Source organism: Choloepus didactylus, chromosome 7 (genome assembly GCF_015220235.1).
Source record: "Choloepus didactylus isolate mChoDid1 chromosome 7, mChoDid1.pri, whole genome shotgun sequence".
Lineage (NCBI taxonomy): Eukaryota > Metazoa > Chordata > Mammalia > Pilosa > Megalonychidae > Choloepus > Choloepus didactylus.
Genome location: NC_051313.1, coordinates 128,602,768 through 128,674,856, shown reverse-complemented (window position 1 = coordinate 128,674,856; position 72,089 = coordinate 128,602,768). Strand labels below are relative to the sequence as shown.

The window sequence follows — 72,089 nt, the reverse complement described above, 5'->3', positions numbered from 1 at the left end:
TTGGTGGGAATACAAAATGGTTCAGCTGCTATGGAAAATGGTTTGGCAGTTCCTCAAAAAGTTAAACATAGAATTAACATGTAACTGAGCAATTCCACTTCTGGTATGTACCCAAAAGAACTGAAAGCAGGGACTTGAACAGATACTTGTATACCAATGTTCATGGCAGCATTATTCAAATAGCCAAAAGATGGAAACAACATGAGTGTCCATCAACAGATGAGTGGATAAGCAAAATGTAGTATATGGCTGTAATGGAACATTATTCAGCCATAAAAAGGAATGAAGTTCTGATACATGCAACAATGTGGATGAACCTTGAAGATATCAATGCTGAGTGAAATAAGCCAGACACAGAAGGACACATATTGTATGATTCCACTTATATGAAATATTTAGAATAAACAAATTCATAGAGACAGAATGTAAATTAGAGGTTACTAGGGGTGGAGGCAGGAGGAAGGGAAGTTATTGCTTGGTGGATACAGAATTTCTCTCTGGGGTGATGAAAAAAGTTTGGGTGATGGATGGTGCTTATGGTAGCACAACATGGTGAGTGTAATTAATACTGCTGAACTTAAAAAGGGAAATTTTGTTATATATATGTTACCACAATTTAAAAAAAGAATTATGGAAACTGAACACATGCTTCTGTGATCTTTGAAGCAGAAAACAGGAGTGTGACAAATCCCACAATGGTTCTTAAAGCTTCCACTTGGAAGTGACATCACTCCCACTCTCATTTCTTTGGCCAAAGAAAGTCACATGGTTACATTTAACTTCAAGGAATCAAGGAAATGCAAACCAACCCAGTGCCCAGAAGGGTGATGAAGAAGATACATTGGTGAACAGCCCTAATGCTACCAGACATGTATTGTTTACAATTCTTTCGCTCTCATTCTACCACTAGATCTCTTCTGTTTTTAACTGAAGATCACGCAATTATCAATGTTTTGAGAACAAGAACAAAACTCCCTGTGGAAACTCTAGACAATGTTGTGGTTTTTTTTAAATCACATTTTGCTACTCTGTTTTTCCTAAAGCACTCTTGCCCCAATTGTTTCAACTCAGGTGGATATATTATCATCGCTTTCAGCAGACAATATTTATGTTATATAACTTAAGGTTTTTCTTTAGTGAAGAAGAATTAGCATTTCAGCTTTCCAATTCACAGATATGTTTGAATTGGAAGATATGTTTCCTACTGTTAACAGGACAAAGAAATATAAGAAATATAAGCTGTTACCCACCTACTTTCCTGCAAACATTAAAGAAATTAATCAATTACAAATACTGAATGCCTTCTATATATTCACACTGTGCTGTGTATTTTGAAGGATAGAAAACAAAAAACAAAAAACAAAAACTTGTCCTTAAAGAGTTTTAAATTGTTTCCAACATAATAATAAACACTTGAAACAAAGTAAATAATACTAGAGAGTATAATTAAGAGCTGAATTGTGAGCCAAAGGTTCACAATTGGATTGCAATCAAGTAAAAAGGAGGTCAGTGAAGGCTGGATTAAACAGGTGGGATTAATGAAGAAAGTATGATCAAGTTAAACTTGCAAGTTGGGAAGAATTTGGATAGGTTTAGGTGGGAAAGAGAAGGAAGAGAAGGAAATTTTTGGAAAAGGGAACAAAATAACTGAGAGCAAGAAGGTGGACATTAGCCTGGTGTGTCTATTGGGCAGGAAAGATATTAACCTAAATACATTGGTAGGTGTGCATTCAGAAAGAGCAGGAAATAATTTAGAAAAGGTAGAATGAAGTTCTTATTCAAAATGGCAACCTGAGCACAATCATTTGTCTCCCCTCCCTCACAATACACAATTAAAAAGAGTAGTATGATAATTGTTAAATGAATAAAACCATAACAGCTAAGAGAATGTGAGGTGGACAATTGGCAGAAAATAGATTTTACTAAAGTCTGATACAATGATGCTCAGCTAGGTGCTCCCTGCCCTTTCATCCTAAAGGGATGCCTCCCTGTTTAGCTCCATCCATGAACACAGATCTTCTTGTCAGCCTCCTGTTTCCAGGAATGAACTAGCAGGAAAATACTCCTATATATAAACAGAGGAAACTCTCCCAACAGAAATCAGCCCATTTCCTCTTTTTTACATACACCAAAATCATGGGACACATTAAAGAAATAGACCACATGAAATAAAAAAAACAGAAGAAGCGAAAACAAAAGTTGACGTCTCAAAAACAATTCACAAAACAGAAAAATAATTTTCCAAAACTCTAATTAGTATTCTCAGGGATGATCTAGAAAACAAGTACATAAAGAGTGGAATGTATAAATCAGAAACAATTAGAGATCAATAAAGAGCACTTGGAAATTAAAAATATGCTTGCCAAACTCAAGAATGCACTAAAAGAGTGAAAACATAACAGAAAAGAAGAGAAAGACCAAAATTAGAGAGAAAATATATAAGACCTAGAGGTCCAATCCAGGTATGAGATCTAACCAACTGGAGTTCCAGAAAGAACTCCTAAACCAAGGATAGAGTTATCAGAGAAATCATTGAATAAAACTTCTCAAAGCTAAGATAGCCATTAATCTTCAGATTGAAAGGGCATATTGAAAGACAAGCAAGATAATATTAGAAGCACTAAGGAAAACAAGACGACCCAAACAGCATCCAGAGAGGAAGAAAAAAGTAAGTCACCTACAAAGGAATGGAAATCAGACTGGCAATTGGATAACTATCTGCAATTATTAGATATCAGAAAATAATAGAATCTTTTCAACAAATGGTGCTAACATAAGTGAATAGCCATATTGGGTAATAAAATCTCAATGCCTGTATTAGTTAGGGTTCTCCTTGGAAACAGAATCAATGAGAGATGTCTCTGATTATCAAATTGTAAAAGCGACTCACGAAACTGCGGGAGCAGACGAGTCCAAATTCTGCAGAGCCGTCAACAAGCTGTCAACTCCAAGGAAGACGTCCGACGAACTCCTCGGGAAACTAACCGACAACTTTGACGAACTCCTCAGGAAACGAACCGGCAACTTCGACGAGCTCCCCAGGAAATGCTTCACTGAGCAGCCGAAGAAAAAGTGAAGGTTCTCTAACCATCCGGCTTATAAGCCTCCAACTCATCACCCCGACCAAATCCAGCCAATTGCATTCTCTCACTGTGGAAGCACGCCCCTTGATGAGTCATCAGTCAGCTGCAGTCAATTGACTGATGATCCGACAAACCAGCCCCTTGGTTTATCAACCAGCCTCAAATATCCTCACAGCAATCGTCAGGCCAGTGCCCGCTTGACCAGACAGCTAGGCCACCTAGCCAAGTTGACACATGAACGCAACCATCACAATGCCTATCTCAAACCATACATAAAAGTTGAGATGAATCCTAGACCTAAACTTAATGGCTAAAACAAAAAGACGGAAGAAACACAGGAGAATATCCTCATGACTTATCAGTAGTCAGAGTTTCTTAGGCAGGATATTGAAAGCAAAAACCATCAAAGAAAGAATTAAAATTTAAATCAATTAGATTTTATAGTTTAGCTCAATAAAAGACATTAAGAAAATGAGTTGCAAATCCTCACAATGGGAAAAAATATTTCCAAAATATTTACTTTCCAAGGACTAGAATCCAGAATATATTAGTAGAGAATGACTACAACTCACTTGTAAAAAGATAATCCTTTTTTTAATGAGCCAAAGATTTTATTAGACACTACCCAAAAGAAGATATACAAATGACCCATGAAAAATTGCTCTAAAATCATTAAACATAAGGAAAATGAAAATTAAAACTGAAATACTGCTACATACTCACCAATATTGCTAAAATTAAAAAGTCCAATACCACCAAGTATTGGCAAGGATGTGGAGCAAAAGGAATGATCATACATTGTTCATGGGACCATAAAATGATAGAACCACTTTGGAAAAAGGATGTGTCAATTCCTTAAAAATGAAACGTATACCTAACCTATGACCCAGCAACTCCACTTCTAGATATCTATCCAAGAGAAATGAAAACTAGGTCTATAAAAAGAAGTATACAAGAATATTTATGGTGGTCTTATCTATGATAGCTAAAAACTAAACAAATCATATGCCCATCAATAGGAGAATGGATGCATAAACTGTGGTATATTCATACAATGGAATATTATTCAGAAATAAGAAGGAACAAATTGTGATAGAGACTACAACATGGATGAATCTCAAAAACGATGCTGAGAAAAAGAAGCCTTATACAAGAGTGAACACTGTATGAAACCATCCATAGGAAGTTTTAAAACAGGCATAAGTAATCTCTGGTGGTAAAAAAAAAAAATCAGAACAATGATTGTTTCTGGAGGGAGGGAGATTCAGGGATTTACTGGGAAGGGACATGAAGGAATGACTAATATTTTGTATCTTGATATACATTTGGATTGCTGTGTTGGAATTCAGTGAATCGCACATTTAAGACGAGCATTTTGTTACCTATAAATTTCACCTCAAATTAAAAAAATTATAAACAAATAATGAACTACAGGTAATGATATGCCTGCTGAAGTGTTTGGGAGTAAAGGATAATGAAATTATTTTGAAATTGATACAAAAATAATATGGATTGATAGATGAATAGAGATATTAATAAGTGCATAGATATTTGATAAAGCAAATATAGTATAATGTTAATTGTAGAATCTAGGTAATAGGTATATGGGTGTTCACTATAAAATTCTTTAAACTTTTCTGGACTTTTGAAATCTTTCATAATAAAGTATTGGAAAATAAAACAATTATGCTAGTTTGAATGTACTATGTCCCCCAGAAAAAGCCATATTCTTTGATGCAATCTTGTGGGGCAGACATATTAGTGGAGATTAAGTTGGAACGTTTGGATTAGATTGTTTGCATGGAAATGTGCCCCAGCCAACTGTGGGTGATGACTCTGATTAGATAATTTCCATGGAGGTGTTACCCCACCTATTCAGGGTGGGTCTAAATTAAATCACTGAAGCCATATAAATGAGCTGACAAACAGAAGGAACTTAGTGCAGTGCAGCTGAGAGTGACATTTTGAAGAGGAGCAACAGCCAAGAGGGACACTTTGAAGAACGCCCAGGAGCTGAGAGAGTTGCTGCAGTTGAGAGACAGTTTGAAGACGGCTGCTGAAAGCAGACTCTTGCTCCGGAGAAGCTAAGAGAGGACAAACACCCTAAGAGCAACTAAGAGTGACATTTTTGAGGAACTGCAGCCTAGAGAGGAACATCCTGGGAGAAAGCCATTTTGAAACCAGAACTCTGGAGCAGACATCAACCATGTGCCTTCCCAGCTAACAGAGGTTTTCTGGACACCATTGGCCATCCTCCATTGAAGGTCCCTGATTGTTAATATGTTACCTTGGACACTTTATGGCCTTAAGACTGTAACTGTGGAACCAAATAAACCCCTTTTATACAAGCTGATCCATTTCTGGTATTTTGCATTCTGGCAGCATTAACAAACTAGAACAACAATGAAATACTGTTTTCAACATTTTGAAAGAAAATTACCTTAAGCTTAGAATTTTAAGTACAGTTAAACTATCAGTCAAATGTGAGGGCAAAATAAAGCTCTTTTCTATGAGGTAAGGAGAAAAGGACATGTGTTTTTTGCCTACCAAGAGTCTCTTAGGGTATCCATCCTTATCCCGTTTTTAGTCCCTGTGGATTGTGTAGGACCATCTCACCTCTCAAAGTTTTAGGGGTGGGCATGTGTCCCAGGTTTGGCCAAGTAAGCTACTTCATGATGAGCCAAAAAGGCCTATCAGACCCTGTGCTGGTTTGGATGTATTATGTCCCCCAAAATGCCATGTTCTTTGAAGGAATCTTGTGGGGACAGATGTATTAGTGTTGATTAGGGTGGAATCCTTTGATTGTTTCCATGGAGATGTGATTCAATCAACTGTGGGTGAGGCCTTTGATTGGATAATTTCCATGGAGGTGTTACTCCACCTATTCAGGGTGGGTCTCATTGAATCACTGGAGTCCTATAAAAGTGTTCACAGACAGAAGGAGGTGCTACAGCCAAGAGGTACACTTTGCAGAACAGAACGCACAGGAGCTGAGAGTGGAGCTGGAATACAACCTGGGATCAGGAGACGCCAGCCACATGCATTCCCAGCTAACGGAGGTTTTCTGGATGCCAAAGGCCTTTCTCCAGTGAAGGTACCCTATTGTTGATGCCTTACCTTGGATACTTTATGGCCTTATGACTGTAACTTTGTAATCCAATAAACTCCCTTTATAAAAGCCAATCCATTTCTGGTATTTTGCAAAATGGCAGCATTAGCAAACCAGAACAGAGCCTTCCTCAGATATTTTGCTGTAAACTATTAGGAAAGCAGGTTTTATGTTTTGTTAGGATCCCAATCTGTGACAAGAACATGAGCCAAGAGAGATTCTGGTGTCTGTCTTTGCCAGCATATGAGGTGAGCTTGCTTGAGAATGAAGCCAACATAGAGGGAAGCACAGCCAGAAGATGGAGAAAAAGAAACAATGCAGTGATGACTTTGAGCTGCTGATTCATTGTTGGACTTTCTAATGATCTGGGCCTACAAATTCCTGTTTTCCTTAAACTGGGGTGGGGAAGTTATAAATGATACAGTGAGGAAGTCATATTTTTCCCCTCAATTAGGAAAAAAAAATTAGAAATGCTGAGAAAAATTTCTAGATATGAAGCAAATTAAAATGTGGCATGATTTTTGACCAACTGATGGAATGAAAGAATATTGAATCTATTTGTATGGATGCTAAGAACACTTTCTCTTGTATGGCCAAGAGATCATATGTATACCAGGGGAAAAAATTATTCCTGGCACAATATTTGGTTTTACAGGGAACAATATTTACATAGTCATAATAATGTAAACTCTCTATACTGGTGTCATGCTTTTAGTATAAACCTATAGGCATAACATAATTCTTAAATATTGTCACACACAGAAGAAATATACTCTTTGACAATGTGAAACTAAAGATACATCTGAAAAGTGGTTGACTAGTTGAAGGGGAAGGAGAAATGGAAGGAAGGGTAAAGCCATTAATAATCTCATTTAGCTTCATAAGGAATCAAGAAACACTCTCAAATATTGATGGCAAGAAAAATGGTTCAAAAGAACTAAAAAGAATAACTAGCAAAAATTGGGAGGAGGATGTTTTAGTATATTGGAATGGCTAGAAGGAAATACCTGAAACTGTTGAACTGCAACCCAGTAGCTTTGATTCTTGAAGACGATTGTATAACCATGTAGCTTACACTGTGTGACAGTGTGATTGTGAAAACCTTGTGGATTGCACTCCCTTTATCTAGTGGATGGATGGATAAGCAGAAAAGTGGGGACCAAAACTAAATGAAAAATAGGGTGGGATGGGGGGATGGAATAATTTGGGTGTTCTTTTTGACTTTGATTTTTTATTCTTATTTTTATTCATTTTTATATAAGGCAAATGTTCAAAAACTAATTGGGGTGATGAATACAAGACTATATGATGGTACTGTGAGCAGTTGATTGTACACTATGGATGATTGTACGGTATGTGAATATATCTCAATAAAACTGAATTTGGAGAACCTAAGATGGCAGCTAGGTGAGACAGGGCAAAAAAACACCTCCGTGAAAAATACTAGATAAAAAACAGAAAGTGACCCAGAACACCAGTTCCAGAGTAGCACCAGCCAGACAAGGTCTGCTAAATCTACAGGGACCGTGCATTTGGTGAAACCAAGAGCCTGCATTCTGAAATGAGTGAGTGAGTCAGCTGAAGTCCCTCGGCCACGCTGCAGTGTGGGGAAATGGTAGGCTGGCGTTTGGAGATGGACTAGTTCTTTAAAAAAAAAAAAAAAATTCCGGGAGCAGCTGCAGATATGACGGGGAGAGCCCCACAGTGAAGCACGGCGGGAGCGGGCTGGGCTAACGCCTCAGTGTCTGGCATGTAGGATACCCCTTCCCACACCTGCTGCCAACTGTCTCAGGCCCAGGAGAGCAAAGGGGAGCCAAAGGGAAAAAGGACCGCACGACTTGCAGCCATCTCCCCGGCAGGTGGGGAAGCCCAGTGTCGTGCCGGGAATTCCAGTGTGACGGGGAGTCTTTCCTGCAGCACCATGCACATGCCACAGTGTAAGCTGTGGACAGCGGCCTTTAATACACCGATGGCTGATTGTCCTGGAGCTGGGAGGGCAGTGCTGTGCAGAAAGGGGGAAGTTAACACGCCCCATTCAACCATCTTTGAAGCGGGCTGGGAGTGCTCCTGCACGGCCCAGAGACCCAGGGCTTCCCTGGAGGCCAGCACACACTTGTGACGCGGTGCAGCCCTCCCTCAGCAGAGGTCCTGGAAGAGCACAGCAGGGAAGGGGGAACTACTCAGAAATTCCAGGGAACCTACACTGATGCCAAGGATTTGTGGGTCAGCAGCAGCAAACAGCCTTGGATCTCTGGGAACACCTGGGAGGTTTGATTGTTAAAGCTGCCTTTCCTCCCTAACTGCTCAGGTGTATGCCTCTCATTCAGGGCAGACAGCACCGACAACACACCCAAATTAAATGCACCAATTGGACCTCACAAGAGTCAGATCCCCACACACCACAAAGACAAAGTTGGGGAGAACTGACTTGAGGGGAATAGGTGACTCACAGACACCATCTGCTGGTTAGATAGAGAAAGTGTACACCACCAAGCTGCAGTTCTGACATATTAGAGATCAAGTAAAGCAAATGCCAAGAGGCCAAAAACAACAGAAAATCTTAAAGCATATGATAAAACCAGATGATATGGAGAACCCAAACCCAAACACCCAAATCAAAATATCAGAAGACACACAGTACTTGGTGCAATTGAACTACAGACAGGCAACAAAAGCATGGCACAGGATATGAAGGACATGAAGAAGAGCATGGCACAGGATATAAAAGACATAAAGAAGACCCTAGAAGAGCATAAAGAAGAAATTGCAAGAGTAAATAAAAAAATAGATGCTCTTATGGAAATTAAAGAAACTGTTGGCCAAATTAAAAAGACTTTGGATACTCATAATACAAGATTAGAGGAAGGTGAACAACAACTCAGCCTCCTCGAGGACCACAGAACAGAAAATGAAAGAACAAAAGAAAGAATGGGGAAAAAAATCGAAAAAATCATAATGGATCTCAGGGATATGATAGATAAAATAAAACATCCAAATTTAAGATTCCTTGGTGTCCCAGAAAGGGAAGAGAAGGGTAAAGGTCTAGAAAGAGTATTCAAAGAAATTGTTGGGGAAAACTTCCCAAACCTTCTACACAATATAAATATACAAAGCATAAATGCCCAGTGAACTCCAAATACAATAAATCCACATAAACCCACTCCAAGACATATTCTGATCAGACTAACAAATACTGAAGAGAAGGAGCAAGTTCTGAAAGCAGCAAGAGAAAAGCAATTCACCACATACAAAGGAAAAAACATAAGACTAAGTAGTGACTACTCAGCGGCCACCATGGAGGCAAGAAGGCAGTGGCATGACATATTTAAAATTCTGAGAGAGAAAAATTTCCAACCAAGAATTCTTTATCCAGCAAAGCTCTCCTTCATATTTGAGGGAGAGCTTACACTTTTCACAGCCAAACAAATGCTGAGAGATTTTGCTAATAAAAAACCTGCCCTACTTCAGATACTAAAAGGAGCCCTACCGACAAAGAAACAAAGAAAGGAGAGAGAGATATAGAAAATTTTAACAGACATATATAGAATATTACATCCCAGGTCACCGAAACACACATTTTTCTCTAGTGATCATGGATCTTTCTCCAGAATGAACTGTATGCTGGGACATAAAAACAAGCCTCAATAAATTTAAAAAAAAAATGAATTTGTTCAAAGCATATTTTCTGACCACAATGGAATACAAATAGAAGTCAATAACCATCAGAGACTTGGAGAATTCACAAACACCTGGAGGATAAAAATGAGGGGGAGAAAAAAACATTCCCGGATAATCAAAAGCTGAGGGACTTCATCACCAATAGATCAGTCCTATAAGAAATGCTAAAGGGAGTTGAGCAGGCTGAAAGGAAGGGAGACTAAACAATTGACTGAAACTACATGAAGAAATAAAGATTTCCAGTAAAGACCACATGGTAAATATAAATACCAGTACTACTGTATTTTTGATTTATAACTCCACTATTTACTTCCCACAGGATCTAAAATACATAAACTGTAATGATAAATCAGTGTTTTTGGACTCAATGTAAAATATGTAATTTTTGACAAGAACTACATAAAGGTGAGGGAATGATGGAGTATAGGAACATAGTTTATATGTCCTATTGAAGTTAAGTTGGTATCAAAGAAAAACAAGATTGTTACAGATTTAAGATGTTAAATTTAAGCCCCACGGTAAACACAAAGAAAGTATCAGAGAATATGACCATAGAGATGAAAAGTAGAGTAGGGTTTCCAAGAAGTGGGGGAAGGGGCAATGGGGAGTTAAGAAATGAATGTAGGGTTTCTGTTTGGGGTGAAGGGAAACTTCTAGAAATGGATGGTGGGAAGGTGATAGCATTGCAACATTCTAAATGTGATTAATCCCACTAATGGAATGTGTGCTGGTTTGAATGTATTATGTCCCCCAGAAAAAGCCATATTCTTTGATGCAGTCTTGTGGGGCAGACATAATAGTGGGCAATAAGTTGGAACGTTTGGATTAGGTTGTTTGCACAGAGATGCGCCCCACACAACTGTGGACAATAACTGATGGGATATTTCCATGGAGGCATGGTCCCACCCATTCGGGGTGGGCCTTGATCAATGGAGCCATATAAATGAGCTGGCTCAAAGAGAAGGAACTCAGTGCAGCTGTGAGTGACGTTTTGAAGAGGAGCAAGCTTGCTAGAGAGGAACGTCCTGGGAGAAAGCCATTTTTGAAGCCAGAACTTTGGAGCAGACGCCAGCCACATGCCTTCCCAGCTAACAGAGCTTTTCCGGACGCCATTGGCCATCCTCCAGTGAAGGTACCTGATTACTGATGTGTTACCTTGGACACTTTATGGCCTGAAGACTGTAAGTGTGTAGCCAAATAAACCCCCTTTTTATAAAAGCCAATCCATCTCTGGTGTTTTGCATTCTGCAGCATTAGCAAACTAGGACAGATTTTGGTACCGAGAGTGGAGTGCTTTTGCTGCTGAGTTTGCAAATACCAAACATGTTGGAACGGCTTTTCAAATGGATAAGGGGAAGATTCTGGAAGAATTGTGAGGAGCTTGATAGAAAAGGCCTAAACTGCTTTGAAGAGACTGTTTGTGGAAATATAGACTCTAAAGTTACTTCTGATGAGGCCTTGAACCAAAATGATGAATGTGTTGTTGCAAACTGGAAGAAAGGCAATCCTTGTTTTAAAGTGGCAGAGAATTTGGCAAAATTGAGTCCTGGTGTCAGATGGAAGGAAGAATCTGGAAGCAACAACCTGGAATACTTAGCTGAGGAGATCTCCAGACTACATGTGGAGGATGTAGCCTGGTTTCTTCTTGCAGCTTATAGTAAAATGCGAGCAGAGAGAGATAAACTTAGAACTGAACTCTTGGGTTCAAAGAAACCAGAAGCTAATGGCTTGGAAAATTACAAGCTTCCAGGGGGTGGAATTCCAGAAGCTACAGCCCAATGTGAGGATGTAACCAAACATGGAACCCAGCCGCCATTTCAGTACAAGCCAAGATTGGAGATGGAATTATCCAGAAAGGATTTGTGGAAACTCCTATTGTCTGATGGCTTTGACCCCTGCATGCTTCATGCGAAGCCAACAGAATTTTTGTGAGATCTTTACAGACAGAGCCGCTGCCAGTTGGGACTGGAGGAGAAAGACAAGGAACAAATTGAAGGAAAAGTTTCTTCAAAGACAGAGCCATGGAAGTTGAGGTCTGGAGTCAAGAGGCCTTGGGCTGGGAGAGTGGAGCAGCCCACACACATGGAAAGGGTGAGTTTGCCCCGGAGGTTGAGTGTGGGCATTCCACCTCGATGCTCTGGAAGAGTTTTTCCACCCGAGGTCCCAAAGAGGGTGGAGCACATTCCCAGGGAATTGGGGAGAGCCTGGCTGCCACCACACTGTTCGGAAGGGGTTGAGGGTGTGCCCCGGAGATGGAAGGGAATCCAGGAGCTGCCCCGATGTTTGAGGAGGGTGGGGCCGAGAAGGTGGTCTCCCCAATGTGTGGATATGTTGGAGCACTCACCCAAGTGTTTGGAGAGGAAAGGGCTGCCAGAAAGGCCCTTAGGAAGGGTTAGACTCCCGCTCTCTCAAGCCCCAAGGTTGCAACTTCGTTCTGTTAATGACTCTCAGACTTTGAAATCTAATGGAGTTTGTCCTGTAGGTTTTAGGAACTGTTTTGGTCCTGTTAACCCTGTTTTCCTTACTCTTTCTCCTTATGGCAATGGGAATGTTTATCCTATGAATGTCCCTCCTTTGTATATTGGAAGCATATAACTTGTTCTAAGTCCACAAATCCAAAGCTAAAGGAAAAGTATGCCTTAGGACTGACCATGCCTATATTTGATTTTGATGGGATCTTGTACTTAACTATTGTTACTGAAATGATTTAAGTTTCTGTGGCATTGTGGGATGAATGTATTTTGTATTTGGAAAGAATATGTTTTTCTGGGGTCCAGGGGGTGGAATGTGCTGGTTTGAATGTACTATGTCCCCCAGAAAAAGCCATATTCTTTGATGCAGTCTTGTGGGGCAGACATAATAGTGGGGATTAAGTTGGAACGTTTGGATTAGGTTGTTTGCATGGGGATGCGCCCCACCCAACTGTGGACGATAACTGATGGGATATTTCCGTGGAGGCATGGCCCCACCCATTCGGGGTGGGCCTTGATCAGTGGAGCCATATAAATGAGCTGGCTCAAAGAGAAGGAACTCAGTGCAGCTGTGAGTGACGTTTTGAAGAGGGGCAAGCTTGCTAGAGAGGAATGTCCTGGGAGAAAGCCATTTTTGAAGCCAGAACTTTGGAGCAGACGCCAGCCACATGCCTTCCCTGCTAACAGAGCTTTTCCGGATGCCATTGGCCATCCTCCAGTGAAGGTACCCGATTACTGATGTGTTACCTTGGACACTTTATGGCCTGAAGACTGTAACTGTGTAGCCAAATAAACCCCCTTTATAAAAGCCAATCCATTTCTGGTGTTTTGCATTCCAGCAGCATTAGCAAACTAGAACAGCAAGTAAAAAGAAATATGGTTTAAAGTAATTGCTTCGAGCATATGCTAGATCAAAGAAATCAAAGAAACAGAAATATAAATGACCCTTAAACACATCAAAGATACTCAAACTCTTTTTTAATAAGATAAATGTATATTAAAACAATCCCATGATACCATTTTTCATGCATTAAGTTGTTCAAGACCAGAAAATGTAATAACACACTGGTTTGACAAAACAGAAACTCTGATGGAGAATAAATTAATACAGGCTCTATGGAGGGCAATTTGTTAATTTTGTCAAACTTAAAGTGTTCTTTGATTTGAAATTTCTACTTCCAGGATTTTTCTCCTACAGATATTCTTATATATGTTCAAAATGACTTGTGTACAAGATTTTTCACAGAGCAGAATTTTTTTAATACAGCAAATAAGGAAAATAATTTTCATATCCCTCAATATGGAACTGATTAAACTATGGTACCTCTTAAATATGGAAATACTATACCATACAATCATGAAAATGAATGAGGTGACCCAGGAATTTTATTCCTATACATATATATCCCAAAATGAAGCGTGCACATGTACAGCAAAAAACATGTACAAAATGTTCATATCAGCATTATTCTTAATAGCTCCAATTTGGACACAACTTAAAATATCCATCAAGAGTAGAAAGGACAAATTAATTGTGGTACAGGCATACAAAGAAATACTTTACAATAATAAAAATGAACTAAAGCTACATGCAACAACATGGATGAATCCCACAAACATTGGAGTGAGCAAATATAGCCAGGTACAAAATAATACATACTGTAGGACTCCATTTATATAAAGTTCAAGAATAGACAAAATTAATCTATGGTAGCAGAAGTCAGGATGGTGAGGGAGGGAGAAGATAGTAGTGTTCTGGTTCTCTATTCCTGCATACAAGACTACCCCAAACTTTGTGGCTTAAAACAACAATCATTTATTTTGCTAACACACCTACAATTTGGGCAGGACTTGGGGACAACTCATCTCTGCTTCACACAGCATCAACAGGGACAGCTCAAAAATGGGGATGGAGGGAGTGAGGGGACTTGACAGCTGTAGGCTGAACTCATGGGAAAGTTTGCTGGCTTACATGTTTGGCAGTTGGTGCCAACTGTTGGCTGGGACCTAAGAGGCTATTGGCCAGCACACCTACAGAGTCCTCTCCATGTGGCTTCTGGCTTTCCCTCATCGTGGTGGCTCAGTTTCAAGAACAAACATCCCAAGAAACAGGAAGTGAAAACCATCAGTTGCTTAAGCCTGGCCTGAAAACTGCACAGTGTCACTGTGTTGAATTTTATTGGTCAAGCTCTCTATTAAACCAAGATTCTGATTCATTTCTCAATGGGAGGAGTGGTATCAATTTGGGGGCCATAATTTAAAACTGCTGCAGGTTTTAATTAGGAGGGCATGAGAGGGTGTTCTGGTTTCTTGTGGGTGGTACACAGATGTCTTCAATTTGCGATAATTCACTGATCTGTACACTTAAAATTTGTGCACTTCTTTGAACATGGGCTCTCCTTCAATAAAAGAAAAGTTAAATAAATTTTTTTTAAATGTAGAAATTCTTCATGTCCTCAGAACAATCTCTAAAGACATAGCAGCATGGTATTATGGTTAAGTACATGAGCTCTGGGTTTGAATCCTGGTTGTGCCAGTTACTAGCTTTTTGCCTCAATTTCTTCAGTGGTAAAACGGGGATTAAAATTGCCTTTACCCCATAGAGTTATTGTGATGATTAAATGAGTTAATATATGAAAGCACTCAGGCTATTAACAGGAAATAGAAAGTGCTCTGGAAATGTTCCTCATTTTCACTATATTAAATGAAAAATCACAATATATATGTAAAATAATGTCTACAGTAGGCTGCCATTTGTGGGAAATGAACAGACATACTGTAAGGACCCAGGGCCTGGGGCCCCAACACCTTCTCCATTATGAGACACACACAGATGCCTACATGATCAGGCAATAGTCCCCCTCTACCCCCACCCCAGGGGGAAAGCATTAAAACTCCCCTCCCATAATCATTGTTAGTAACCAAATCTCAGGAGACCTTGTTGTAACCAAATCTTATGAGAAACTCCATTGACACAAAACATTATAAACAGCCCCCCCGCCTCCGAGCCTTGGCACACCTCTCTCTCTCTGCGGAATGGCAGAATGCTGACTTCACTCTACCAACCTGCTGCCATTGGGGAAAATCATCTCCTGTTTTCTAAGTCCCTAATTAAACTCATGGGTAACTCCATGCCAGGAGTGTTCTTTGATTTGGGGGCTAATCTGGGTTGGAACATATACCTATTTCCTTTACAGGCATAAAATATCTATGGAGTTGAGATACATAAGAAGCTAGTAACATTGGTTGCCCCTGAGAGAGGATCTGGGTGACAGGGAAACAGGAATTGGAGGGAGACCTCACAGGGTAGATTTTAGTAGCCTTTGAATTTTCAACTATATGAAGGCTGCATCTGGGAACCGGGCCTGGGGGTAGAGCAGAGGATTGATGCTTTCCATTATTAGCTTTCTGTATTTTTAAATTTTACTTTGATAAAACACCAAAAGAAAAGATAATGTGGGTCAGATTATAGAGGGCTTATATAGATCTGGTCTTCATTATGGCCTGAGAATCGCACCAGAAATGGTGATAAAGAGATGGATTCAATAGACATTTAATAGGAAGAGTGAAAGAGTCTAAAAGTCTGGATAGAAGATAAAGGAAGTAAGTGAAGAGGACAACAAAGTTTTTGGCCTGGTTGACTAAGAAAATGATGATGCTATGGCCAGAGGCAGGGAGGTGGCAAGGGGGAGCCAGATTGAGAAAGGAGAGGCATTCAAATTGCAGTGCTGATGAAACATCCAAGAATAAGTAAATAGTAGGTAGTTGGTAAAGAGGGACAAGAGCTCAAATAAGAAAGTAGTAAAGGCCTTTTTTTTAGTACAGAGGCAGTGGCTGCAGGGAAGATGATATGACTTTGGAGTGAAAGAATAAAGAGAGAATAGGGAGCCAAGGACGAAGGAAAGGGATGGCAAGAGGAATAGAAAGCAACGAAAAGAGAAGGTACTGCTAGCAATATAGGATGGAAGCCAAGGAAGAGAGCATTTGAGGTAGGAGAAATCATGTTTTTTAAATGCAGCAGAGAATTCAAGAGAATGAGGCCCCAGAGAAAAATAATGGATTTAGCTAAAAGAGGTCATTGTTGACCTTTAAGAGAATGTTTCAGTGTAGCTGTGGGGATGGACACTGGGTTGCCAAGAATGCAGTAGACGAGAAAACAGATAGAGAGCAAATGGAACCCCAGGGCATAAATCATTCATTTAAGAGGTTAAGTAGCCATAGAGAGAAGAAGCATGGGTGGGGGGTGGAGGATGACTATCACAGGGACCTGTTGCATAGCTGAAGGTACAAGGGTCAGAACCTACAAAGTGGGAGAAAGAGAGTTAGTGTGGAAGTCAAGTCCTTTAGGTGATGCATTGGACAGATGGGAGATTCTGAATGAATTTATTTGAGAAAGTAGAGGGTATAAGTCTCCCAGAGAGCTAGGAGGGAAGGATGAGAACATGGCTGTGAAGATACATGGAGGTGGGAATTAGGATAGTTGTAGGAGCTTGAGACTTACTAGTGACATGCACAAGGATGGCAATGAATATGGGGGAAAGGGAATAGAGGGGAGCTTGGGAGAGAAATAAAGTCTATTAGAGAGATTATGAATTTCAGAGAAGTCAGTAAGAATCAGTAAAAGATGACCCAATAGTAATAATACCCAATTGCTAATAGAAGCTTAAGCATCTATAAGAAAAAGAATTAAGGACAGTTTGGAGCAGTTTACAGAACCCAGGAAACTCCCTTTTAAATCATTTTCTGCTATTGTGTTGACATTTCCAATGTTCTGGAGGTAAAATAGAAACCCTATTCTATGCCAAAAACTAAACATAAAGGTCTCTTGCATAATCTGAAGCAAGATTTTTAGTACCAAATCTACCATTCCCTGCTCCAAGTGAAACATCTATCTAAATGTTCTTCCAAAGCAAATGTTAAAATTTTGGAGAGGAATGCTTTGCTAAACAAGGTTAATTGTGACCTCTGTGTTATAGGCCTGAAGAAAGACACGAACGTTGGAAGTAAAGACGTGAGTTACACAGTATCTTGGCAGCTGGCATATATTCAATAGCTCAACAATGTCATCAGATCACAAACAGGCTCTGTCCTTTTTCTCTGCCAATCCTTATTCTTGTTGATTCATAACTGCAAAATGGCTGCCACATTTCACAACACTGTAGTCACATTCAAAAGCAGAAAACAGGGTAGCCAGAAAAGCCTTTATCCTCCTGCAACTACTCTTGCCAGGGGAAAAAGTATCTTTCCCAGAAGTCCCTCAGTAGATGTCCCCTCAAATCTCTTTGTCTATATAACTGGATCACAAGGCTACTCTTGTCTAATAGGGGCTGGGGAAGAAGATAGCTGTTCCTGGCTTAGCCAATCGTGACTCATCCCCTAGGGCTGGGTGCATCCCCCAAACAAAGGCAGGGTGCTGGTAGCAGGGGAAAAGTAGGGAATGGCTACTGGGTAAGCAAAAGTCTGTCACTGTGAATGTAGCCCATATACATATATGTTTGGTCTTAATTCTGTATCACATTTTGTAGTAGGTTTTCTGGGATTTTGTTTTTGCTACTTTTTAAGTCTTTCACTATTGTAGTGAATTAAAATAATATAAGGGGCTTTTCACACTTTTATGATGCCTCAGAATCTCTAAAGTGAGTAATGGATTTTTTTTTTTTTTTTTTTTTTTGTCTGACCTGTTAGCAAGATGTGCTAGTTTGAAGTTGTTATATAACCCGGAAAACGCCAAGTTCCTTCAATCCATTCCTGTGGGTGGGACCTTTTGATTAGGTTGTTTCAAATCATATGTGACCCAGCCCATTAAAGGTGAGTCTTAATCCTTTACTGGAGTCCTTTGTGAGAGGATAAAAGGCAGAGACATTTGGATAGGGTTTAGAGAGAGAGAAATGCCCCAGAGAGATGGACCAGCAGATGCCAGCCATGTGCCTTCCCACCTGACAGAGGAACTCTGGATGCCAGCAGCCTTTCTTCAGAGAAGGTATCCTCTTGTTGATGCTTTAATTTAGATATTTTTCATGGCCTTAGAATTATAATTTGTAACCTAATAAATCCCCATTGTTAAAAGCCAGCCCATTTTTGGTATATTGCATTCCGGCAGCTTTAGTAAACCAAAACACAAGTCTTCAGTGGTAGCAACTGCTCACCAAGCTTCGCAATGCTGCCCAAAGACAAGAAGAAGAAGAAAGATGCCAGAAAGTCAGCCAAGAAAGACAAAGACCCAGAGAACAAATCTGGGGGCAAGACCAAAAAAAAGTGGTCCAAAGGCAAAGTTCAGGACAAGCTCAATAACCTAGCCTTGTTTGATAGAGCCACAAATGACACTCTGTAAGGACATTCCCAACTACAAGCTTATGCTCAGCAAAGGACTTATCAAGCTGGTTTCAGAAAACAAAACTCAAATAATTGATAACAGGAACACCAAGGATGGAGATGCCCCAGTTGTTGGTGGAGATGCATGAACAGTTCTAACCAAGTATACATTTTAAAACTTATTAAAGTGGGTAAAAACATGAGGGGCATTGCACTGTCATGATGTCTCAGCATCTGAGATCCTGCCATCAGGTTCCTCAGTGGTCACCCCTGACACCTGCTTAAAGAATAGAAACAGATTCTCCCTCCCTCCTGCATCCTACCTAGGTTTGCACCACAACAAAAGTCAAATACAAACTCCTGAATTCCCACTCTGGCTTAGTCAACTCTGGCTGCAGCTCCACCCCTATAACACCATTAAGGCAGAGCCCCAGGTCCACTGTGTGCCGCCTGCTCCCTGCCTGCTCGGTTAAGTCTATGCTTCTGAGTGTTTCCCTGTTATGACCTTGCACAGCATGCCACCCCTCTCTGCTTTAGGACCTGAGATTATTAATAAACTTTCTTTCATACATCTCTGGTGTCACCTGTCCTTGCCACATCTGACTATCTAGCTTAAGAACTTTTCAATAACAATATAGGCTGTGTTTTCTTTGTGTGTGTGTATGTCTAGTGTTTGGATGGGTGGGTGTTTTGCATAATAATTTATAAGGATGCTGGGAGATTGGATTATGCCCCCCACAAAAGGCATGTTAAAGTCCCAACACAGTTCTGTGGGTGTGAACCCATTTGTAAACAGGACCATTGAAAATGTTATTGTTAGGATATGCCCAAATTGAAGGAGGGTGAACCTTAATCCAATATGGCTGAAGTGCTTAAAAACAAAGAAAATTGGACACAGAAGGAGAAGCCAAAAGAAACTAAAAACCAGAAGAGAAAGGAGAGGACATCACCACATTACAGAAAAGCCATGGAACCCCAAGGATCACCAGCAGCCAGCCCCAAAATGCCAGTCTTTGGATAGAAAGCATCACCTTGCTGATGCCTCAATTTTGGACTTCTCATCTTAAACGATGAGCCAATAAATTCCCATTATTTAAGCCAATCCTTTGTATGGTATTTGTTTTACCACCTAAGAAACTAAAACAAAGGAAATACATATTTTTTTGTTCTAGTGCTTACCTTTATAACTAAAAATTTATAAAATATACTTAATCCCCTATTACTTTAGACAGAACAAATTGACTAGATAATATGAGCACTGATGAAATTAGTGTATTTCCACTTTTTCCCTTTTTCTGTACTACTCAACATTTATCTTTAGATTTTAAAGTCTACTTATTCTACTAGTATTTGATTTATCAGCTTTAGATGATATATTTTTATCTCTGGCTGTTAAAATGATTGATCAGCATTAACTTAAATTACCTCTCTTCTTTTCTCACTCTTCCTGTCCCAACTATTGCTCATTATATACCTTCTGTATATTCAGGTGGAAATTAAAATTACTGTAGGTGCTTGGGATTTTTAATGACATACAAGGGAGATTTTCTTGCTTGGGAGACTGGTAATAAGATAGCTTTTCACTTTGATAAGGGAACTGATTATATAGTCTGGTCATGAAGGAAGAACAACCATCTTCCTTCATAATTTTGATGAGATATAAAAGAAAAGATTTCTTGTAATCAGTATTGTGTGGAACTAGAATTGAGGAAAATTCTTATCATGGAGAGCTATGTGACTTTTCTTCAGCATGCCATCAAAGAACTTAAATCCATGAAGAAGATGGGGTACACCCAAGTTGTTTTTGTTTTTGTTTTTATTTTAAATAAATAAACATTCATTTGTGCTCTTCATATGAGAGGCATGATGTTGAACCTTTTTTTCCTTAACTTTAAATTTTTTAAAAAATTTTTATTGTGGTAACATACAACATAACATTTCTCATTTTAACCACTTTCAAGTATACAATTCAGTAGTGTTAATTACATTTGCAATGTTATGCTACCATCACTACCATCCATTACTGAAACTTTTTTATCATCCTATGCAGAAACTCTGTACCCAATAAGCATTAACTACTCATTCCTCACCCCTGTCCTTAATATACTATAATCTACTTTCTGCCTCTATGAATTTGCATATTTTAGTTATTCATACAAATGAAATCATACAGCCTTTGTCCTATTGTGTCTGGCTGATTTTGCTCAACATGATGTCTCCAAGGTTCATGTTGTAGCATTTGTCAGAACATAATTCATTTTAATGGCTGAATAATATTCCACTGTAGGTATATGGCACATTTTTTTTATCCATTCATGGGGTGATGGATACTTGGGTTTCTTCCACCTTTTGGTTATTGTGGGCAATGCTGCTGTGAATATTGGTGTAGAAATATCTGTTTGAGTCCCTGCTTTCAATACCTTTGGTTAAACACCTAGAAATAGGATTGCCAGGTTAAGGTTTTTTATTTTCTTCTGATTCAGGCTTTGGCTCCAAAGCTGTCTGATCCCAGAGAACAGCATAAAATGGGGCAATCATCTTTTGCCCTAATATTAGAACTCAGCTTGGTTTCACTCTACTTATTAGTGCAGCTCATGCAAACCCTGACCTTCTAGACTGTCTGTGTACACCACTAGAGCCTCATGTCTCCTATTTCTCAGCTGACTGCTTTAAATGGAATCACCTTTCTACCAGATTTATAGGATGTACTGAGCCTCTTCAGCTACTTATTAGTTCTTTAGGTACTTGAGCCCTTACCTGTGGGAAACTGAGTCTTCCATGTTGCCTGAGGCATATCTAGGGTGGTGGCTTGGAACGCTAAGCCGCAGGCCTGCATGGAACGCTGTGTGGGCCCGCCCTGTAAAGATAGGTGTCTTGTGACTATGACGACAACATTTACCATTGTCCTAAACCTAGATTGTTCCTTCTGATAAGCAACAGGATGTAAACATAGGTATCTGGTGGGCTCTCCCGAGCCTGAGGACATTTAGCATATACTCCCTGATCTTCTGAAATAAATAACTGGAGCAAAGGTGCATTATTGTCCACTTATCACGAGATGCAGTGGGCCCCCTGCTTCCTTAATTCTTAACTTTGTGTCTGTGTCTCATTCCTGCGCCGCCCTGTCAGCAACACTTACCTACCTGTCTGCTAAACCCCTCCAAGTTAGCCACACTCCTAGTCCTGTCCTCACCACAGTAACCTTGTCTTATTGCTGCTTGAATCCCAGAGTTGCAATTAGGTGGAAAGCCAAATGAGAACACTGCTCTGAGAGCCAAGAGGGAGGTGTTTTTGTATGTGGGGGGAGTTATCTTTAACAGATCTTGGTAACTTTTCCTGAAAGGGTCAAATAGTGAATATTTCAGATTTTGCAAGCCATATATGGCCTGTTATAACTACTAAGTTCTGCAACTGTACCACAAAAGCAGCCATAAATAAGACATAAACAAATGAGCATGGTTGTTGTTTTAGTCTCCTAGCTGCTAAAACAAATACTATACAAAGAGTTGGCCTAAACAATGGGAATTTATTGCCCCATGGTTTGGGGGCTAGGAGGAGTACAAAGTCAAGGCATCAGCAATGTGATGCTTTCTCCCAGAAGTCTGTGGCATTCTAGGGCTGACTGCCTGTGATCCTTAGTCCTTGGCTTTTCCATCACATGGCAATGGGTTCCATTTACTTCCAGCTTCTAGCTGTTCCCTGGGGCTTCTCTCCTGTGTCCAATTTCCTTTGTTTTAATGACTTCAGCCATGTTGGATTAAAGCCCACCTGAATTCATTCAGTTTGGGCACACCCTAACTAATAATATCTTCAAAGGTGCTATTTACAGGACCAGGGATTGGGACCTGAACATGGCTTTCATGGGGAACATGATTCAATCCCCAACAGTTGTGTTCCAATAAAACTTCATTTATGATTGTAAAGTTACTGTGAAAATCAGTTTGGTGGTTCTTCAGAAAGTTGAACATACAATGACCATATGACCTGGAAATCCCACTTCTTAGTATAAACTCAAAATAACTGAAATTATGCACTATGGTAGTTTGAAGATGTTATGTACCCCAGAAAAGGCCATGTTCTTTTAATCCTTTCCTGTGGGTGTAGAAGTATTGTGGGTGGGACCTTTTGAATAGGTTATTTCATTTGAGATGTGACCCACCTCATTCAGGGTGGGTCTTGATCCTCTTACTGGAGTCCATTTTAAGAGGATAAAACACATACAGAAGATAAGGAATGAAATTCAGAGAAACACCCAGCAAAGTTTAGAGAAAAAGCCACAGATGGAGAAGCTAGAAGCTGAAGCAATGAAACCTGAGAGAGAAGGACTAGCAGATGTTGCCATGTGCCTTGCTATCTGACAGAGGACCCCGAGCTCACCGGTGTAACCAGACTTCAGAGAAGGTATTATCCTGTTGATGCCTTAATTTGGACATTTTCATGGCCTTAGAACTGTAAATTTGTAAGCCAATAAATTTCCATAATAAAAGGCTACCCATTTCTTGGATATTGCATTTCATCAGCTTTAACAAACCAAAAACAGAGACTCAAACAGATATTTGTATACCCATTATTCACAGAGGCATTATTCACATTAGCCAAAAGGTGGAAGCCATCCAAATGTCCATCATCAGGTGAATAATAAAGAAAATGTGGTATACTCATACAATGGAATATTACTCAGCAATAAAAAAGAAATGAAGTTCTGATACATGCTATAACATGGGAGAACCTTAATAACCTCACATTGAGTGAAATAACCCAAACACAAAAAGACAAATATTGTCTAATCTCACTTATAGGAAATAACCTAGAATAAGCAAATTTATAGAGAAAGATAGTAGGTTACAGTTTACCAGGGCTGGGATTTAAGAGAATGGGGAGTTATTGCTTAATGGGTACAAATTTCTGTTTGAGGTGAGGGAAAAGTTTTTGTAATGGATGTTGGTGATGGTAGCATAATATCATAAATGTAATTAAGATTATTGAATCAAACACTTGAAAGCAGTTAAAATGGGAAATTTTGAGTTGTATATCTATTACTACAATAAAGTTACTTAAAAAGTAAAAAATAATTGTTTATGGATGCTGAAATTTGAGTTTGTTTTCATGTGCCATGAAATACTATTATTGTCTTGAATTTTTTTCAACCATTTAAAAATGTAAAAACCATTCTTAACTCATGGACCTTAAGAGAATAGATTGCAGGTTGGAGTCAGCCCATGTGCCGTTGCTTGCTGAATCCTGGTCTATAAGACTAAATGTCAAAAATAGGGTAGAATCAATGAGAATCCTAATGGACATAGGTTCATTAATTTTTTTAATGAGAAGGCATGTGATATCCTAATGAGCTCTACAAAATTATTATGGAAAGAACCTTGTCTCATGGGGTTTGGGAACCTTACCAATTGCCCAATTTCAGGAATATCTAAAACCAGAAAATGAAAAAAGAAGGAATATATGGGCATCTGTTCCTCTCAGGTTCTTTGCCTTTCTTTTGAAATTAACCAGAAATGCAGGTAAAAGTTTTCTTTGGGTCAAATGGTCTCATCCAATTTATTTTGGCCTCAAGAAAGTATTTTAGGATGTTCTCATACCCAAAATATCAGAGAACTGTTCTTCTTAGTCTGATTGTGCTTTATCTGTAACTTGTAGTTTAGAATCGATAACTTAAGCTGAATTTTTAAACGTGAATCACGTGGAAAATGCCAAAATTTTGTTTAGGTAAATAAGTTTTGCTTACATAAAATTTTAATGATTATAGTAGCCTCCTGAATAATTTTAAGCAGGTCATTATCCAAACATCCATTGTTATAACCATTGACACGTTGGCCTTTTTTCTTTTTAAATGAACTTTTCATTTGAGAATAATTTTACATTTACAGAAAAGTTGCAAAGATAATGCAGAGTTCCCATGTAACCACCCAGTTTCCCCTAATGTCAACATCTGACATTGCTGTGGTAGATCTGCCAATTAAGAAACCAATATTGCAAGACACTGATGAAGATAATGGAATAATATGTTTCAGGGCTCCATCACCCTATAAAGCTTTGAACAACCATACAAACTGGCAGAAACATCTTCCTCAAAGTTCCATAAAACAGTTAAAGGATTTCAGTAACAGGGAGAGTGCCAACTCAACAAAAAGGCTACCTAAATGTGGTAGGATCTCATGGCCTAGCTGGCTCCTCCTTTATCTCTTCACTTGCTCAAGATGGAGTCAGACCACACCCCCAGTGTGGATCCCTGGTTCCAGTTCTGGAGGGAGCAGAGTGGCCCTCATGCACACGCTGGGAATATGTACATCTGGCCCAATCTGTCTGGTGGTGGCCTGAGGGACTCACTGTCCCAGAACTTGGCCCGCATGTAGAAGGCAGCTCACAGAGTTCTCTTACAGAACATTGAGGGGGAGCAGTCAAATCATGCTGCCTGGGGCAAGGGATTACTGGCTCTGAGATATACAGTGCAGTCCCCAGGACCATAAGGAAACTGTTTCCCAGGGAAGACGGGACATTCATAATCATGTAAATGAGCAAATTCCTAGAGCCACATGCACATACCCAAGACAAGACGCATGCACAAAAAGGATCAGGGTGCCCCCTAGGCTTCAGCCTGGAGCTATTCTCTAAACTCATTTTGTGGATAAGTCCTGAAGGACAATCTGCAAGGCAAGAAAAGGTGTTTCCTACTTTTCTTTTCTTTTTTTCTTTCTTTTTTTTTTTTTTTTCAGTTAGCTCCTGGCATTCTAGGGAAACTCATTCAAACTACTAGCTGGATACAAGCTTTAGAGACAGATGTCACAGAGTCTAAATTTCAGTGATAACATATTAAAATATAAAAATGTCCATGTTTCAACAAAAGTTACAAAACATACACAGAAATAGGAAATGATGGCCCAGGTAAAAGAGAAGATCAGAAACCACCAACGAGGAGGACCAGACCTGGGACATACCAGACAAAAATGGTATTAAAAATGTTCAGACAGCTAAAGGAAAACTTGGTCAAAGAACTAAAGGAAATCAGGAAAAGGACAGATGAACACAAAGAGAATCAACAGAGAGATGGAAATTATGAAAAGGAACCAAACAGAGCTGAAGACCACAGTAATAGAAATTAAAAATTCCCTAGAGGAGTCAACTGCAGACTGGAGCTGGCCAAAGAAAGAATCCGTGAACTTGAAGATAAGACAATTGCAACATTCAGTCTGAGGAGCAGAAAGAGGAAAGAATGAAGAAAAGTGAACAGAGTCTGAGAAACTTGTGGGATATCATTAAGCACACCAATATATACATTGTGCAAGACCCAAAAGGAGAAGAAAGAGAGCAAGGGGCAGAGAGAATATTCAAAGAAATAATGACTATAAACTTCAAAAATTTAATGAAAGACATGAATATACACATCTAAGACACACAACAAGTTCCAAATAGGATAAACCCAAATAGATCCATACTGCAGTATATTATAACCAAACTCTCAAAAGCCATGAAAAAAAGAGAGAATTCTGAAATCTGCAATAGAGAAGCAACATGTCATGTACAAGGGAGCCTAAATAACATTAAGTGCTGGTTTCTCATCAGAAATCATTGAGTTAGGAAGGCAGTGGGATGGCATATTTAAAGTGCTGAAAGCAAAAATATGTCAACCAAGCATTCTATAGCCTGCAAAACTGTCTTTCAAAAATGAGGCTGAGATTAAGACATTCCTGGATAAACAAAAGCTGAGGAAGTTTGTCACCATTAGATTGACCCTACAAGGGATGCTAATGAAACTTCTGCAGGTTGGAAAAGAAAGGACAATAGGCAATAGAACAAAGCCATATGAAAAAATAAAGGTCTCTGGTAAGGGTAATGACATGGGTAAATAAAAATGTCAGTACCATTGGATTTTTGGTTTGGAAATACTTCTGACAGACTCTAAAAGGCAAATGCATAAAATTTAATGAAAAAAATCAGTGGTTTTGGACTTATAATACATAAACATGTGATTTGTAACAAGAACTACATAAAGGTGGGAAGACGGAGGGATATAGGAACACAGTTTGTGTATACCATTGAAGCTAACTTGGTATCAAACCAAATGAGATAGTTATGGATTTAGGAAGCTAAATTAAAGTCCCATGGTAATTACAAAGACAATATTGGAGAATATGCACTCTCACAGAGACAGAAATGAGAGTGTGGGTTTCCAGGAGTGGGGACAGGGGAAACGGGGAGTTTATGCATAATGGGTATAGGTTTTCTGTTAGAGAAGATGGGAACATTTTAGCAATGTAAGTGGTGAGGGTACTACAATACTATGGATGTGATTAATTCCATTGAATGATATGCTTGGGAGTGGTTGAGATGGGGAAGTTTATGTTGTATATATATTCCCAGAACTAAAAGGAAGGAAGGAAGGAAGGAAGGAAGGAGAGAGAGAAAGAAAGAAAAAGAAAAGAGATCTTGACAATTAAATGCAATACATGATCCTGGATGGAATCTAGCATGGGAAGAGAAAAGGCTTAAAAGGATATTAATGGGATATGTGAGAAAATTGGAATATAAGCTGTAAGCTTTATATCAATGTTAAATTTCTGGAACTTGAGAACTGCAATTAAGGTGGTTAAGTAAGTGAATGTCCTTGTTCTTAGGAAATGTACATGGCAGTATTAAGTGTTCAAGGGGTATGATATATACAACCTACATTCTAGTGTTCAAAAAATGGATTGATAAATAGACAGAAGACTGATAGATAAATAGTAGGTACAATGATATGGTAAATGTGGCAAAGTTAAAAGTGGTGGATCTGGGTATCTGTGCAGAATAGGGGTATGTTGGAGTTCTGTGTATGGGGTTTGTATTATTTTTGTAACTGTCCTGTAAATTTGAACATATTTCAAAATAAAAAGTTTAAAAAAGAAAACCAATATTGGTACATTACTATCAATTAAACTCAAAGTTTCATTCAGAGTTCATCTGTGCTAAAGTTTTGATAATAAAATCAAAATAAGCTGTTACAATTGGACTACCATTTTATACAAAATTAGGCATAAAAGATTAGCAACAGTTTAGTCTCCAAAAATATTAAGAGTAGATTATAACTTCAGAATACATCTTTTTATTTATTCTTTCCTCTATCTTCCTTAATTATTTTAATGAATTCATAAGAAAGAAGCCCCATCAGATTATTTTATTATTTAAAAATTCTGAAGGGACCCCTTAACTAGATATTTGAGGATACTCAATATACAAAATGGAATGGAAAATAAAAAGGACAACTCTTTTTTTATAAAATAAAGGCCAACAAAGGACAAAACCAATGCGTTTGTAACTTCCTAATAAGATCACTTGTTTTACTTCTGTTAAATCTGTAGCTGCTAGTTTTACCATATTTGGAAAATAAAACTAAAAAGGAACAACCTCACTCTAAACTAGTTCCTTTTTTAAAACTTTTATTTTCCAATTAGAAATATATAGTGCTTTTTAATGTTCATCTTACATGCTAATTTATTTTCTGCCTTTTCTTGATTTAAACATCCAATTTTCCTATTTCATTAAAAAAAAAAGAAACCTTACTAAAGTACTCTGCCTGTTTCCTTGTGCCTTTTTTTTGGTGCGTCAGCATTGCTTACGGATTCTTTTACTTCTCTTAGTCTGATTCTTTTACCTCTCCTAGTCTCAAGAACACTTTTGCTCAGCCCAGGCTTAATTCTCAGCATAGGAGTTATCTCAATAGGGGCGGACTCCTGAAAGGAACATTCACCTGTCATTCAGGTAATACAGGGAGTTGAACATGCTTTTCTCTTTTGATACGTAAAGAGTTAGATGCAGTTCTTTTGAGCAAAACAGACTGATTAGGCTGTGAATCATTAAGACCAGAAATCAATGTGTAGTGTGGGTATTGAATCTTTTATGGGATTTGTAATAGTCAACTTTAAAATATCTGCTTCATTTTCCTCCACATTTTCGGAAAGCCACTAACATACAGTTTGTTTTTGCTTTTTACCTATGTTCCTTCCTCTGAGTTGCCTCTGGATGTGGTTTTAGTAAGCATGTAAAGGCCAGAAGACATATAACTGGAGGATAAAAAGGAAGGGATAGTTCATTAACAAGACATTCTCATGGTTTCTCTCACATAAAGCAATTTCTCCCAATCTTCTTAGTAATGCTTGAAATTCCTTTAATAAGGGACAAAATGTTTTGGGTCTTACTTTGAGATAAAGGATGGAAATGGAACCATTCAGAATGCCCAGGTTGAAGGGGCAAGCAGCAAGGGGAGTTGGCGAAGGATTTTAAGCAAGGGACAGCTGGAGAAGCAGAGCTCAGAGGCGAGAGATGCATGGGCAGCGGCAGGAGGAGTGGGTCTTAGGAAGGAGGTCAGTAGTATTGAATGCCAAAGACAGGACAACACAGCAGTGTGAAAGTCAGATTGCAGTCCATTGAGAACTGACTGGGAAATAAGACGTGGAGACACGGAGTGTAGACTTCTCTTCTGAAAAAGTGGGCTGTGAAATTGAGAGAGATGGTGGTAGCTAGAGATGGTCATAAAGTTAAGGGAAATTTTTTTTTCTAAGAAAGTTATGTAAGAATGTTTTAACTGAAGGAAAAGGAGCCAGCATATAGGAAGACAGATAACAAAATAATTAAAAACTCGGAAGGAAGGGGAGGAACTAGAAGGAGCAGAAGTGTCAGGATAACTTTGAAATGGTTCTGTAAAAAATAATAACAATAATAAGTATATGCAGAGAGATAAAGCAAATGTGGCAAGATGTTGATAGTTGTTGAATCTAGGTAGAGGGTATGCAGGTTTCCATAATGCTATTTTTCAATTTTAATGTATATATGAAATGTTTCAAAATTAAAAGGGTTTGAGAAATTTGGAGACAGGCCATATATTTTTGAAATTTTTCTTTTAAAAGTATTAGAAGATATACAAATATAATGCAAACATAAAATTACAACTGACTGTTATGATCTAACTGTGCTGATTTCTTTCATAGTCATACCTAATGGAATGCAGATAATATTGTGGTATGGACCTACAGAGATTGTTCCACTTGAATTTTTTACTTGTCTTTTGGCTTGTTTTGCTGTTATCTTTGGTTTTGTTTGCTTTTTTTACTTTTTATTATGGAAATTGACAAACATACACAAGAGTGGAGATAAAAAATGGATATAGAATGGGAAAAAGTGGGTATAATCTTCTTTAACAATCATCTTTATCATCTACTTTAACAACCAACATTTTCCCCAATCTTTTTCCATGTATTCTCCACACATATATTTTTATTTTTATGGAGCATTTTAAAGCAAACTTAAGACATTATGTCATTTCACTTTTTAAAATACTCAAAGTATTTTAGAGGCTATTTCTAAGGATAAGGGTTTTTCTTTTCTTTCTTTTTTTTAACATGGCCACAATGTCATTGTCACACCTAACAAAAATTTACAATGATTCCTAAATAGCACATAATATTTTGGGGTAAAGTTTTTGAAGTCTCTAATAATTCTTGATATTGTTTTGGTTGAATTTTCTGATACTCTTAATTGGCCTTTTACAAATTGAACTAATACAATATTAAGGACGTATTTACAATTTTTTAAGAAATTGAAGTTCAACAGTAAACACTTCCTGTGATAAAAGATAAATAATGGTCCTAGTGTCCAGAAAAGATGAATTAAAGAAAAATTTTATGTAAAGTCTCAAAAAATATTTATGACAGATTGGCAAAAGTATAGGCAAACAAGTAATCTCACAGCATATTGGTGGGAGTGTAAATTGGAGAGCCATCAATTAGGATCACAGATGGCATGTTAAAAGAGCAGCTGAAGAAAGTTTAACAAAAGGAGTATTTATAGAGCTGTGTGCAGGGTTAAGGGAACCTACAAGGGTTGTTGAAGCCCCTAAGAACTAGCAACTGGAGGAAGTGGTTACCTCCCCTAGGGTCTGAACAAGCAAGGGGAGGAAACTGTAAAAGAAACCTGGGGAGAATCTAACTACTGGGGGGAAGCTGCCCAACTGGAGCTGTGGCATTTGGTAAAGGAATGCAGCTACTGCCAAACCCAGACCTGGGGCTCCTTCCTCCTGCCCTCCCATTTGTGCCTGTGTCTCTCCCAGAGAACTTGATCGGAACCCACTGCCCTCCCCGCTAAGTGGGACATGACTCCCATTTACACTCCCAGGAGTGTAAATATCCCTGGCGACACATGACATGACTCCTGGGGATGAGGCTGAACCTGGCATTGTGGGATTGAGAAAATCTTCTTGACCAAAAGCAGGGAAGCAAAATAAAACAAAATAAAGTTTCAGTGACTGCGAATCTTCAAATGGAGTTGCAAGGTCACTCTGGAGGGTATTCTTATGCACTATATAGATATCCCTTTTTAGTTTCAGTGTATTGGAACAGCTAGAAGGAAATACCTGAAACTGTCAAACTGCAACCCAGCAACCTTGATTCTTGAAGACAATGATATAACTATGTAGCTTACATGGAGTGACTCTGTGATTGTGAAAACCTTGTGGCTCACACTCCCTTTATCCAATGTATGGACATAGGAGTAGACAAATGGAGACAAAAATTAAATGAAAAATAGGGTGGGATGGTGGGATGGAATGTTTTGGGTGTTCTTTTATAATTTTATTTTTATTCTTAGTTTTATCTTTTTTTTGGAGCAATGAAAATGTTTAGAAATTGATTATGGTGATGAATGCACAACTATTTGATGGTACTGTGAACAATTGATTGTATACTGTGGATGATAGTATGGTATGTGAATATATCTCAATAAAACTGAACTAAAAAAAAAAAAGAGCACTGGGGTGAAAGTTTTATAGATACCAGTCTCCTGGGATATAGAGCAGGGTAAAGAAAGGTGGAGTATAAACATAAAGGGGTAAACAAACTACCCAGCACAGAGGACAATTTAACATTATCTATCAATTTTAAAAGAACACTCTTGGATCTAGCAATTCCACTTCTAAGAATTCACCCTACAGATAAACTCAAATGTACATAAAGCTGGACAATAAAAGTAGGGGTATTTTATATTTGTTGACAGCTCACTATGTATGATACACCAAGAGGGGCACTTTATATTTAATCCTCACAGGGACCCTATGAGGTTGACACTTTTATTCTCCACATTTTATGCTTAAGGAAATTAAAGTTGGTAAAGCTAAAACATTTACCCAGAATCACACAGTGAATAAGTGACAATGCTAGAATTAAAAACCCATTCAATCTGACTCCAGAGTCTGAACCATAAAGAAAACTATCGCAACACTGTTTGTAAAAACAAAAGACTGTGCAAACCTAAAATTTGGGGACTAGTTATATAAATTATAGTAGATCCACACAATAGAATACTGTGCAGCCTTAAAAAGAATGCAGCAGATCTACATGTGCTTATGTGGAAAGGTCTCTGAGATACACAGTATGTGCAAGGAGCAGGGATCCCGTAACTGAGAAGTTAGGATTTAAGAAACGATTATGATTATTGAATCATTACATAGATATTTCTTTTTATTTTCTAGTATGTTAGAATAGTCAGAGGGAAATACCTAAAATTTCTGAACTGTAATCCAGCTCTTGATCTCTAATAATCATTGTGTAACTAAATAGTCTTTATCTTGTGATTGTAAATACATTGTCACTGACCTTCACTTGTACCCCCTTATCCTGTTTTTCAACTTTAGAGTCTTACGATCACTAAAGACAGCCCCTAATGTTTATTAATAAAGGGCCTTGAGTCAGCCTAGAACTAACTCACCCCAATCCCAAAACTCTTGTTAGACGGAACTGGATTTAACCAAAATTAGTCTACCTCCCATGTGCATTAGCCTAAACTTTAACCTATACACCTAATTACAATACTAAATATCACTCCCATCATCATATTAAGACTGCCATTTTCTTACATACATTCTGCAACTAAGCGTGTAATCTGCATGTGCTCAATAATAAGATCATCTCTAACCTCATCATCTCAAGCCACTGTGCTCATTATCCTAAAACCTGCCCATCTTTTGATACAATGAAACTATCAGAGTTACTGCAGTTTGGGGAGGCAGATTTTTAGGCTGATAGGCTGTCTGATCTCCGGCTTCACATCTAGCAATAAATTCTCTCTTTGAAACCCTGGTGTCTCAAGGATTGGTCATTTGAGCACATTGGACAGAGAACTCACTGCTTTTGATGGTATCTGTGGGGACCCAAGGCCTGGGTCCACCCTCCCTTCCCTCTCCATAGTGAAAGTAAGTTATTGCATGTAGCAGCCTACTTGACCATCATCAGACCAACCCAGGGCAGGAAAGAAGGTACAAATGGTATCATAAACAAAGCATTAAAACTCCCTTCCCCTGATCACTGTTGATAACAAATCTCCACACCTTTGTGTCACAAGACCCTGCTGACACTCCATTCTCACACTCTATGGAATGTCTTTGTCCTAACCCTGGTACCCCCCTGCTTTTTGAGGAATACTAATCTCCATCTTTCCTGGCCAGCTGCTGCCATGGAACCATCTCCTGTTCTTAATCCTAATTAAACTCATGTCTAACTCCGGGCCTGGTATGTTCTTCGGTCTTAGAGCTGAGCTGGGTTGGAACAGTATCCATCTCAGAGAAGGAGAACATCATATATTCTATACTCATTTGCACATAAAAATGAAAGGGTACCCAAGAAAGTTTGAATGACAGTTATCTCTGGGTAGGACTGATGATTGAAGGGAGACATTTTCAGTGTATACCTTTTGTACTGTTTTAATATTTCAGTGTGTGTATTATTTTTCAACAAACATATAACAATAAAAAATTACACATACACATGCAAACATATGAAATAGAACAATAACAGCTAAGATTTATTGAACACTGCTTAAATGTTTTACATGTGTTATCTCTTTGAATTCTCAAAAGCACCCTATTAAGTTAGTATAACTCTACCCCCATTTTTTAAAATGGAGGAATGGGGCACAAAAAGATTAATTCGTCCAAGGTCACCCAACCACTAGGTGGCAGAGCTAGCATTTGAATACAGTCTAGATCCAGAGCCAGTGCTCATAACTCCTCTCCATATATGACTATATGATTATTGTCAGTTTACTGACAATTTGGCCAAAGTCATATTAGCTTTTTCAACAGCTCTATTGTAGAGTTGGTTACCAAACCTGGTACCTTGGACCACTGTGGGTTTTGTTTGTTTGTTTGCTTGTTTTTAACATCTTGTTACATTTATTCTAGTCAAAATGTCAACCTGTTGGTTTGGAATCAGAATTCCACCTGTGGAAACAGTTTTGAATCTTTAGTTAAGTCATTGTGCTAACTATTCCTACTAGTTTGGGGTAATCTTTAAAATTCATAAGTATGCCTCCTGTGTCAACATGTAATTTACTGATACACTTGCCAAACAGGATAGTGATAGGCAGCATAGCTTTGTGTAAGGCTCATAGAGACTCCTGGACAAGTTGACGGTGATGTACTAATACATCAACATGGGATTTTTTTAAACTGCTGACTCATCTGTCACCATTTCTTCATCTTGTCCTCAATGGGTTTTGTTAATCATTTTGCTGGAATTATTTCTGTTGTATTTCCATAAATTTATTATTATAACTTCATCCCCCATACTGCCCTTTTTAAGAGAGACTGGATTGAAAGGGTTTGTTTACAGTTCATATATGCAGGCTTCTATTATCTCATTCTTACATATCTCTTTGCAAACTATTTGTACAGCAGTATTTGTTCACAATATTGCAAGCAGTCAAATTCAAGTTTACTAGTCTCTATTTTCAGAATTAAACTAAACTTTCTCCTCTTTTTTTAAAAAGGTTGAGTTTTCTTTTTTGGGGGTGGTGGTAGTGATTTTGCCCAGCTCAGTCTTTTGATTTCTCCTTTTGAGTCCCACGATTTCTCAAAGAGTAATTATAGTGACTTTGAGAAGCAAATGGACTACTTCCTTCAGTATCCTAGCAATGTATTTTTTTCTCTTTCTAGACACTTAAATTCAGTAAAAACATCCGCATTATGATCAGATGCTCTTCCACACTCCTGTCTTGGGCTTCAATTTTCTTCTTTGTTAAAACTTTGCAGATTACTAGGCATTGCTTTATAAAGAGGAAGAAAAACAAGTGGTGGTTTTCTTGCCCACTGTTCTCCCTTAGAATTTATACTAACTCCATCAAAGCTGCAGAGACTATCCTTCCGGGTTCCTTTTTAAATTAAGATCTATTTTTAAAAATGCTTTTCATCACAGTTGTGGTGAAGGGACAAAGGAATGCCTTTTTTTTTTTCCTCCCTTCCAACCTTGTTCGGCTCCGAGTGAATGGGGTACACCTACTAGTGGGAAAGGTCACTGGAGTGTGCTTTTTCTTCTATTTCCCCTAGCACAGTTGGTGCCCTCTGGGCTGGTCTGCTCTTTGCTCTTTTTCTCTTCTCTATTTACATAAACCTTCAGGTGTGCAAGCATTCGCAGTTTCTGCGTGGCATACTCTGTGTCCTGAGCTTATGTTGTGTGCTGCAGCCCAGTTTACCAGACAGACTTGCAGAGGAACCCACTTAACAATAAAGGGGTATGTGGTATCCCACTTGTGTATCTCCTCTGAGAATCTCCAAAGAAAGACAGAGGCTGGACCTAGGCATGATTTGGAGTCCCCAATCATGGGCCTGTTCATGAAATGTGATGCCTGAGCTAGTCACTCACAGGGCCCCGTGCAGGGCTTAATGATCAGTTGTGGCTGTCTTGAAATTATTATTAATACATTTTCTAATAAGGGGCCCCAAAATTTCATTTCAAACTGGATATTGTAAATTAGGTAGCTGGACCTGCCCCAGCCCTAATAACTAACTGCACCTCAATTCCAACATTACTTCTAACAAAATCCTCCAGCTTTTAAGGAGGAGGAGATCATTTTCAGTTTATTCTAGGTTTTTTGCTTTTAGAACACCGTGCGTGTAGGTGTTTCCTAATATTGCATTCGTTTTTGGGTGGGTTCTCCCCCTTTCATCTTTTGTATAAACCTTTTTAAATTCTGAACTCCTTAGAAAGCTCTTTGTACTCACACTGGTTTCTTTAGATGCCTCTCTCTTTTCATTCTTACTGAGATTATTCATGTTTTAGACTGGATTTTGTTTTTCAGCTCTTCTTAAACACTTTCAGGATCTTAAGTCACTGGGCATTTTTTCTTTTCAATGAGTTTTTTTTCAATCTATTTTCCAAAAATCTAGTTCATATCTACTCACAAATTCTCCAAAGAAAAAAAGGCATTGAGCAAATCTCTAACAAATAAGAAATCATATTAACTTCCCCTATTTCTCTTGTCATCTGAGAATACCGGCCTTATCTCTCTTTTTGCAAGCCTGTTTAGCTGAACCCTGCTTGGCCACTAGAACTTGCTCTTCTTTTCCATTCAGTTGGAAGAAAATGATTCTTTCACACATTCATTTCAAAAGTATTTACCCAGTCATCGGCAAGAAAATAAGCTTCTTGGAATGGTAGACAATAACATCGCTATCTCTAATAGATTTACTTCTTGTGATTTCTCTTTAGTTTAAGAATATCTTAACCTTCAAGAGCAGAGGTCAGCAAACTATGGCCCTCGGGCCAAGTCTGGCCTATGACCTGTTTTTGTACTGCCCAGGAGCTAATAATGACTTTTATATTTTTTTTAAGGGCTGTAAAAAGCAAAGGCAAAATAAAACAAAAAGATGATGCAATGGAGAAAACCTAAAGGGTTTACTATCTGTTCCTTTACAGGAAAATTTGCCAACCCCTGATCTAGATAACAGTGTCAATTTGCCTTCCTTTTCCACTTAAGTCATAGTAGAAAAAAATTACTCTAAGCTTTATCAAAAAGAACGTGCAAGTGTAACCAAGAAATTAGGAGTCAGGGGATGATTATGATTACTGAATCATTATATAGATACTCCTTTTTACTTTTTGGTATATTAGAATAGACAAAGGGAAATACCTGAAATCTCTGAACTATAATCCAGTTGTAATCTATCAATCATCCTGATGATGATTGTATAGCCTTTATCTTGTGCCCTTGTGATTGTAAAAAAACCTTGTAACTGACCCTCACTTGTACCCCTTTTATCTGGTTTTTCAACTTTAGAGTCTTAGGATCACTAAATACAGCCTCTAATGTTTATTAATGAAGGACCTTGAGTCAACCCAGAACTAACCCACCCCAATTCCAAAGTTATCTTGATAAATGAAGCTGTATCTAACTAAGATGGGCCCGCCTGACATGTGCAGTAGCTTAAACTTTAACCTGTAAGCGACCTATACCTCATTATAATACCAAAAATCATGCCCACCATCATATTAAGGTCACCGTTTTCTTAAATACATTCTGTGACTAAGCATATAATCAATCTGCACATGCTCAATAATTAGATCACCACTAATTACATCATCTAGAGCCATAGTGCTCATTATCCTAAAACCTGCCCATTTTTTGATACTATAAAACTATCAAATTAGTGCAGTTTGGGGAGACAGATTTTTAGGCTGATAGGCTGTGTAATCTCCTGCTTCACTCCTAGTAATAAACTTTCTCTTTGAAACCCTGGTGTCTCAGGAGTTGGTCATTTAAGCACATCAGACAGAAAATCCACTGCTTTTGATTGGTATCACAAGGGATCCAACCTCCAGTGGGTCCTTAATCCTGTATTTCTCTTCACATCAGCTATTTCAAACCATTTCCACTGGGTTTAAGAATGTTCCCTGGAGTTCTACGCACTTGGCAAGACCACAGACCCTTCTGAGGAAGGTGTCCCAAGCACAGAGCTTTCTACTGTGAAAGGAACTCTAAAATGACCTTCATACCCTGGGTTACAAAGTGGTTCCTTGCAAAGGAGGCACACAAGATGGACGCCTTGTGCTGACAATGGGACATCAGGCATGCGCAGCTTGGAGAACCTGATTTAAACTTACAAGAAATAGGAGCAAGAAATAGAAACCTAAGCTCTGAAATCAGCTTGGGACAAATCTCCTTCTGCTTCAATGGTGTGGCCTAAAGAGCAAAAACAGGTTTCCAAGAGAAGAAGAAATTCTGCCTTAAGACAATATCATCTCTTTTCTGGATTTCCAGCCCGCTGCTCTACAAACTTAAGACTTGACAGCTCCCACAATCACATAAGCCAATTCTTTAAAATAAGTCTCTTTATATATATAAATGTGTATGTGTCTAAATATATATATATATCCTCTTGGTTCTGTTTTTTTGGAGAACCCTGACCAATATAGATTTTGGTATTGAGATTGGTTCTAGGGGAACACATTCCTTTTTTTATTTTTTTAAGGTAATTTTATTGAGATATATTCACACATCATAGTAATCCAAAAGCATACGATCAATTGTTCACAGTGTCATCACATAGTTGTGCATTCATCATCACAATCAATTTTTTGAATTTTCATTACTCCAAAAAACAAGAATAAGAATAAAAATAAAAGTAAAAAAGAACACCCCAAACACCTCATACTCCCCCCCCCCCCATTATTCATTTTCTTTTTGTCCCTCTTTTTTCTACTCATTTGTCCATATACTGGATAAAGGGAGTGTGAGCCACAAGGTTTTCACAATCACACGGTCACACTGTATAAGCTATATAGTTATATCAGCTTCAAGAAACAAGGATAGTGGATTGCAGTTCAACAGTTTCAGGTATTTCCTTTTAGCTATTCTAGTACACTAAAAACTAAAAAGGGATATCTATATAATGCATAAGTATAATCTCCAGAATGACCTCGTGACTCCATTTGAGATCTCTCAGCCACTGAAACTTTATTTTGTTTAATTTCTCTTCCCACTTTTGGTCAGGAAAGTTTTCTCAGTCCTACCATGCTGGGTCCAGGCTCATCCCCAGAATCATGGCCCATGCTGCCAGGGAAACTTACACCCCTGGGAGTCATATCTGGGAACAGATTCTTAAGGATGAGTTTTCTGAATTGGTTCTTGGGTATCTGGAATTGTTTCTTCAATCTGATTAGATTTTATAAGCACTAATGACTCTATTTCCAGTAGTAAAAAAAAAAAAAAAGGCAATTTGAGAAGAGCCACAGGGAATTATTCTCAGACTTGAAATCTAATGAAATTTGTCCTTCTGGGTTTTGGACTTCTTTAAGACCCATGAACCTTTTTTCCTCCAATTTCTCCCTTTTGGAATCAGGATGTCTAAACTATGCCTGTTCCACGATTGTATCTTGGCAGCAGATAACTTGTTTTCCATATTTCACAGGCCCACAGATAGAGAAGCATTTTGTCCCAGGATTGGCCATACATAGAGTCTCACCCATATGTAATTTAGAGGATTTAAAAGATGAGATAATGCTTAAGAGTTAATGCTGGAATGGGTTAAGGCTTTGGGGAATGCTGGAGTAGATGTATTTCTCATGTGGAAAAGACATGAATTTTGGGGGTCCAGAGGGCAGTCTGTTACGAGTTGAATTGTATATACTGATGTATTGAAAAGTCCTAATCTCCAGACCCATGACTGTGACCTTATTTGGAAAGACAGTCTTAGAAGATGTAATTAGTTAAGATAAGGCCAAACTGGATTAGTGTGTGCCCTAAACTAATATGAATTGTGTCCTTATAAGAGCAAAATTTGGACACAGATACAGACAGACACAGAAAGGCCATGTTGAAGATGGAGACAGAAGTTGGAATTATACATACACAAGTCAAGAAATCTCAAGGATTGCTGGCAAACACCAGAAGCTTTAAAAGAGGAAAGAAAGGATCCTCTCCTACAGGTTCTGAGGAAGTATGACCCTGATGACACCTTGATTTTGGACTTCTAGTCTCCAGAACTCTGAAACAATAAGTTTCTGTTGTTTCAAGCAACCCAGTTTGCATTCTTTGTTATGGCAGCCCCAGCAAACTAAGACAGAGACATATTAACAAATGCAGTGTAGGAACATTTTTTGAAATGCATTAAAAAAAAATAATAATAATAAGATGGATGGATACAGAGATATGGCTGTGACAAAGCAAATAAAGTAAAATGTTAATAGTAGAATCTAGGTAGTGGGTATGCAAATGTTCAGTGTAAAATGTTTTCAACTTCACTATATGTTTGAAAGTTTTATATTAAAATATTGGAAAAATTAAATGAAAAAGGATGAAAAAAAGAAAACTCTAAAGTGATCAAATTGATAATGTAGCTACACAGAGAAAATATTTCAAGTAAATTTTGAATGCAATTTTGAAAATCACCAACTCTGTAGTTATACTTTGTGTTAAAGGAGAAATAGCTATATCAGGTAGCTATTGATATATCATTTAAGAAAATTAAGATAGGTTGATGATTCCTGAAAAGAGCAAATTAAATCCTTTGAAAAAATAGTTTTTGCACAACACAGAATAGCCCAAATCTGGAATCCATCAATTAAAACAATGATCCTATGAAACAAATTTTGGAATGGATGTACAATTTCTTCAATACCAAGAAATATAGTTTTAACCAATTCTCACCACTGAAGGATGTTCGTTAAGCACATTAATGCTGTGGAGTGAGAAAACAGTCTATGGGGAAAATATACCCATAAGAAAGTTAACCTGACAAAATAAACCAGATTAAGTCAAATGGACAAAAAACTGAAAGAAGACTGAAAAAAAAGACAACCCAAAATAATGCTGGATAGGAGTGAGGGGGCCACAGTTAAAGGCATCTAAAATTTTTTTCTCATGTCTTAAGCTTATTAAAATATTTTACACTTAAAAAAAGATTTGAAAGCATCTGAAAAACACGCAAATTGTTTGAAAACCCTGTATGGCAAATTTAGAAGTTTGCAAACATCATTTAGGTGTTTGTTTGCTAAGGAAAATAAAACAGCCTCTCTCTCTCCATGAGACAGCATATGGTGGTAGAGTTCCTCCCAAATCTATCTTATACCAGATGGCAACCCCGAGGTCTGTGCAGCAGTTACAAACAAGGCGTTATCTGGAAGGGAAGGGACTGTGGAATTTCCATGGGTTGGGAAACTACCTTGTTTTTCCAAATACTCGGCTCTTACAGGTTTATGACACTGGAGAACTTTGATCACATCTTCTACTTGAACCACTCTCCCTTTCTATATTAACAGAATCTTCCCAATCTTCTAATATTTCAGTGACTGAAAGAGCAGAAACGTAGGTTCTCTGCTTTCAGTGTTGGTTCTCAAATATGCCCAGGAGTCTGCCTAATTTTCCCTCAACTCCAGCCTCTTCATAAACCTCAGGGCAGCACGGCCGGGCTCCTCCTCCGGCTCCATCCCTGCACCTGGGACAATCCACTGGTCTGGATACCGAGCGCAGCTCTCCAACAGCACTTTGTCCTCCCGCTTGCTCCGGAAGCACAGGCAGCTGCCCGCTTCTTGAGCCCTCACCCCATAGGTCCGCATCTGGTTCAGCCTGTACTTCATCAGAGAGGCGGGCTCTTGCTGCTGCTTCTGCTGCTGCCATTCCGACTGCCACCACTCGGCGGAATCATCTATAGAAAGATGTTTTATCCTTCAGGGAGCAGCAGTCCTACCCTCTCCAAGGGTTTATGCAGCGGCTCTACTGTCTCCAAACACTGGGGTGAGGGTTTAAACATTTCTAAGCATTGGGAAGTCTTCTATGTCCTCAGCCCCACCCTCTTCAAGCATTGGGGCGGCACCCAAACTCTGCCATCTACAAGGTCCAGGTCCCATCTCAGAACAGTAGGGTGGTGTCCAGGCTCTTCCCAGTCCCTGGAGAATGTGTTCCACCTTCTCTGAACAACGGGGCAGCCAAGATCCCCTCAATTTAACCAGGCATCCGAGAGCCCTGAGATGGCAGCACTCTTCCTGAACAATGGGGTGGAAGGCCCGCCCTATGCAAACTCTGGAACAAACTCACCTCCCTCTATGTGCATTTGTGAGTCCACTCTCCTGGCCCAAGGTTTCTTTGCTCCAGACCTCAGTTTCCATGGGTTCTGTCTGAAGTTATTTTTCCTTCAGTCTGTCCCTTTTCTGTCTCCAATCCTGATCGGCACTGAGATGGCTGACTAGTTAATTCCTCACATGGGGCTCTATTCTCTGGGGATTTGCTTTCTGGAAACACAGAATTTTTCAAACCATCAGTTTTTGGTTTCCTTGTACCCAAGAGTTCAGTTCTCAATTTATCCCCCTCCTCTTGCATTTTACTATAAGCTGCTAAGAGAAGCCAGGCTGCATTTTCCAAATTTAATTTGGAAATCTCTTCAGCAAAGTATCCCAGCTCATTGCTTTCAAATTCTCCCTTCCATCCAACACCAAGACTCAATTTTGCCAAATTACCTGCCACTTTAACACAAGGGTCACCTTTCTTCAAGTTTGCAATGACGCATTCATCATTTCTGTCTAATGCCTCATTTTAAGTATCTTTAGACTTCATATTTCTACTAACAGTCTCTTCAAAGCAATCTAGGCCTTTCCTATCAAGCATCTCACAATTCTTCCAGAATCTTCCCCTCGCCAATTTATAAAGCCATTCCAGTCTTTGGTATTTGTAAATTGCAGCATCCCACTTCTCTGGTACCAAAATCTGTTTCAGTTTGCTAAAGCTGCTGGAATGTAATATACCAGAAATAGTTTGGCTTTTAACAATGGGGATTTATTAAGTTACAAATTACAATTCTAAGGCCATGAAAATATACAAATTAAGGCATCAACAAAAGGATACCTTCTCTGAGGAAAGGCTGCTGGCATATGGGGTTCCTCTGTTACATGGGATGAAACATGGTGACACCTGCTGATTCTTCTCTCCTGGTGTTTGGGTTTGCTAATGCTGTTGTTAAGCAAAATACCTGAAATGGATTGGCTTTCAAAAAGGGGGGCTATTTGGTTACAAGTTTACAGTCCTAAGGCCACAAAAGTGTCCAAACTAAGGCATCAACAAAATAAAGGATGGCTGAAGGTATCTGGGAAACCTGTTATCCGGGAAGGCATGTGGCTAGCATCTGTTGATCCCAGGTTGTGTTTCAGCTCCTCTCTCACCTCCTGTGCATTCTTGGTTCTTTCTCCCAGGACATTTCTCTCTAAGCACCTGGGGGTCCTGTCTCAGCATATCCTGGGGCATCCTCTGGGCTTCATCTCTTAACATCTCCAAACGTTCTTCTGTCTGCATCTCCAAGTATCTCCAAGTGTTAGCGTCAGCATCTCTCCAAAAGTTCTCTCAGCTGCTCTCCAACATGTCCCTCTCAACTGCTCTGAGCTCTTTCTGTTTGTGAGCTCTTTTACAGGACTCCAGTGATTAAATCCAGACCCACCCTGAATGGGCGAGGTCCATATCTCCATGGAAATAGTTTAATCAAATGTTTCACCCATGGTTGATCGAGTCACATCTCTATGGAAAAACTCAATCAAAAGATTCCAACCTAATCAACACTAATACATCTGTCCCCACAAGACTGCATTAAAGAATATGGCCTTTTCTAGGGGATATAATATATCCAAACTGGCACACCTGGCTTCTGGTTTTAATGGCTGTCTCCACATGTCTCTGGGTGTCTCTCTCAGCTTCTCTGAGCTCTCTAAATTTCACCTGTCTTTTATCATCTCATAGAGGACTCCAGCAAGGGGATTAAAACCCACCATGAATGGGGTGGGTCACATCTCCACTGAAACAACCTAATCAAAAGGTCCCACCCAACTATAGGTCTGCCCCTACAAGAATGGATTAAAAAACATTGTCTTTTCTGAGGTACCTAACAGTGCCAAACCATTTTGCACAGTCATTTTGCATAAATTAATATTTTTAAAAATTGTTTAAAAAAATCTCATCACAGTGTTGCCTGCATTGTGTTCCTAGGTTCTTGGCCATGCTGTGAGAAAGAATTCAAGGGCACAGCACAGATCGAGTAATCAGGCAGAAAATTTATTAAGTACACATGCAGAGAAAGAGCATGCAGGCACTCTCGCAAGAGGAAAAAGGTAAGAGGTCCCAGCACTATGGGGGCAATCTGCTTTTATAGATTTTTTGGGGTACCTTAGTAACTATTTTACTAGCCTCCCCTTTTTCCTCCTTTGTTGATGCTTGATCCTAGATGATTCAGGCAGGGTCAGTTGGCCCCAGGTGCTCTTTATTGCTGTTCTTCTCAGAGGTATCTTTCTCTTTGTAGCCTGACTCCTTCTTGGAATTTGCCCTTTGCTCATCAGCCAGCCACTGCCCTAATTCTAACCCTGCCCCAGTAGTTCCCATAATGCTAAACTTGACTATCAGGGAAAAAATCAGATAATAAGCAAAAACTTCCCCTGATATTTATTCTTACTTGAGGAATAATTTTAGGAAATGCAGTTATTTGATTTCTCCCCTTCTTTTAGTTTCCTTTGTGTTCAAGCAAATACCAATGCAATGGGTCAGCATAAACAATGGGAATTTAGTAGCTCACGATTTAGAGGCTGAGATAGAGATCCAAATCAAGGCATCATCAAGGTGATGCTTTCTCTGCAAAGACTGTGGCATTCTGGGGCTGGCTGCTGGTGATCCTTTATCCTTAGCTTGTCACATGGTAAGGCACATGGCGACCTCTTCTGGCCTCTCCTTCTCTTCTGGTTCTGTTGATTTCAGCTTCTGGCTGCTCCCTGTGGGACATTCTATCTTTCTGAATTTCATCCTGCTTATAAAGGACTCCAGTAATAGGATTAAGACTCATCCTGGTCACACCTTAACTGAAGTAACCTCATTAAAAGGTCCTACTTACAATGGAATCACACTCACAAGAATAGATCAAGTTTAAGAACATGGTTTTCCAGGGGTACGTAGAGCTCCAAACCATCACACTCCTCATAGTAGATTATAAGCACAATTAAAAGGGGAAAGAGGCTTATCTGAGTTTGCCAGGCTGTTATGACAAATACCATGTAATGTGTTGGTTTAAACAACAGGAATTTATTGGCTCACAGTTTCAGAGGATAGAAGCCCAAAATTAAGGTGCTGGCAAGGCCTTGCTTTCCTCCAAAAATTCGGAGCCTCTGGTGCTGGCTTGCCACAATTGTTGGGATTTCATGGCTTGCATATCTACCTCCCATCACATGGCCATCTCTCTCTCCTTGTGTCTGCTTTTCCAGTTCTGCTGACTTCTGGCTCCTTGCACCTCTGGCTGTGCCTGAATTTCCCTTTTTTTTTTTCCTACTTACTATCCTTTAGTTGCTGCCTATTATCTTTAAAACAAATTCCAAAGATATTACCAGTGTCTGACATTGTCCTCCATGATCTGACCTCTGATTATTTTTTATTTTCCCAAAGAGGGCCCTGGATCTGGTCCTGCCACCTTTAACCTCACCACCACACAATGCTCCAGCCATAAAGCCCAACTTGTTGTCCCCACCTAAGAGCCTTTGTACTTGGTTTTCTCTCTGTCCAGGACATTCTTCCCCACATTCTGCCTGGCTGGCCTCTTCTCATCCTTTCCATTTCTACTACAGAGAACCACAAGAATCCAAGCTCTATGTACCATCTGTTTACTGCTGCGTCCATGGTTCCTTGGCCAGGAACCATTCCAGGGTAGGTACTTAGTAAATAAGTGAAGGAATGAAAAAAATGACCGTCTGGACCCTGTCAGTTTTGTAGGCTATGAGAAAAAGTTTGGGTTCTACTACTTTTTTAAAAAAAATTATTTTAATATTTTAATTTATTTTTTGTTTTTACAAAGTAATACTTCCTTTTCCCTTTCCATACCCTTTCTCCAGTAACCCTTAATCTGCTTTCTAACTCTGAATTTGCTATTTCTAGTCATCTCTTATAAGTGATATACAATTTCTGTCCATATCTGTCTCGCTTATTTTACTAAGCATAATGTTTTCAAAGTTCTTCCATGTTGCAGCATGTCTCAAATTTCGTTTTTTCTAATGGTGCATAATATCCTATTATGTGGATGTATTGCATTTTGTTTATCCATTCATTTGTTGATGAACACTAGGGTTGTTTCCAGCTTTTGGCTATTGCAAATAATATTGCTATGAATATTGGTGTACAAGTATCTCTCTGCTATTCTGTTTTCACTCTTTTTTGGGTATGTGCCGGTTTGGATGTATTATGTCCCCCAAAATGCCATGTTCTTTGATACAGTCTTGTGGGAGCAGATGTATTAGTGTTGATTAGGTTGGAATCTTCTGATTGAGTGTTTCCATGGAGATGTGACCCACCCAACTGCAGGTGATAACTCTGATTAGATAATTTCCATGGAGGTGTGCCCTGCCCATTCAGCATGGGCCGTGATTAGTTCACTGGAGCCCTATAAAAGCTCAGACAGAAGGAGCTCACTGCTTGAAGATGGCCGCTGAAAGCTGACATTTTGGAGAACGCCATTCTGGAACACAACCTGGGAGCAGACAAATGCCAGCCACATGCCTTCCCAGCTGACAGAGGTTTTCGGAAACCATCAGCCATCCTTCAGTAAAGATACCCTATCATTGATGCCTTACTTTGGACACTTTATGGCCTTAAGACTGTAACTCTGTAGCCAAATAAACCCCCTTCATAAAAGCCAATCCGTTTCTGGTGTTTTGCATAATGGCAGCATTAGCAAACTGGAACAGATTTTGGTACCAGAGAAGTGGGGTGCTGCTGAGCTTGCAAATACCAAAGATGTTGGAATGGCTTTTTCAATGGATAAGGGGAAGATTCTGGAAGAATTGTGAGAAGCTTGACAGAAAAGGCCTAAATTGCTTTGAAGAGATTGTTGGTAGACACATGGACTCTAAAGATACTTCTGATGAGGCCTTGAACGGAAATGTTGAATGTGTCATGGCAAACTGGAAGAAAGGTGACCCTTGTTTTAAAGTGGCAGAGAATTTGGCAAAATTGAGTCCTGGTGTCAGATAGAAGGAAGAATTTGAAAACAATGAGCTGGGATACTTGGCTGAAGAAATTTTGACACTACATATCGAAAGTGTGGCCTGGCTTCTACTTGCAGCTTATAGTAAAATGCAACAGGACAGAGATAAGCTGAGAAATGAACTCTTGGGTACAAAGAAACCAGAAATTGATAGCTTGGAGAATTCTGGGCTTCCAAAAAATGAGATTCCAGAAGCTACAGCTCCACATGAGGATTTAACCAAACATGGAACCCGACCACCATTTCAGTACAAGCCAGGATTGGAGATGGAGTTATCCAGAAAGGATCTGTAGAAAGTCCTGTTGTCTGATGGTTTTGATTTTGCTAAGCCACCAAGATTTTTATGAGATCTATATAGATGGAGAAAGAAAAATATCTTCAAGGAAAGAATCATGGAAGTTGAGGTCGGAGTCAAGAAATCTTGGGCCAGAAGCAGAGCAACCCATGCATATGGAAAGGGTGGGTTTGCCTCGGAGGTTGAGGGCGGGCTTTCTACCTCAATGTTCAGGAAGAGTGCTGCTACCCTAGGGCTCAGAGAGGGTGGAGCACGTTCCCCAGGGACTGGGGAGAGCCTGGCTGCCACCTCACTGTTCAGAGAGGGGAGAGCCTTTGCCCTGGAGAGATAGAGTCTGGGTGGCACCCAATGTTTAAGGAGGGTGGGGCCAAAAATGTGATCTCCCCAATGTGTGGATATTTTGGAGCACTCACCCCAGCATTTGGAGAGAAAAGGGCTGCTGTGTAGACCCTTGGAAAGGGCTGGACCCCCCTCTCTCAAGCCCCAAGGATACAAGGTCACTCGATAAATGACTCTCAGACTTTGAAATCTAATGGAATTTGCCCTGCGGGTTTTAGGAATTGTTTTGTTCCCTTAAACCCTGTTTTCCCTTCAGTTTCACCCTTTGGCAATGGGAATATTTATCCTATAACTGTCCCTCCTTTGTATATTGGCAGCAGATAACTTGTTCTGAGTTTCATAGGTCTACAGCCAGAGGGGAATTTTGTCTTAGGACAGACCATGCCTGTAACTGATTTTGATGGAATCTTGTACTTAACTACTGTTACTGAAATGATATAAGTTTTTGTGATATTGTGATGGGATGAATGTATTTTGTACATGGAAAGATAATGTCATTTTGGGGTACAGGGGGTGAAATATGCTGGTTTGGATGTATTATGTCCCCCAAAACGCCATGTTCTTTGATGCAGTCTTGTGGGAGCAGACGTATCAGTGTTGATTAGGTTAGAACCTTCTGATTGAGTGGAGATGTGACCCACTCAACTGTAGGTAATAACTCTGATTAGATAATTTCCATGGAGGTGGGGCCCCGCCCATTTAGCTTGGGCCTTGATTAATTCACTGGAGCCCTATAAAAGCTCACATAGAAGGAGCTCATTGCTTACTACAGCTGAGAGACATTTTGAAGATGGCTGTTGAAAGCTGACATTTTGAAGAACACCATTTTGGAATGCAACCTGGGAGCAAGCAGACACCGACGACATGCCTTCCCAGCTGACAGAGGTTTTCGAACACCATCAGCCATCCTTCAGTGAAGGTACCCTATTGTTGATACCTTACCTTGGACACTTTATGGCCTTAAAACTATAATTTTTTAACTAAATAAACCCCCTTTATAAAAGCCAATCCGTTTCTGGTGTTTTGCATAATGGCAGCATTAGCAAACCAGAACAGGTATTTACCTAGAAGTTGGACTGCTAGGTCAAATGGTAATTTTATATTTAACTTACTGAGGCACTGCCATATTGCTTTCCACAGTGGCTGTATCATTTTACATTCCCACCAACCAATGCACTAGAATTCCAATTACTCCTCATCCTCTCTAACACTTGCTATTTTCCATTTTTAAAAATAATAGCCATCCTTGTGGGTGTGTAGCAGTATCTCATTGTGGTTATGATTTGCATTTCCATCATGGCTGTTTGTTGAGCATCTTTCATGTGTTGATTGGCCATTTGTATATCTTCTTTGGAGAAATTTCTATTCAAGTTGTTGGGCCCATTTTAAAATAGGGTTGCTTATAATTTTGTTGTTGCACTGTAAAAGGGCTTTATATATTCCAGATGTTAAATCCATATCCAATATATAGTTTGCAACTATTTTCTCCCAATCTCTAGGTTGTCTTTTTACTTTCTTGCTAATTTGCTTTAATGCACAAAAGTTTAAAATTTTGGTGAAATCAAATGTATCTACTGTTTCTTTTGTTGCTTGTACTTTTGGAATCATATCTAAGAATTCCTTGTCGAATCCAAGGTGATAAAGATTTGCCCCTATGTTATCTTCTAACAGTTTTAAATTCTAGCTCTTATATTTAGGTCTTTGATCCATTTTGTGTTAATTTTTGTATATGGAATGAGGTAAGAGGTCTAACTTCATTCTTCTGCATGTAGATACAGAGTTTTCCCAATACCATTTTTTGAAGAGACTATTCTTTCCTCCATGGCATGCACTCAGTATCGTTGTCAAAAATCAATTGGGAGGCGGGGCAAGATGGCAGACTGGTGAGCTGTATGTTTTAGTTACTCCTCCAGGAAAGTAGGTAAAAAGCCAGGAACTGCGTGGACTGGACACCACAGAGCAATCTGTCTTTGGGCATACTTCATACAACACTCATGAAAACGTGGAACTGCTGAGATCAGCGAAATCTGTAAGTTTTTGCGGCCAGGGGACCCGCGCCCCTCCCTGCCAGGCTCAGTCCCGGGGGAGGAGGGGCTGTCAGCTCCAGGAAGGAGAAGGGAGAATTGCAGTGGCTGCTCTTATCGGAAACTCATTCTACTGATTCAAACTCCAACCATAGATAGACTGAGACCAGACACCAGAGACTCTGAGAGCAGCCAGCCCAGCAGAGAGGAGACAGGCATAGAAAAAAAAACAACACGAAAAACTCCAAAATAAAAGCAGAGGATTTTTGGAGTTCTGGTGAACACAGAAAGGGGAAGGGCGGAGATCAGGCCTTGAGGCGCATATGCAAATCCCGAAGCAAGGCTGATCTCTCTGCCCTGTGCACCTTTCCTTAATGGCCCTGGTTGCTTTGTCTATTAGCATTTCAATAACCCATTAGATCTCTGAGGAGGGCCGTTTTTTTTTTTTTTTTTAAATCCTTTTTGCTTTTTCTAAAACAATTACTCTAAGAAGCTCAATACAGAAAGCTTCAAAGAATTGAAATTTGGGCACGTCAAGTCAAGAGCAGAACTAAGAGAGCTCTGAGACAAAAGGCAATAATCCAGTGGCTGAGAAAATTCACTAAACAACACAACTTCCCAAGAAAAGGGGGGTGTCCGCTCACAGCCACCATCCTGGTGGACAGGAAACACTCCTGCCCATCGCCAGCCCCATAGCCCAGAGCTGCCCCAGACAACTCAGTGTGACGGAAGTGCTTCAAATAACAGGCACACACCACAAAACTGGGCGTGGACATTAGCCTTCCCTGCAACCTCAGCTGAATGTCCCAGAGCTGGGAAGGGGGAGCAGTGTGAATTAACAGAGCCCCATTCAGCCATCATTTGAGCAGACTGGGAGCCTCCCAACACAGCCCAGCAGCCCAGAACTGCCCTGGGGGGACGGCACTCACCTGTGACATAGCACAGTCATCCCTCAACAGAGGACCCGGGGTCCACAGCCTGGAAGAGGGGCCCACTTGCAAGTCTCAGGAGCCATACGCCAATACCAAAGACTTGTGGGTCAGTGGCAGAGACAAACTGTGGCAGGACTGAACTGAAGGATTAGACTATTGCAGTAGCTTTAAAACTCTAGGATCATCAGGGAGATTTGATTGTTAGGGCCACCCCCCCTCCCCGACTGCCCAGAAACACGCCCCACATACAGGGCAGGCAACACCAACTACACACGCAAGCTTGGTACACCAATTGGGCCCCACAAGACTCACTCCCCCACTCACCAAAAAGGCTAAGCAGAGGAGATCTGGCTTGTGGAGAACAGGTGGCTCGTGGACGCCACCTGCTGGTTAGTTAGAGAAAGTGTACTCCACGAAGCTGTAGATCTGATAAATTAGAGATAAGGACTTCAACTGGTCTACAAACCCTAAAAGAACCCTATCAAGTTCAGCAAATGCCACGAGGCCAAAAACAACAGAAAATTATAAAGCATATGAAAAAACCAGACGATATGGATAACCCAAGCCCAAGCACCCAAATCAAAAGACCAGAAGAGACACACCTAGAGCAGCTACTCAAAGAACTAAAGATGAACAATGAGACCATAGTACGGGATATGAAGGAAATCAAGAAGACCCTAGAAGAGCATAAAGAAGACATTGCAAGACTAAATAAAAAAATGGATGATCTTATGGAAATTAAAGAAACTGTTGACCAAATTAAAAAGATTCTGGACACTCATAGTACAAGACTAGAGGAAGTTGAACAACGAATCAGTGACCTGGAAGATGACAGAATGGAAAATGAAAGCATAAAAGAAAGAATGGGGAAAAAAAATTGAAAAACTCGAAATGGACCTCAGGGATATGATAGATAATATGAAACGTCCGAATATAAGACTCATTGGTGTCCCAGAAGGGGAAGAAAAGGGTAAAGGTCTAGGAAGAGTATTCAAAGAAATTGTTGGGGAAAACTTCCCAAATCTTCTAAACAACATAAATACACAAATCATAAATGCTCAGCGAACTCCAAATAGAATAAATCCAAATAAACCCACTCCGAGACATATACTGATCACACTGTCAAACATAGAAGAGAAGGAGCAAGTTCTGAAAGCAGCAAGAGAAAAGCAATTCACCACATACAAAGGAAACAGCATAAGACTAAGTAGTGACTACTCAGCAGCCACCATGGAGGCGAGAAGGCAGTGGCACGATATATTTAAAATTCTGAGTGAGAGGAATTTCCAGCCAAGAATACTTTATCCAGCAAAGCTCTCCTTCAAATTTGAGGGAGAGCTTAAATTTTTCACAGACAAAGAAATGCTGAGAGAATTTGCTAACAAGAGACCTGCCCTACTGGAGATACTAAAGGGAGCCCTACAGACAGAGAAACAAAGACAGGACAGAGAGACTTGGAGAAAGGTTCAGTACTAAAGAGATTCGGTATGGGTACAATAAAGGATATTAATAGAGAGAGGGAAAAATATGGCAAACATAATCCAAAGGATAAGATGGCCGATTCAAGAAATGCCTTCACGGTTTTAACGTTGAATGTAAATGGATTAAACTCCCCAATTAAAAGATATAGATTCGCAGAATGGATCAAAAAAAATGAACCATCAATATGTTGCATACAAGAGACTCATCTTAGACACAGGGACACAAAGAAACTGAAAGTGAAAGGATGGAAAAAAATATTTCATGCAAGCTACAGCCAAAAGAAAGCAGGTGTAGCAATATTAATCTCAGATAAAATAGACTTCAAATGCAGGGATGTTTTGAGAGACAAAGAAGGCCACTACATACTAATAAAAGGGGCAATTCAGCAAGAAGAAATAACAATCGTAAATGTCTATGCACCCAATCAAGGTGCCACAAAATACATGAGAGAAACATTGGCAAAACTAAAGGAAGCAATTGATGTTTCCACAATAATTGTGGGAGACTTCAACACATCACTCTCTCCTATAGATAGATCAACCAGACAGAAGACCAATAAGGAAATTGAAAACCTAAACAATCTGATAAATGAATTAGATTTAACAGACATCTACAGGACATTACATCCCAAATCACCAGGATACACATACTTTTCTAGTGCTCACGGAACTTTCTCCAGAATAGATCATATGCTGGGACATAAAACAAGCCCCAATAAATTTAAAAAGATTGAAATTATTCAAAGCACATTCTCTGACCACAATGGAATACAATTAGAAGTCAATAACCATCAGAGACTTAGAAAATTCACAAATACCTGGAGGTTAAACAACACACTCCTAAACAATCAGTGGGTTAAAGAAGAAATAGCAAGAGAAATTGCTAAATATATAGAGACGAATGAAAATGAGAACACAACATACCAAAACCTATGGGATGCAGCAAAAGCAGTGCTAAGGGGGAAATTTATAGCACTAAACGCATATATTAAAAAGGAAGAAAGAGCCAAAATCAAAGAACTAATGGATCAACTGAAGAAGCTAGAAAATGAACAGCAAACCAATCCTAAACCAAGTACAAGAAAAGAAATAACAAGGATTAAAGCAGAAATAAATGACATAGAGAACAAAAAAACAATAGAGAGGATAAATATCACCAAAAGTTGGTTCTTTGAGAAGATCAACAAGATTGACAAGCCCCTAGCTAGACTGACAAAATCAAAAAGAGAGAAGACCCATATAAACAAAATAATGAATGAAAAAGGTGACATAACTGCAGATCCTGAAGAAATTAAAAAAATTATAAGAGGATATTATGAACAACTGTATGGCAACAAACTGGATAATGTAGAAGAAATGGACAATTTCCTGGAAACATATGAACAACCTAGACTGACCAGAGAAGAAATAGAAGACCTCAACCAACCCATCACAAGCAAAGAGATCCAATCAGTCATCAAAAATCTTCCCACAAATAAATGCCCAGGGCCAGATGGCTTCACAGGGGAATTCTACCAAACTTTCCAGAAAGAACTGACACCAATCTTACTCAAACTCTTTCAAAACATTGAAGAAAATGGAACACTACCTAACTGATTTTATGAAGCTAACATCAATGTAATACCAAAACCAGGCAAAGATGCTACAAAAAAGGAAAACTACCGGCCAATCTCCCTAATGAATATAGATGCAAAAATCCTCAACAAAATACTTGCAAATCGAATCCAAAGACACATTAAAAAAATCATACACCATGACGTAGTGGGGTTCATTCCAGGCATGCAAGGATGGTTCAACATAAGAAAAACAATCAATGTATTACAACACATTAAAAACTCGAAAGGGAAAAATCAATTGATCATCTCAATAGATGCTGAAAAAGCATTTGACAAAATCCAACATCCCTTTTTGATAAAAACACTTCAAAAGGTAGGAATTGAAGGAAACTTCCTCAACATGATAAAGAGCATATATGAAAAACCCACAGCCAGCATAGTACTCAATGGTGAGAGACTGAAAGCCTTCCCTCTAAGATCAGGAACAAGACAAGGATGCCCGCTGTCACCACTGTTATTCAACATTGTGCTGGAAGTGCTAGCCAGGGCAATCTGGCAAGACAAAGAAATAAAAGGCATCCAAATTGGAAAAGAAGAAGTAAAACTGTCATTGTTTGCAGATGATATGATCTTATATCTAGAAAACCCTGAGAAATCAACGATACACCTACTAGAGCTAATAAACAAATTTAGCAAAGTAGCGGGATACAAGATTAATGCACATAAGTCAGTAATGTTTCTATATGCTAGAAATGAACAAACTGAAGAGACACTCAAGAAAAAGATACCATTTTCAATAGCAACTAAAAAAATCAAGTACCTAGGAATAAACTTAACCAAAGATGTAAAAGACCTATACAAAGAAAACTACATAACTCTACTAAAAGAAATAGAAGGGGACCTTAAAAGATGGAAAAATATTCCATGTTCATGGATAGGAAGGCTAAATGTCATTAAGATGTCAATTCTACCCAAACTCATCTACAGATTCAATGCAATCCCAATCAAAATTCCAACAACCTACTTTGCAGACTTGGAAAAGCTAGTTATCAAATTTATTTGGAAAGGGAAGATGCCTCGAATTGCTAAAGACACTCTAAAAAAGAAAAACGAAGTGGGAGGACTTACACTCCCTGACTTTGAAGCTTATTATACAGCCACAGTTGGCAAAACAGCATGGTACTGGCACAAAGATAGACATATAGATCAATGGAATCGAATTGAGAATTCAGAGATAGACCCTCAGATCTATGGCCGACTGATCTTTGATAAGGCCCCCAAAGTCACCGAACTGAGCCATAATGGTCTTTTCAACAAATGGGGCTGGGAGAGTTGGATATCCATATCCAAAAGAATGAAAGAGGACCCCTACCTCACCCCCTACACAAAAATTAACTCAAAATGGACCAAAGATCTCAATATAAAAGAAAGTACCATAAAACTCCTAGAAGATAATGTAGGAAAACATCTTCAAGACCTTGTATTAGGAGGCCACTTCCTAGACTTTACACCCAAAGCACAAGCAACAAAAGAGAAAATAGATAAATGGGAACTCCTCAAGCTTAGAAGTTTCTGCACCTCAAAGGAATTTCTCAAAAAGGTAAAGAGGCAGCCAACTCAATGGGAAAAAATTTTTGGAAACCATGTATCTGACAAAAGACTGATATCTTGCATATACAAAGAAATCCTACAACTCAATGACAATAGTACAGACAGCCCAATTATAAAATGGGCAAAAGATATGAAAAGACAGTTCTCTGAAGAGGAAATACAAATGGCCAAGAAACACATGAAAAAATGTTCAGCTTCACTAGCTATTAGAGAGATGCAAATTAAGACCACAATGAGATACCATCTAACACCGGTTAGAATGGCTGCCATTAAACAAACAGGAAACTACAAATGCTGGAGGGGATGTGGAGAAATTGGAACTCTTATTCATTGCTGGTGGGACTGTATAATGGTTCAGCCACTCTGGAAGTCAGTCTGGCAGTTCCTTAGAAAACTAGATATAGAGCTACCATTCGATCCAGCGATTGCACTTCTCGGTATATACCCGGAAGATCGGAAAGCAGTGACACGAACAGGTATCTGCACGCCAATGTTCATAGCAGCACTATTCACAATTGCCAAGAGATGGAAACAACCCAAATGTCCTTCAACAGATGAGTGGATAAATAAAATGTGGTATATACACACGATGGAATACTACGCGGCAGTAAGAAGGAACGATCTGGTGAAACATATGACAACATGGATGAACCTTGAAGACATAATGCTGAGCGAAATAAGCCAGGCACAAAAAGAGAAATATTATATGCTACCACTAATGTGAACTTTGAAAAATGTAAAACAAATGGTTTATAATGTAGAATGTAGGGGAACTAGCAGTAGAGAGCAATTAAGGAAGGGGGAACAATAATCCAAGAAGAACAGATAAGCTATTTAACGTTCTGGGGATGCCCAGAAATGACTATGGTCTGTTAATTTCTGATGGATGTAGTAGGAACAAGTTCACTGAAATGTTGCTATATTATGTAACTTTCTTGGGGTAAAGTAGGAACATGTTGGAAGTTAAGCAGTTATCTTAGGTTAGTTGTCTTTTTCTTACTCCCTTGCTATGGTCTCTTTGAAATGTTCTTTTATTGTATGTTTGTTTTCTTTTTAACTTTTTTTTCCATACAGTTGATTTGAAAAAAGAAGGGAAAGTTAAAAAAAAAAAAAAGAAAAAGAAAAAAAGACAAACAAGGAAAAAAAAAAAAAAAAGATGTAGTGCCCCCTTGAGGAGCCTGTGGAGAATGCAGGGGTATTCGCCTACCCCACCTCCATGGTTGCTAACATGACCACAGACATAGGGGACTGGTGGTTTGATGGGTTGAGCCCTCTACCATAAGTTTTACCCTTGGGAAGACGGTTGCTGCAAAGGAGAGGCTAGGCCTCCCTGTATTTGTGCCTAAGAGTCTCCTCCTGAATGCCTCTTTGTTGCTCAGATGTGGCCCTCTCTCTCTGGCTAAGCCAACTTGAAAGGTGAAATCACTGCCCTCCCCCCTACGTGGGATCAGACACCCAGGGAAGTGAATCTCCCTGGCAACGTGGAATATGACTCCCGGGGAGGAATGTAGACCCGGCATCGTGGGATGGAGAACATCTTCTTGACCAAAAGGGGGATGTGAAAGGAAATGAAATAAGCTTCAGTGGCAGAGAGATTCCAAAACGAGCCGAGAGATCACTCTGGTGGGCACTCTTACGCACACTTTAGACAACCTTTTTTCGGTTCTAAAGAATTGGGGTAGCTGGTGGTGGATACCTGAAACTATTAAACTACAACCCAGAACCCATGAATCTCGAAGACAGTTGTATAAAAATGTAGCTTATGAGGGGTGACAGTGGGATTGGGAATGCCATAAGGACCAAACTCCACTTTGTCTAGTTTATGGATGGATGTGTAGAAAAGTAGGGGAAGCAAACAAACAGACAAAGGTACCTAGTGTTCTTTTTTACTTCAATTGCTCTTTTTCACTCTAATTATTATTCTTGTTATTTTTGTGTGTGTGCTAATGAAGGTGTCAGGGATTGATTTAGGTGATGAATGTACAACTATGTAATGGTACTGTAAACAATCGAAAGTACAATTTGTTTTGTATGACTGCGTGGTATGTGAATATATCTCAATAAAATGATGATTAAAAAAAAAAAAAAAATCAATTGGCCAGGCTCTCTCTCTAGCTAACCCAATTGGGCAGGTGAACTCACTGCCCTCCTCCCTACGTGGGATCTGATTCCCAGGGGTGTAAATCTCCCTGGCAACGCAGGATATGACTCCCAAGGATGAATCTGGACCCGACATTGTGGGATTGAGAACATCTTGACAAAAAAGGGAGATGTGAAATGAAACGATGTAAAGTTTCAGTGTCTGAGAGATTTCAAATGGAGTTGAGAGGTCACTCTGGTGGGCACTCTTATGCACTATATAGATAACCCTTTTTAGGTTTTAATGTACTAGAATAGCTAGAAGTAAATACTTGAAACTATCAAACTGCAACCCAGTTGCCTTGACTCTTGAAGACAATTGTATAACAATGTAGCTTAAAAGGGATGATAGTGTTTGTGAAAGCGTTGTGGATCACACTCCCTTTATCCAGTGTATGGATGGATGAGTAGAAAAATGGGGACAAAAACTAAATGAAAAATAGAGTGGGGGGGGATGATTTGAGTGTTCTTTTTTACTTTTATTTTTTATTCTTATTTTTATTTTTTCTGGTATAAGGAAAATGTTCAAAAAATAGATTGGGTTGATGAATGCATAACAATATGATGGTACTGTGAACAGGTGATTGTATACCACAGCTGACTGTATGATATGTGAATATATCTCAATAAAACTTTTAAAAACATCAATTGGCCAGGGATTGTGGGAAGTTGGTGAAGTAGGAAATTCTACCAGAACAACTATTAAACAGGCAGGAACTATCTGAATCAAGTATTTCAAAATTCTGGAGTCCAGAACCATGTATAGCATCTAGGGAAGAGCGGGAAGAAGAGACTAGTAACTAATGGTAAAAATCAGTAAATTGTTCTCTCTGCATGGTGGTTACCAGTGTCCATCCTCCACTTTCTCAGAAGGCCATGAGAGTAATTTGCTGGTGCCAGATAGAAATCCACACAAATCCCCAAGATCTGAGGTGGGCGCAGGCAGATCGCTGATCACAGCTTTTGATTAGAGATTTTGGATTACTGGAGGCCAGGCCCTGAGAGCAGACATTATTTCAACCTGCTCCAGACAAAGGCTACCGAGGAGAATTAAAGACTGTACTTTTCCTTGGAGCTACAGAGGACAGTGGAACGGCTGCATTTGCTAGGCAGGTCAAGAAAGTGCAGCTTTGGGGAGATGTGGAAGAAGCTTTTGGTCTCCTTCTTGACCCCTCCCTCATCCCCTTTCCAGGGCAGTTTGGAAGCAGCTGGTGCTCCCTTTGTAAGTGCTGGGCCTTCTTCCAGCTGGGAAAGACTGAATTAGGAAACACCTCTCCAATATGCCTCCCACTCCCAGAATTTGCCCTTAAGGCATAAACAGTTTGAGACAACCAAAGAAATGTAAGAAAAAATTGAGGCAGATGCCTAGGGTAAAGGCTTACCTGCTTTAAGTAGGCAGTGGAAAAGAGAGAAGGTCTGACTTCTGGGAAGCAGAGGGTATAAACAGGGGAACAAGTAAGGCCACTAGGAGGCTGCTCTTTCTTTGTCTTGTAATATTTTGTTGCAAACTTTATATTTAATATTTTAAAGTGTTATTACTGGGATTTAGTCCCTGGGCTGTCCCTAAGTTTGTATCCAGCTAGTGAAATGACAGAAATTTTCTTGAATGCCAGGTGCTAATCAAAACAAACAAACCAAGGCAAAAAGCACCTTTCACTCTCCTTGCAAATTGGCTCTGCTTTGGCTGGTGGTCTCCTTCAGAGCTTAACCCTCCTATCAAGAAGAAGCGCAGGGTCCTCTATGTCTTATCCGAGCCTGCGTGGAGCAGGAGCTGAGGACCTGCTTCTTCTCCTGGGCTTGTGCTTGCTTGAGGCCTAGGAATTTCCAGTTCAGTTTGCAGAAATTTGAGTGAACACCCCCTCTACACACTTTGAAATAGATCTCCTCCCCCTCCTTATTGCTCACTTGAATGACTTAATGCAGGTAGTCCTTTGCCCCTAGGCTGCTTCAACTTAATACTTTCTCACACTGTCTCAGCTGTCTGCAAGAAGTTTCTCTGCCCTCAGGACAAACTCCGGGAGGGTGAGCTGAGACAAGTTCCCCACTCACTCTTAGACTTCCACCCGATAGATTGGCGCTGATACGTGCACCCCAGTATGCACACAGGGGCCACTCTGCTCTCTCTGGAACAGGGCCAGGAACGTATAATGAGAGTGCAAGCTGGCTCCACCCTGTGTTGTGGAGGTGGAGGGGGAAGGACCAGCAAAGGTGCTGGGTGCTTCTTCTATGGCTTTTGAAATATGGTTTTTCTTCCCCCATACCTACCCCTCCCCCCCCTTATATCCCTGTCTTCTAGACATTTAGCTATGGTATATTGCCCTTGTTACAATTAATGGAAGCATATTACAATGCTTCTATTGACTACAGACTCTAGTTTGCATTGATTATATTCTTCCCCAATACTATCCCTTTTCAACACCTTGCAAAGTTGACATTCTTTTTTCTCTCACATGTAAAAACATTTTTATATTTGTACATTTAATCACCATCATTGACCACTCTAGGTTTCACTAAGTTATACAGTCCCAGTCTTTATCTTCTATCTTTCCTTCTGGTGTCATACATGCCCCTAGCCTTCCTCTTTTAACTTTACTCACAGCCATCTTTGATCAGTGTACTTACAATATTGTGCTACCATTTCTGAGTATTGTGAGTATTGTGCTATCCATTCATGGATCTGTACAATGAATCCTGTTGAACATTCTATACTCCTTCAGCATCAAATGCCCAATCTCTACCCTCTTTCTATCTCCTGATAACCTGTGTTCTTAGCTTTAACTCTCGAAGTTTGCTCATTAATGTTAGTTCATATTAGTGAGACCATACAGAATTTGTCCTTTTGTTTCTGGCTAATTTTGCTCAACATAACATCCTCAAGGTTTATCCTTGTTGCTATATGCTCCAGGACTTTCTTCTGTCTTACAGCTGTGTAACACTCCATTGTGTGTATATTCCACTGTTTATCCACTCATCCTGTTGATGGACATTTGGGCTGTTTCCATCTCTTGGCAATTGTGAATAATGCTGCTATAAACATTGGCTTACAAACGTCCACTTGTGTCGTAGCTTTCAGTTCCTCTCAGTACATACCTTGTAATGGAATTGCTGTATCATATGGCATTTCTACACTTAGCTTCCTGAGGAACCACCACACTGCCTTCAGAGTGGCTGCACCAATCTACATTCCCACCAACAGTGAATAAGTGTGCCTCTTTCTCCACATCCTCTCCAGCACTTGTAATTTTCTGTTTTGTTTTGTTTTGCTTTTTTGATAATGGCCATTCTAGTAGGTAGGAGATGATATCACATTGTGGTTTTCATTTGGATTTCCCTAATGGTCAGTGAAGTTAAGCATCTTTTCATGTTTTTGCACCACTTGTATTTCCTCTTCAGTAAAGTGTCTGTCCATGTCTTTTGCCCATTTTTTAATTGTGTTGTTTGTCTTTTTCCTGTTGAGTTGTAGGATCTCTTTATATATTCTGGATATTAAACCTTTATCTGATATGTGGTTTCCAAACATTGTCTCCCATTTTGTAGGCTGCCTTTTTACTTTTCTGACAAAGTGCTTTGATGTACAAAAGTGTTTAATTTTGAGGAGATCCCATTTATCTATTTCTTCTTTCATTGCTCACACTTTGGGTGTGAGGTCTAGGAAACCACCTCCTATCACAAGATCTTTAAGATATTTCCCTACATTTTCTTCTAGAAGTTTTATGGTCTTAGTGCTAAAGTTTAGGTCTTTGATCCATTTTGTGTTAATTTTTGTATAAGGTTTGAGATAGGAGTCCTCTTTCATTCTTTTGGCTATGGAGATCCAGTTCTCCAAGCAACCATTTATTATGTTTGTTTGTTTGTTTGTTTGTTTTTCACAAAACAAATTGTGCATTCGATTGTTCACAATACCATTACATAGTTGTACATTCATCACCTAAATCAATCCCTGACACCTTCATTAGCACACACACAAAAATAAAAATACTAATAATTAAAGTGAAAAAGAGCAATAAAAGTAAACAAGAACACTGGGTACCTTTGTCTGTTTGTTTGTTTGTTTGTTTCCTTCCCCTATTTTTCTACCCATCCATCCATAAACTAGACAAAGCGGACTGTGGTCCTTATGGCTTTCCCAAACCCATTGTCACCCCTCATAAGCTACATTTTTTTTAATTATTCATTTTATTGAGATATATTCACATACCACACAGTCATACAAAACAAATCGTACATTTGATTGTTCACAGTACCATTACATAGTTGTACATTCATTACCAAAATCAATCCCTGACACCCTCATTACCACACACACAAAAATAACCAGAATGATAATTAAAGTGAAAAGGAGCAACTAAAGTAAAAAAGAACACAGGGCACCCTTGTCTGTTTGTTTGTTTGTTTGTTTGTTTCCTTCCCCCACCTTTCCACTCATCCATCCACAAACTAGACAAACAGGAGTGTGATCCCTATGCCCCCCCCAATCCCACTGTCCCCCTCATAAGCCACATTTTTATACAATTGTCTTCAAGATTCATGGGTTCTGGGTTGTAGTTTGATAGTTTCAGGTATCCACCACCAGCTACCCCAATTCTTTACAAGCTAAAAAGGGTTGTCTATATTGTGCGTAAGAGTGCCCTCCAGAGTGACCTCTCGGCTCCTTTTGGAATCTCTCTGCCACTGAAGCTTATTTCATTTCCTTTCACATCCCCGTTTTGGTCAAGAAGATGTTCTCCATCCCACAATGCCGGGTCTACATTCCTCCCCAGGAGTCATATTCCACATTGCCAGGGAGATTCATTCCCCTGGGTGTCTAATCCCACGTAGAGGGGAGGGCAGTGATTTCACCTTTCAAGTTGGCTTACGTAGAGAGAGAGGGCCACATCTGAGCAACAAAGAGGCATTCAGGAGGAGGCTCTTAGACACAACTGTAGGGAGGCCTAGCCTCTCCTTTGCAGCAACAGTCTTCCCAAGGGCAAATTCCGTGGTAGAGGGCTCAATCCATCAAACCACCAATCCCCTATGTCTGTGGGCATGTTAGCAACCATCGAGGTAGGGCAGGCCAATACCCCTGCATTCTCCACCAGCTCCTCAAGGGGGCTCTGCATATTTTTTTCCTTCTTTTTTTTTTTTTAAACTTTTTTTTCTAAATCAACTGTATGAAAAATAAAAAAAAAAAAACATACAATAAAAGAACATTTCAAACAGACCATCACAAGGGGTAAGAAAAAGACAACTAACCTAAGATAACTACTTTACTTCCAACATTTTCTTACTCTACCCCAAGAAAGTAACCTAATATAGCAACATTTCTGTGAACTTGGTCCTACTATACCCATCAGAAATTAACAGACCATAGTCATTCCTGGGCATTCCCAGAACATTAAATTTACCCATGATAGCTTATCTGTTCTTCTTGGATTATTGTTCCACCTTCCTTAATTACTCTCTATCGCTAGTTCCCCTACATTCTACATTATAAACCATTTATTTTACATTTTTCAAATAAGCTACATTTTCATACAGTTGTCTTCGAGATTCATGGGTTCTGGGTTGTAGTTTGATAGTTTCAGGTATCTACCACCAGCTACCCCAATTCTTTAGAACCTATAAAGGGTTGTCTAAATTGTGCATAAAAGTGCCCACCAGAGTGACCTCTCGGCTCCTTTTGGAATCTCTCTGCCACTGAAGCTTATTTCATTTCCTTTCACATCTCCCTTTCGGTCAAGAAGATGTTCTCCATCCCACGATGCCGGGTCTACATTCCTCCCCAGGAGTCATATTCCACGTTGACAGGGAGATTCACTCCCCTGGGTGTCTGATCCCACATAGGGAGGAGGGCAGTGATTTCACCTTTCAAGTTGGCTTAGGTAGAGAGAGAGGGCCACATCTGAGCACCAAAGAGGCATTTGGGAGGAGGCTCTTAGGCACTATTATAGGGAGGCCTAGCCTCTCCTTTGCAGCAACCATCTTCCCAAGGGTAAATCCTATGGTAGAGCACTCAACCCATCAAACCACCAGTCCCCTATGTCTGTGGTCATGTTAGCAACCATCGAGGTGGGGTAAGCCAATACCCCTGCATTCTCCACAGTCTCCTCAAGGGGGCTCTACATATTTTTTTCCTTGTTTTTTTTTTTACCTTTTTTTTTTTTAAATCAACTGTATGAAAAATAAAAAAATAAAAAAACAATTAAGAAAAAAAAAACATACAATAAAAGAACATTTCAAAGAGACCATAACAAGGTAGTAAGAAAAAGACAACTAACCTAAGGTAACTACTTTACTTCCAACATGTTCCTACTCTACCCCAAGAAAGTTACCTAATATAGCAACATTTCTGTGAACTTGTTCCTACTATACCCATCAGAAATTAACAGACCATAGTCATTCCTGGGCATTCCCAGAAGTTAAATTTACCCATGATACCTTATCTGTTCTTCTTGGATTATTGTTCCCCTTTCCTTAATTGCTCACTATTGCTAGTTCCCCTACATTCTACATTATAAACGATTTGTATTACATTTTTCAAAGTTCACGTTAGTGGTAGCATATAATATTTCTCTTTTTGTGCCTGGCTTATTTCGCTCAGCTTATGTCTTCAAGGTTCATCCATGTTGTCATATGTTTCACAAGATCGTTCCTTCTTCCTGCCGTGCAGTATTCCATTGTGTGTATATACCACAATTTATTTATCCACTCATCTGTTGAAGGACATTTGGGTTGTTTCCATCTCTTGGCAACTGTGAATAATGCTGCTATGAACACTGGAGTGCAGATATCTGTTCGTGTCACTGCTTTCCGATCTTCCGGGTATATACCGAGAAGTGCAATCACTGTATCGAACGGTAACTCTATATCTAGTTTTCTAAGGAACTGCCACACTGACTTCCAGAGTGGCTGAAACATTATGCAGTCCCACCAACAATGAATAAGAGTTCTAATTTCTCCACATCCCCTCCAGCATTTGTAGTTTCCTGTTTGTTTAATGGCAGCCATTCTAATCGGTGTGAGATGGTATCTCTTTGTGGTCTTAATTTGCATCTTTCTAATAGCTAGTGAAGCTGAACATTTTTTCATGTGTTTTTTGGCCATTTGTATTTCCTCTTCAGAGAACTATCTTCTCATATCTTTTGCCCGTTTTATAATTGGGCTGTCTGTATTATTGTCATTGAGTTGTAGGATTTCTTTATATATGCAAGGTATCAGTCTTTTGTCAGATACATGGTTTCCAAAAATTTTTTCCCATTGAGTTGGCTGCCTCTTTACCTTTTTGAGAAATTCCTTTGAGGTACAGAAACTTCTAAGTTTGAGGAGTTCCCATTTATCTATTTTTTTCTTTTGTTGCTTGTGCTTTGGGTGTAAAGTCTAGGAAATGGCCGCCTAATACAAGGTCTTGAAGATGTTTTCCTACATTATCTTCTAGGAGTTTTATGGTACTTTCTTTTATATTGAGATCTTTGGTCCATTTTGAGTTAGTTTTTGTGTAGTGCATGAGGTAGGGGTCCTCTTTCATTCTTTTGGATATGGATATCAAACTCTCCCAGCTCCATTTGTTGAAAAGACCATTATGACCCAGTTCAGTGACTTTGGGGGCCTTATCAAAGATCAGTCGGCCATAGATCAGGGGGTCTATCTCCGAATTCTCAATTCGATTCCATTGATCTTTGTCTATCTTTGTGCCAGTACCATGCTGTTTTGAGAACTGTGGCTTTATAACAAGCTTCAAAGTCAGGGAGTGTAAGTCCTCTCACTTCGTTTTTCTTTTTTAGAGTGTCTTTAGTAATTCGAGGCATCTTCCCTTTCCAAATAAATTTGATAACTAGCTTTTCCAAGTCTGCAAACTAAGTTGTTGGAATTTTGATTGGGATTGCATTGAATCTGTAGATGAGTTTGGGTAGAATTGACATCTTAATGACATTTAGCCTTCCTTTCCATGAACATGGAATATTTTTCCATCTTTTAGGTCCCCTTCTATTTCTTTTAGTAGAGTTATGTAGTTTTCTTTGTATACGTCTTTTACATCTTTGGTTAAGTTTATTCCTAGGTACTTGATTTTTTTAGCTGCTATTGCAAATGGTATCTTTTTCTTGAGTGTCTCTTCAGTTTGTTCATTTCTAGTATATAGAAACATTCCTGACTTGTGTGCATTAATCTTGTATCTTGCTACTTTGCTAAATTTCTTTATTACCTCTAGTAGCTGTGTCGTCAGTTTCTCAGGGTTTTCCAGATATAAGATCATATCATCAGCAAACAATGACAGTTTTACTTCTTCTTTTCCAATTTGGATGCCTTTTATTTCTTTCTCTTGCCGGATTGCCCTGGCTAGCACTTCCAGCACAATGTTGAATAACAGTGGTGATAGCGGGCATCCTTGTCTTGTTCCTGATCTTAGAGGGAAGGCTTTCAGTCTCTCACCATTGAGTACTATGCTGGCTGTGGGTTTTTCATATATGCTCTTTATCGTATTGAGGAAGTTTCCTTCAATTCCTACCTTTTGAAGTGTTTTTATCAAAAAGGGATGTTGGATTTTGTCAAATGCTTTTTCAGCATCTATTGAGATGATCATTTGATTTTTCCCTTTTGACTTGTCAATGTGTTGTAATACATTGATTGATTTTCTTATGTTGAACCATCCTTGCATGCCTGGAATGAATCCCACTACGTCATGGTGTATGATTTTTTTAATGTGTCTTTGGATTCGATTTGCAAGTATTTTGTTGAGGATTTTTGTATCTATATTCATTAGGGAGATTGGCTGGTAGTTTTCCTTTTTTGTAGCATCTTTGCCTGGTTTTGGTATTAGATTGATGTTAGCTTCATAAAATGAGTTAGGTATTGTTCCATTTTCTTCAATGTTTTGAAAGAGTTTAAGTAAGATTGGTGTCAGTTCTTTCTGGAAAGTTTAGTAGAATTCCCCTGTGAAGCCATCTGGCCCTGGGCATTTATTTGTGGGAAGATTTTTGATGACTGATTGGGTCTCTTTGCTTGTGATGGGTTGGTTGAGGTCTTGTATTTCTTCTCTGGTCAGTCTAGGTTGTTCATATGTTTCCAGGAAATTGTCCATTTCCTCTACATTATCCAGTTTGTTGCCATACAGTTGTTCATAGTATCCTCTTATAATTTTTTTAATTTCTTCAGGATCTGCAGTTATGTCACCTTTTTCATTCATTATTTTGTTTATATGGGTCTTCTCTCTTTTCGATTTTGTCAGTCTAGCTGGGGGCTTGTCAGTCTTGTTGATCTTCTCAAAGAACCAACTTTTGGTGATATTTATCCTCTGTATTGTTTTTTTTTTTTTTTGTTCTCTATGTCATTTATTTCTGCTTTAATCCTTTTTATTTCTTTTCTTCTACTTGGTTTAGGATTGGTTTGCTGTTCATTTTCTGGCTTCTTCAGTTGATCCATTAGTTCTTTGATTTTGGCTCTTTCTTCCTTTTTAACATATGTGTTTAGTGCTATGAATTTCCCCCTCAGTACTGCTTTTGCTGCATCCCATAGGTTTTGGTGTGTTGTGATCTCATTTTCATTCGTCTCTATATATTTAACAATTTCTCTTGCTATTTTTTCTTTAACCCACTGATTGTTTGGGAGTGTGTTGTTTAACCTCCAGGTATTTGTGAATTTTCTAAGTCTCTAATGGTTATTGACTTCTAATTGTATTCCATTGTGGTCAGAGAATGTGCTTTGAATAATTTCAATCTTTTTAAATTTATTGAGCCTTGTTTTATGTCCCAGCATATGATCTATTCTGGAGAAAGTTCCATGAGCACTAGAGAAGTATGTGTATCCTGGTGATTTGGGATGTAATGTTCTATATATGTCTGTTAAATCTAATTCATTTATCAGATTGTTTAGGTTTTCAGTTTCCTTATTGGTCTTCTGTCTGGTTGATCTATCTATAGGAGAGAGTGATGTGTTGAAGTCTCCCACAATTATTGTGGAAACATCAATTGCTTCCTTTAGTTTTGCCAGTGTTTCTCTCATGTATTTTGTGGCACCTTGATTGGGTGCATAGACGTTTACGATTGTTATTTCTTCTTGTTGAATTGTCCCTTTTATTAGTATGTAGTGGCCTTCTTTGTCTCTCAAAACATCCCTGCATTTAAAGTCTATTTTATCTGAGATTAATATTGCTACACCTGCTTTCTTTTGGCTGTCGCTGGTATGAAATATTTTTTTCCATCCTTTCACTTTCAATTTCTTTGTGTCCCTGTGTCTAAGATGTGTCTCTTGTATGCAACATATTGATGGTTCATTTTTTTTAATCCATTCTGCAAATCTATATCTTTTAATTGGGGAGTTTAATCCATTTACATTCAACGTTATAACCGTGAAGGCATTTCTTGAATCAGCCATCTTATCCTTTGGTTTATGTTTGTCATATATATTTTTCCCCTCTCTCTATTAATATCCTTTAATGTACCCATACCGAATCTCTTTAGTACTGAACCTTTCTCCAAGTCTCTCTGTCCTGTCTTTGTTTCTCTGTCTGTAGGGCTCCCTTTAGTATCTCCAGTAGGGCAGGTCTCTTGTTAGCAAATTCTCTCAGCATTTCTTTGTCTGTGAAAAATTTAAGCTCTCCCTCAAATTTGAAGGAGAGCTTTGCTGGATAAAGTATTCTTGGTTGGAAATTTTTCTCACTCAAAATTTTAAATATATCGTGCCACTGCCTTCTCGCCTCCATGGTGGCTGCTGAGTAGTCACTACTTAGTCTTAAGCTGTTTCCTTTGCATGTGGTGAATTGCTTTTCTCTTGCTGCTTTCAGAACTTGCTCCTTCTCTTCCGTGTTTGACAGTGTGATCAGAATATGTCTCGGAGTGGGTTTATTTGGATTTATTCTATTTGGAGTTTGCTGGGCATTTATGATTTATGTATTTATGGTGTTTAGAAGATTTGAGAAGTTTTCCCCAACAATTTCTTTGAATAGTCTTCCTAGACCTTTACCCTTTTCTTCCCCTTCTGGAACACCAATGAGTCTTATATTCGGATGTTTTATATTATCTATCATATCCCTGAGTTCCATTTTGATTTTTTTCCCCATTCTTTCTTTTGTGCTTTCATTTTCTATTGTGTCATCTTCCAGGTCACTGATTCATTGTTCAACTTCCTCTAGTCTTGTACTGTGAGTATCCAGAATCTTTTTACTTTGGTCAACAGTTTCTTTAATTTCCATAAGATCGTCTATTTTTTTATTTAGTCTTGCAATGTCTTCTTTATGCTATTCTAGGGTCTTCTTGATATCCTTTGTATCCCGTTCTATGGTCTCATTGTTCATCTTTAGTTCTTTGATTAGTTGCTCTAGGTACTGTGTGTCTTCTGATATTTTGATTTGGGTGCTTGGGCTTGGGTTATCCATATCATCTGGGTTTTTCAAACGCTTTAAAATTTTCTGTTGTTTTTGGCCTCTTGGCATTTGCTGAACTTGACAGGGTTCTTTTAGGATTTGTAGACCAATTGAAGTCCTTATCGCTAATTTATCAGATCTACAGCTTCGTGGAGAACACTTTCTCTAACTAACCAGCAGGTGGCGTCCACGAGCCACCTGTTCTCCACAAGCCAGTTATCCCCTGCTTTGCCTTTGTGGTGAGTGGGGGAGTGAGTCTTGTGGGGTCCAGTTGGTGTACCAAGCTTGCATGTGTAGTTGGTGATGCCCGCCCTGTATATGGGGCGTGTGTCTGGGCAGTCAGGGAGGGGGGGTGGCTCTAACAATCAAATCTCCCTGGTGTCCTGGAGTTTTACAGCTCCTGCAATAGTCTAATCCTTCAGTTCAGTCCTGCCACAGTTTGTCTCTGCCACTGACCTACAAGTCCTTGGTATTGGCATATGGCTCCTGAGACTTGCGAGTGGGTCCCTCTTCCAGGCTGTGCACCCCCTGGTCCTCTGTTGAGGGATGACTGTGCTATGTCACAGGTGAGTGCCGTCCCCCCAGGGCGGTTCTGGGCTGCTGGGCTGTGTAGGGAGGCTCCCAGTCTGCTGAAATGATGGCTCAATGGGGCTTTGTTAATTCACACTGCTCCACCTTCCCAACTCTGGGACAACCAGCTGAGGGTGCAGGGAAGGCTAATGTCCATGCCCAGTTTTGTGGTGTGTGTGTTATTTGAAGCACTTCCGTCACACTGGGTTGTCTCGGGCAGCTCTGGGCTATGGGGCTGGTGAAGGGCAGGAGTGTTTCCTGTCCACCAGGATGATGGCTGTGAGGGGACACTCCTCTTTTCTTGGGAAGTTGTGGTGTTTAGTGAATTTTCTCGGCTACTGGATTATTGCCTTTTGTCTCAGAGCTCTCTTAGTTCTGCTCTTGTCTTGACCTGCCCAAATTGCAAGTCTTTGAGGCTTTCTGTATTGGGTTTCTTAGAGTAATTGTTTTAGAAACAGGAAAAAAAAAAAATTAAAAAAAAAAAAAGCCCTCCTCGCAGATCTAATGGGTTATTGAAATGCTAAGAGACAAAGCAATTAGGGTCATTAAGGAAAGATCCAGGGGGCAGAGAGATCAGTTTTTCTTCGGGATTTGCATATGATCCTCAGGGCCTGAGCTCTGCCCTTCCCCTTTCTATGTTCACCAGAACTCCAAAAATTCTCTGCTTTTATTTTGGATTTTTTCTTGCTGATTTTTGCTATGCCTGTCTCCTTTCTGCTGGGCTGGCTGCTCTCAGATTCTCTGGTGTCCGGTCTCAGTCTATCTATGGTTGGAGTTTGGATCAGTAGAATGAGTTTCCGATAAGAGCTGCCACTGCAGTTCTCCCTCCCCCTTCCTGGCGCTGACGGCCCCTCCTCCCAGAGGACTGCGCCTGGCAGGGAGGGGCGCGGGTCCCCTGGCCGCAAAAACTTACAGATTTCGCTGATCTCAGCAGTTTGACATGTTCATGAGTGTTGCATGAAGTATGCCCAAAGTCAAATTGCTCTGTGGTGTCTAGTCCACGCAGTTCCTGGCTTTCTACCTACTTTCCTGGAGGAGTAACTAAAACATTCAGCTCACCAATCCGCCATCTTGCCCCGCCTCCTCAAGCAACCATTTATTGAAGAGGCTGAGAAGCTATGTTTTCTTAACTCAGCATTTGGCAGGTTAATGCAGCCCTTTAACTGTTTTCAGTAGTTTTGAGGAAAGTTGGTGTCTTAAGATTTCTCTGCTGCCTTTGCCTCAGGGGGTTGGAAAAAATGGCTGCTCTCAGATCACTCCAGTGATCTGAAGTAGCCGATTAAAGGTAGAGATCTGGGATCAGACCACACATTCCCGGAGTTGGAGGACTCTTCTTTTTATCCTACCCTGGCACTAGCAATCTGAGCCAGGAGCTGGAGCTTCAGTCCTCATTGCTGCCTCCCAAGAGGCTGGAGGAAGAGGATGGTAGTGTAACTGAAAAGTTAAGATTTAGGGGATGGTTATGATTCCTGAATCATTGTGTATGTATGTGTGTGTGTGTGTGTATGATATATATATTTTATATATATATGTATATGTATATTATACTTTTTTACTTTCTGGTATATTAGACAGAGGGAAATACCTGAAATCTCAAAACTGCAATCCAGCTGCCTTGATCTCTGATTATGATTGTATGGCCGCCTTTCCCTTGTGTCCCTGTGACTGTAAAAACCTTGTCACCAGTACCCCCTTTCTTTTTTTTTTTTTTAACTCAAGTCTTGTATTCACAAGGACAACCCACTAATGCTAATGGAGGAATTTGAATCAGCTCAGAACTTACCACGGACTTGTTCTTGTAATGGTTAGTTTGATTTTAGCACAGTTCCACTCTTTTATATTTGTAAATTATTTCTGCCTATACTTGCTATTGAGATGGAAAAACTGTCTCCCCTCATTTCTGCTTATACTTGTTATTGAAATGGTAACAATTGCATGTCACCCTTGTTTCTGCTTATACTCATTACTGAAATGGCAACAACTCCATCTCCCCTTGTTTGAATCCATAGAAACCTTGAACTCCTTAGACTCAGGCAGACAGATTTTTAGGCTGATAGGCCCTCTGATCTGCTTTGCACCTAGCAATAAACTCTTTCTTTGAAACCCCACTGTCATGGATTGGCTGCTATATGCATTGGGCAGAGAATAAACCATTTTTGTCTGCTATCAGAAGCCACTGGAGGGAGGGTGAAAGTCACAGGTCTTTATCACAAGTTTACTGTTGGGGACAATTAAGGTAGCATATATAATATTCACCTTCAGCGATACCGGTAACATGCAACATGGCCGCCAGGGCTGATGCAAGAACAGCCTAAGCTATAATTAGCCTTCTTCAAGGAAGTAACAGTAGTTCCCGCCTAAGCAGTAGCTAGTTCGCGCCTAAACAGTAGCCGCCCATTGGCCATCCACCCCAGCAACAGCTACCACCATTCCCAGACCCCCAGCAACAGCAACCGCCAGTCCCCCTACATCTGCCTTCCACCCTAGCAACAGCAGCAGCCAATCCTAGATCGCCACCCGTCTTTACTAGCCACTCCCTCCACCCTTAGAGTATATATACCCTGCCTCTTCAATAAAATTTTGCAGCTTGATCAGAAACCTGTCTTGCTGTCATTCGTCGTGTCTCTTGTCCCATACCATTCCTCCCTCACAGGACTCGGAGCCTCCGTTGAACGTCCCGCGGGCAGGGACAGTTTACCAGCCTCTTCCTCCTGCTCCTCCCTGGACACTGCACAGTGCTCCTCTAGATTCTGGAGTTTCAAAGTGGTTGATTTAGGCAGTTCCTGCCAGTTCAATAATTATTCTGATGGAGAGATTGACTCCTGGAGCTTCCTATTCCACTGTCTTCCCACCTCCTTCTTTTAAAATTTAGGTCCTCACTGCTATATAAATTTCCCTGTGAGCACCCCCTTCACTGCATTCCATAGGTTTTGGTATGCTGTGTCTGTTTCCATTTGTCAGAACCTAAATGGGGTTCTGCCTGGTACTGTTGCCTGCAGGGCACTGGTTACACCTTCACTGCTATAAATTTCCCTCTGATCACCCCCTCACTGCATCCCATAAGTTTTGGTATGTTTTGTCTCTGTTTTCATTTGTCTGTAAGTATTTTCTAATTTCCCTTGTAATTTCTTCTTTAACCCACTGGTTGCTTAAGAGCGTACTGTTTAATTTCCACATATTTGAAAATTTCCAGCTTTCTTCTGTTATTGATTTCTAGCTTCATTCAATGTGGTCACAAAGGTAACCTTTTATGATTTCAACATTTTTAAATTTACTGCAACTCCCCCTGTGCCCTAATGTATGGTCTATTCAAGAAAATGATCCATGTGCACTTGAAAAGAATGTAGTC

At 39.5% G+C, this 72,089-nt stretch overlaps 1 long non-coding RNA gene and 2 pseudogenes across 1 annotated transcript; 2 read left to right on the top strand and 1 right to left on the bottom strand.

Annotated features, from left to right (window-relative positions):
- The first annotated feature begins 18,498 nt into the window (after positions 1–18,498).
- On the top strand, positions 18,499–18,802 carry LOC119539183 (annotated as a pseudogene).
- Positions 18,803–28,310: 9,508 nt separating this feature from the next.
- Positions 28,311–45,327, top strand: LOC119540001. The gene is made up of 3 exons (XR_005217995.1): positions 28,311–28,403; positions 43,431–43,552; positions 44,986–45,327. It is a non-coding gene; the product is annotated as an uncharacterized LOC119540001 (long non-coding RNA).
- Positions 40,523–41,041, bottom strand: LOC119540000 (annotated as a pseudogene).
- Positions 45,328–72,089: the final 26,762 nt, after the last annotated feature.